General features: G+C 37.2%; 5 protein-coding genes across 7 annotated transcripts; 2 read left to right on the top strand and 3 right to left on the bottom strand.

The window, feature by feature from the left end:
* Positions 1 to 12,083: 12,083 nt before the first annotated feature.
* Positions 12,084 to 14,190, top strand: LOC126802086 (BAG family molecular chaperone regulator 1). Of its 2 annotated transcripts, XM_050529629.1 has the most exons (5): positions 12,084 to 12,227; positions 12,306 to 12,924; positions 13,015 to 13,271; positions 13,363 to 13,509; positions 13,608 to 14,190. In XM_050529629.1, the coding sequence occupies exons 2-5, from the start codon at positions 12,669 to 12,671 to the stop codon at positions 14,028 to 14,030; spliced, it is 1,083 nt and encodes a 360-aa protein (XP_050385586.1). In that variant the 5' UTR covers positions 12,084 to 12,227; positions 12,306 to 12,668; the 3' UTR covers positions 14,031 to 14,190. The 2 variants fall into 2 exon arrangements, with proteins under 2 accessions (XP_050385586.1, XP_050385587.1); XM_050529630.1 differs by lacking the exon at positions 12,084 to 12,227 and having other exon boundaries at positions 12,268 to 12,924.
* Positions 14,191 to 28,911: 14,721 nt separating this feature from the next.
* LOC126801921 (protein DETOXIFICATION 49) lies at positions 28,912 to 31,203 on the bottom strand. The gene has a single exon (XM_050529414.1). It carries the CDS (start codon positions 31,137 to 31,139, stop codon positions 29,451 to 29,453), a length of 1,689 nt encoding a protein of 562 aa, XP_050385371.1. The 5' UTR covers positions 31,140 to 31,203; the 3' UTR covers positions 28,912 to 29,450.
* Positions 31,204 to 35,486: 4,283 nt separating this feature from the next.
* LOC126801455 (serine/arginine-rich splicing factor RS41) lies at positions 35,487 to 39,073 on the bottom strand. Of its 2 annotated transcripts, XM_050528808.1 has the most exons (7): positions 38,950 to 38,969; positions 38,208 to 38,316; positions 37,270 to 37,609; positions 36,926 to 37,047; positions 36,601 to 36,833; positions 35,869 to 36,504; positions 35,487 to 35,772 (listed from the first exon to the last, which is right to left on the bottom strand). In XM_050528808.1, exons 4-7 carry the CDS (start codon positions 37,028 to 37,030, stop codon positions 35,745 to 35,747), a joined length of 1,002 nt encoding a protein of 333 aa, XP_050384765.1. In that variant the 5' UTR covers positions 37,031 to 37,047; positions 37,270 to 37,609; positions 38,208 to 38,316; positions 38,950 to 38,969; the 3' UTR covers positions 35,487 to 35,744. The 2 variants fall into 2 exon arrangements, with proteins under 2 accessions (XP_050384765.1, XP_050384764.1); XM_050528807.1 differs by lacking the exon at positions 37,270 to 37,609 and having other exon boundaries at positions 38,950 to 39,073.
* Positions 39,074 to 56,621: 17,548 nt separating this feature from the next.
* LOC126804163 (uncharacterized) lies at positions 56,622 to 58,384 on the bottom strand. The gene is given in 7 exon segments (XM_050531940.1): positions 56,622 to 56,967; positions 57,094 to 57,189; positions 57,354 to 57,461; positions 57,632 to 57,727; positions 57,863 to 57,933; positions 58,172 to 58,221; positions 58,224 to 58,384. Coding segments are annotated over 7 exon segments (867 nt in total). The 3' UTR covers positions 56,622 to 56,682.
* A 2,257-nt stretch (positions 58,385 to 60,641) lies between these two features.
* Positions 60,642 to 61,909, top strand: LOC126804150 (ethylene-responsive transcription factor ERF027). The gene has a single exon (XM_050531926.1). It carries the CDS (start codon positions 60,746 to 60,748, stop codon positions 61,484 to 61,486), a length of 741 nt encoding a protein of 246 aa, XP_050387883.1. The 5' UTR covers positions 60,642 to 60,745; the 3' UTR covers positions 61,487 to 61,909.
* Positions 61,910 to 72,089: the final 10,180 nt, after the last annotated feature.

Raw genomic sequence — 72,089 nt, 5'->3', positions numbered from 1 at the left:
CACTAGGGGGAAGTTTGTCAAACATGTTATGCATTAATCTTGAGTTACATTTGTGCATGAGTAAGGCTAGGTGCAATGCCTAAGTCTCTACTCCTCTTTTGATTCTATCTCTACATTTACCTTTCTTTGTTGTTTTAGTGCAAAAATTAGTTTACTTAGCTTAATTCTAAAATCAACCAAGTCGATTCACTACCACTTGTTAATACCATCTCCATGATTCTTAGCTTCCAAAGGGCTAAGGTTGTCAACTTGTAAAAAGTTAGAATGCATGTTTTTCTAGTTTTTCTTGCGAAACTCTAGTTAGAGTTGAGTTTCCCCCAATCCCTTGGGTACGATACTCTACACTTTCCCTTACTAAAACTTGACCTCCTATACTTGGGAGTAGGTAGTTTCACCCATAAATACACATAATCATACTTAAGTGATTCAACCAACAGACCCTATATAAATTTCAACAGTTTTAAACATGATTTGACCGTCCGTACCTACGGTCAATAAAAAAAAAGACGTTTTCACATAATAAAACTTCATTGACCGGGGCTTTGCCAAATAGATTTCTTCTGTGCGACCGCGCACAATATGTAACAAAAATTAGGTGATTTCAGATATGCAAACGGCTTTCGGCGTTCGCATATTTGTAATAGGTTCTCTCTTAGGGCATATTAGTGGTGTTTTCGATTTACCAGAAATTCTGACGGTCAAACGAGGTCCGAATTGGATGAAATTTTAAAATGATCACTAAATATATATACTTATCACATTGGATGGTGTTAATCAATTCCAATAAGTTTATTTCATATAGTCGCTTCATAATGTGATAGTTTTATCATAAAACCTAATATAAAGGTTATAATACATTAGTGGACACTTTGGTGATTGACAACTCAAGTTCGAAATATGGTCGATCGACACCAGTATATGTGATCAGTATATATATTTAGGGAACCCATAAAAAATTCGTCTATTTTGTACATGGTTTGACCGTTCGTACCAACGGTCAATTAAAAAAGAAGCGTTTTGACATATTGAAACCTTATTGACCTGGGTTTTGCTAAATAGATTTATTCAGTTCGACCGCGCACGATAGGTAACAAAAATTAGGTGATTTCATATATGCAAGCGGCTTTCGGCATTCGCATATTTGTAATAGGTCATTACTTAGGGCATATTAGTGGTGTTTTCGATTTACCAAAAATTCTGACGGTTAAACGAAGTCCGAATTTGATGAAATTTTTACAGGGTCACTAAATATATATACCGATCACATCGACTGGTGCCGATCGATCCCGAAAAATTTTCTTCATATAGTCGCTTCATAATGTGATATTTTATTATAAACCTAATATAAAAGGTTATAATACATTAGTGGACAGTACGGCGATCAATAACTCTATTTCGAAAATACGGTTGATCGACACTAGCAAATGTGATCAGTGTATATATTTAGGGAACCCGTAAAAATTTCGTTCATTTTGTATATTGTTTGACCGTCCGTACCTACAGTCAACAAAAAAAAAGGCGTTTTGACATATTAAAATCATCATTGACCGGGGCTTTGCTAAATGGGTTTCGTGCGACCGCACACAATCGGTAACAAAGATTATGTGATTTCAGATATGCAAACGACTTTCGATGTTCGCATGTTGGTAATGGGTCTTCCCTTATGACATATTAATGTTGTTTTCGGTTTAACGGAAATTCCGATGGTCAAACAGGTATGAATTGGATGAAATTTTTACAAGGTCACTAAATATATATACCGATCATATCGACTGGTGTCGATCGATCCGAATAAGTTTCCTTCCTATAAATGTTTCATAATGCGATAGTTTTAAGGGTGGGCATAAAACCCGAAAAGGAAAAACAAACCGGCAAACCGGACCGAATCGGCCCGGTTGGTCCAGGCTTTTTGTATTTTTTTTCAGTGTTTTTGTGGTCCGGGCCAGGCTTTTGTCTTAGTCGGGCCGGGCTCAGGCTTTCACAATCTCAGGTCAAAAGGCCCGAAAGAGCCCGGGTGTATATGTATAGTCCATTTACAGGTTAATTCTATGATTTTATACTTCTATCATAGTATAACTCACACATGATATAACCCCCAAAAACCCTCAGAAACACCCTAACCTCAAATCGCGCCGTTCTTCTCTCTTTCACAAGAGAGACTACTTAGACTAGTAGCATCAGGTCACCAGTCCGAGGCTCCGAGCATAGAGACAGATCTCCCAAACTCTTCTTCTTCCTTCCTTCATTCCTAGTCTCCTAGGTCTTCGATTCATCACCATCGATCTTGTTTCTCTTGCAATTCAATTCCTAGGTACATTAATCTCTTTCCTCTTTCTCTTATTCATTCCTCCTATTCCAATCTGAGCTATCAATTAATCAGTACCTAGGATTTATGTTGTTTTAGTTTTCATTTCCAGCTACATGTTTCAAATCTCGCCACTCAAAAAGTCAAAGTCTCAAACACTCAAAGCTATTGTCATCGATTTGCCCAGAGATTACGAGAACATTGAGAAGCCGAGAAGGTAAGCTCGATGAATCTCTACTTCACTTTGTCTCTGATTCTCTCTTTCACAATTTTACATATTCACTTTGATTTCGATTTGATATTGTACTCTACTTCACTTTCGATTTGGTAATTTGGATTCTGATTTGATGATATTGTTGACTGATTTGGTGAATTTATAGGGAAAAGCTGAACAATAGAGCAGAGACTGAGAGTCTGCATATGACAGAATTACAAGAAAACTGGATTACTGGAAGTTCTGGTCTTTTAGAACAATACAGATTTTGGGCCCGTCGACCAGCCCGGTACGGTTCCCACCGGTTTCTTCAAATTTTAACTACAAACCGGCCCGAAAATATGGCTACCGGTATGGTCCCGGGTTCTGGCAAAAAGTGGCAGGTTCCGGCCAAGCCCACCCTGTTTTATTCTAAACATAATAAAATATGTATATATAATATTTTATTATTTGGCGGACTTTTACAGGCCGGACTTTGCGAGCTTTTGGCGGGCCGGGCCTTGCGGACTTTTAGTAGGCCGGGCCGGGTTTCACACCTCTAATTTAAGCTTGACACTTTACCCACGGAAACGGGCTTTCTCGCGGGCCGGGTAAAAGTCCGTCGGGCTTACGGGCCTCCGCATGCTTTTCGGATCCGCGGGCTAAATGATGAGGCCTACATATATATTATATATTTTATTCTTATTGGGTGGGGATTGAGACGGTTGTCATCCCCACCCGTTACCCGATTTTATATTTTGAATATAGAGAATTCCCATACTCGTTTTCATTTTTACCCATTACACAGCCATATTATGATCAAATACCTGTGATTACTCTACCTAATGGGTAATATTATCATCCCTAATCTAGATTTGAAGCACATGCATGATGATTAGTTATTAGGGTTAATTCCTCCTATGGTACCTAAAGTATGGCTACTTGGACAATTTGGTACCTAATGTATGAAAACGGACAATTTGGTACCTGAAGTTCTCATTTGTAAGCCATTTTGGTACCTCTATCAATTTTGATCATATTTTTAAGGTTATTTTCGTCATTATAGTCCTAAACTCATTAAATTCACAGTTTTCTTCATTTCTTCATATAACTGCATTTCTTTGGAGACAATTAAATTGATATATCTACTCCACTTAGCATCTACTTCGTATATATCGAAAATAATTTGTTTTCTTAATATACTTATTGTATCCTAATTATTTTTTGCAAAGGAAATAAATTGTCTTTATGCAATTATAAATTTTTATTAAAATATATTTCTTAAATTACTTATAATTAAAATTAATTTAGATTGATAGCTACATTATGAAAAATTATATACGTAAATCATCACATATACTAAGCGGATGAGTTATCAAATTTTTAATGATAATTTAGAGGCAATTTGAAGGTATTATGAAAAAATGAAATAAAATAGAGATAAAATGACGGAAATAACCATGAAAATATGGTTAAAATTGACATAAGTACCAAAATGGCCTAAATTTGAGAACTTTAGGTACCAAATTGTCCGTTTTCATACATCAGATACCAAATTGTCTAAGTAGCCAAACATAAGGTACCATATGAAGAATTTATCCTAATTATTACTAAAATGGTTAGTCATTCCTATACCACCGCGCTAGACTCACTCCTCTTGATGAAATTTGACATTTGACAAGTATTTTTAATCCTTAAGTGATCGAATTATGTTGAGTTCGCCCATGTGTAAAAAAGAGCTAATTGGTATGACTAATTAAGAAGGCCAGTGATATATAAAAATTAAGAAGCGAAAGGTTTATACTGATTAATCCATTAATCCTTCAATTACTTGGAGAAGGATCAGGTCGATCTAATGCGACCCCCAACTAACCCAATAGCTTCATTTCTTCAATGATGATGTCGCTACCTTCCAAGTACATGACATTATACCCTACATGATTATCTTAATTAATGAATTCATCTCCCTATTTTCAATTTGGCAAAAAAGTCTATAATTAACTAAGACTAAAACAGACCCATGGGATTTGGTGCACAGTACTGAAAAGTAGTAAGTTGCACTTACATTAGTTGCATGCATGTTAAGGGAATGCTTATATGATATTTTTGGTAATAGAAGGTCGCTAGTTTGATAATCTGTATATGAAAAACATTTCATGTAAATAGTATGTACCGTATTTATTCTTCTGTTCGGAGTAGGTGATCCATACGTCCACCATTTTAGTATATAAAAAAAACTAAGACTAAAAAGAGTAGAGTAGTTTCTAGTCATTCATCCTGATATGATTTTTGTGGTGTCAGAAATTTGATAGCGCACCACAAAACTTGGAGAACATCAAAATCAATCCAGCAAAAATAAAAACGTAAAGCTTTACAAAGAAACCAAGCCTATTTCTGGTGTATTATTTTACTTGAGAGCTAAGACGACCCGGCGCAGTGGAGTTTGATTGCATGTGTATGAAGCATTTCAACCATATTAAGCGATGTTCTTCCTTTCTTGCAGGTTCAAATTTAGTACCCCATCATTTTCGAATAGTAATACACAGAGGTCAGAGGAGATAGAAGCTAAGCTAGGTAGCTAGCTCGTATTTTTAAATAATTTTGAGCAGTTGAGTATTCGTTTTCAATTATCAGGATATTAATCCTTAAAGAGACCTTCCACCATCCTCTGATGTAGAGATCATAAATCTATTCATACATATAATGATCACATTACAAATGCCCTTACTGAATCTGTTATTCGTAGTTATTAAAGTCTTAAAATAGAACACACACTAGATCAAAGTAATTAAGCTAATTAAGGGATACTAATTATTATAATCTATGAAGAACCCTAATCATTCTCATTGTATGCAACTATCTATATACAGGAAAAGAATGATTGAAGTTTAAGGGCATAGACACATGCACTTTCCACGTGCCTCCATCTAACTCGGAAAACACCACCAAACCCTAGGCTCGCCCTAAAAGCTTGCATGCCCCATTTTTTTGGTAGTGCTCTGCAACATACTAACATGAATATGAACAGAAAATGATTACTTTGCCTTGCTTATATATACTTCGTGTGTCATCCAAGGCATACCCAAAACGGGTTGAAATATGTGGGTTTTTAACTATATACAGCCCTACTATCTAAAAGCTTGCACAAGTTCAGGAGAGGCCTTTGATCGAATGCTTGATGCTTCTACCATATATTTTGATAATTTTGCGATGAATCTGTGATGATGATATACGAGTTTATTTGCTTATGAATATGTTATCGTACGTCAGACTTCTGTGTGGATGTTGGTGCTGGGCGCTATTCCTGTAACTAAACTACTAATATATTGAGAGTGACACTTATAAAACTTCGTGTTTCATATATTTCTACAGTGGAGGATGTTGGCTACGGCTGTCCCAGCAGTTGTTGGGAGAAAAAAGTATGGGACAAGCTGAACATAAAAATCTACTGGGCAAAAAAATCAGCTTTTTACAAGTGTGTTGATTTTGTTTCACTCTTAAGAGTTGAGAAGAGTCTGCACGTGTCCTCTTCTATTGGCTATTGAATATTGATGTACTGCACTATTGTTGCTCACATCTCACTTCTCTTTAATCTCTTATCATTTCCCTGTTCTATTCTCAAGCCTCAAGGTACAACTGCGCACCTATTTGTTGCTGTGTTTCTATTGCACTGTGCAAAATTGTTCTTCAGTTGATTCAATTCTTCTATCACTTGAATTACTTCTTTGCACATGAAAGATGAATGAAAAATAGATTGAGGTAATTGATTCTTATTAGATTCTTACTACTGTTTTTGAGTTCTTCATATTATTTTTATTTGATTGATTGATTCTTATATGATTCTAACTAATATTAGAATTTGAGCTTCTGGTCTTCCTGCATTCTCACTACTGTGTTCATCTATGTGTGTGTAGTTCACTTCTCTTCTCATTTCCCTAAACCCTAAACACCATAATGTAATTGCTACAAAAATTCGGAATAAGATTCGACAAGAAGTTGGAGAGGCCAAGTTTTGTATCCTGGTTGATGAATCACTTGATGTATCTCATAAGGAGCAAATGGCTATTATTCTTAGGTTTGTTGATGAAGATGGGTTTATTCAGGAACGATACTTTGAAATTGTAACTGTTGAAGACACTACTTCTGCTAATCTCAAGAAACATATATGCAGTGTGCTTACTAGAAATAATCTCCAAGTGAAAAATATTCGTGGTCAAGGATATGATGGAGCTAGCAATATGCGTGGTCAATTTCATGGGTTGAAGACGTTATTCCTTCAAGATTGCCCGTATGCCTATTATGTTCACTGTTTTGCTCATCGATTACAGTTAGCTTTGAATGCATGTGCTAGAGATGTTCCTGATATGCAATTGTTCTTTCAAATGCTAACTTCAATTGTTGGTTTTGTTGGCTCTTCATCTAAGCGTACAAATTTGTTAAAAAATATTCAAGAAGTAGAAATTGCAGAAAATTTAGCATATGGAGATCTTGAAACTGGAAAAGGACTTAACCAGATTCGTAGTTTGAAAAGAGCAGGAACAACTCGATGGGGCTCGCACTTTGCTTCGGTTACTACTTTAGTCCAAGTGTTTAAAGAAACTACTCAGCTTCTTCAAACCATGATGATTGATAAATAGCTAACTGGAAGTGTACGAGGTGATGCAAAAGGTTTCCTAAAAGCATTGAGGGTATTTGATTTTGTGTTTTGTTTATTGCTCACTAACAAAGTTATGGGGATTACTGATTTACTTTCTCAAGCCTTGCATAAGCAGTCACAAGACATTGTTAACGCCATAAATTTGGTTTCAAGTACAAAGGCACTTCTTCAAACTTTGAGGGATGATGGATGGGAAAGTTTTATCCAAAGTGTCTTGAAATTTGTTGAAGAACATGGTCTTGAAATGCCTGATATGGATGCAGCATATTCAATGGGTACTGGTCGTGGCTGTCAACAACATGATGTTGTTACAAATGAACATTATTATCATTTTGACATGTTTAATGTGATCATAGATGTTCAGATGATGGAGTTAAATGACAGGTTCACAGAGCAAGCTATAGAACTACTTATCTTGAGCTCTGCATTGGATCCTAAAAAATCAGTTTAAGAAGTTCAACATGGACAAGATTTGCAAACTTGCTGCGAAGTTTTATCCAGAAGACTTTGATACATCTGAGGTAATAGCTTTGAGGTTACAGTTAGAGCATTATACATATCAAGTTGTTTCTGATAAAGATTTTGAAAAATTATCTTCTCTTGCACAATTATGTAGACGATTAGTTGAAACAGACTTAGCAAAGTTTTTTCCCTTGGTTGATAGGTTGATTTGTTTAGTCTTGACACTTCCTGTTTCCACTGCTACTACGGAACGTGCATTTTCAACTATGAAAATTATAAAGACTAGATTGAGAAACAAGATGGAAGACGGATACCTTTCAGGTTGTATGATGCTTCACATTGAAAAGGAATATGTAGATGGTATTGACTCAGAGGCAGTGATTGATCATTTTGAGTCTATTGGAGATCGTAGAGCGCAATTTAGATAGAGTATTTTATGTAACAGTTCTTAATGACTCTTATTTATTGACAATTCTTATATCTCTTTCGAATTATTGATGAATCATATGTAAAAATTATTTTTTTACTTTTTAAGGAATTTTCATTACGGTTGATAAATTTTTTTCCGCCCATCTAACTTCCAGACCTTAGATCCGCCACTGTATTTCTATATACACGTTTCATTCCTTTTACCATTGCCACTATTATCATAGCTTAGCTTTCTTGAATTGCCTTCTCCCCTTAAAAGTATGTATTTAGGTTTCGATCGAGACGTGTCCAAAAGGCCGTTACCACCCAATGATAGGTAATTTAAAGTAACTCTTCAAAAACAAGACAAATTGAAATTACAAGCAAGAAAATATGGTCCAACAGATGTACGTACTTAACACGTAGACTCAGAGAAGGCATCTCGCATGCTAACTAGGAGACGTTTATATATATATACATGTCTTCTTGGCTGCGGAGGTCCGCACCACTGTTTTGATGCGGTTTTTTATTTTTGTATTATTTTCTGATCGAATTTCCTCATCTTTATCTTCTAGTATCTAGATAATATTGTGTATATCATCTATGCAAAATTTCACCCAATTTGGTGATTGTTAAGGCCCTCAAAATTGCATTTTTCTGTTAAAAACACGAACGGTTTATGTTTAACATAATTCAGTCCGTCCATTTATTTTTTAATTTTGAGGATCTTAGCGATCACCAAAGTGGCTGAAATTTTACAAAGATGATCTACACAATATTATCTAGATACAGTACGGTGGAGATGAAGAAATTCGACCGAAAAGTTGTTCAAAAATGGAAATCCGCACCAAAACCATTGGTGCAGACCTCCTTATTTGAGAATATATATATATATATATATATATAGGTATGGTATTCAAAATCATCTCTACAAAGTTTCATCCAATTTGACAATGGTTTGAACTTTCAAAATTGAGATTTACACGAACGGTTCACGTTGAGCAGTTTTAATTCATTCATTGATTTAATCTAATTTCAATACATTAACGATGCCCGAATTAGATGAAATTTTGTAGAGATGATCTTGAATAGCATACCTCAATATTGAATCACTTATGGTGAAAAAAATTTGACCGAAAAGTGTGCCAAAATTGGAACTTCACTATGTAATTTCAAAGTGAATTTCTAATTTTGGCACACTTTTCGGTCAAATTTTTTCACTATAAGTGATTCAATATTTAGGTATGGTATTCAAGATCATCTCTACAAATTTTCATCCAATTTGACAATGGTTTGAGCTTTCAAAATTGAGATTTACACGAACGGTTCACGTTGAATATTTTTAATTCATTAATTAATTTAATCTAATTTTAATACCTTAATGATGTCATAATTAGATGAAATTTTGCAGAGATGATCTTGAATAGCATACCTCAATATTAAATCACTTATGGTGAAAAATTTTAACCGAAAAGTGTGTCAAATTGAAATTTCACTCTGTAATTTCAGAATAAAACTTCACTCTAGATAATGACTGTATATATATATATATATATTCCGGTCATTTTTATCTGATATTTACCTTGATTTAATTCGACCAAAGATGACATCTTATATTCTGATCGAGATCGCTTCGTTCATCGGTTATGTTGACCTTAGAAATTAATCATACAGCAAGTAATGTAATCATGCTAATCCTTTTCCGTTTCAATTTCGAGCACAAAGCTTTCAGTCACTTCACAAAGGGGCCATGCATTGTTAAAATCCAAAAACCTTTTCTTTTCTACAAAGCTACACAGCACACGAAGAAGAACGAGGCCGAGGTTGAAGCTGTGCTAGCTTGTCCTGGTTCTCACGTGCCTAATAATTTTGACCCACAGAAATTCTATAAAACCACTGCTATGCCCTAACTCAATAAGCTTCATCTTCTCTATTTCTATATATATTTTACACCAAATGGTCGGTTTCCTGTCCCCAATCACAAACAAGATCCACCTATTTTACTCCCAAGAACCCAGAATTCATTAAACTATAAGCTTGACTAACTTCTCCTTAATCAAGTACGTAATAATAATAATAATAATAATTAGCTAATCAAAACAAACTAAAATCAAGTGTAATTATACGTATGGTTGCACCATCTCCATCGAACTCCAGCAACTCTAGACGGTTCCTACTTGGCGGCCTCTTCCCTCCCAATCTCTATGGCTTCGTCAACATCTTCGCACGTGTGGAATTTGTCGGTGGGAGAGTACCGTAGACTTTGTGGTCTTTTTGTTTTTTGCCCGGAAGAATTTTTACCTTTGTTTTGGATGTACTTTCACTTCAATTACTTGTACCTATGACCGAATGCCGTCTAGGGCCGGGCATATTTCGGTTCGGTTTGGTGTTTGGCTGAAATCGAAATCGAACTATTTTGATCGTTTTTTTAGAAATTCAAACCATTCATTGAATTGAATTAGTGTGAATTGAAACAATCGGTTTAATCGCAATTCGGTTCGGCTTCAGTTCACACTTCATATATTTTTTTTTAATTTTTCAAAAAGTGGGATTCGAATTCCTACAAAAAAATGATGCTACAAATTACTACATCACATGCACTTCTCATTAAGAACTATGTAAAAATTATATTTATTTTCATTTTGATAGATATATTCAATAAAACATCAAACTGTCAATGTTGAGATTCAAACTCCTGACCTAGAATATAACAATCATGCACTCTACCAACTGCGCTAGACAACTTTCTATGTTATGTTTTGTTATTTTTTGTACTAATACACATTATTTATTATTTTTAAAATTAAATTAAATTAAATTTGGTCGGTTCGGTTTTAAACCGATTTCAGTTCGGTTTTCTTCATTTATAAACTAAATCTCTTCGGTTCGATTATTCAGATCATATTTTCAATTCAATTCGATCGATTTTTCTTATTTAATTTGGTTTATGCCCGCCCCTAATGTCGTTTGAGTTTAGCAAGCACACGCAATAAAATGATTCAAAACTCATTTTCCATATGTGTGTTAAAATCCAAATCACATTTAAAAGAGCTTTATTCTTGTCGTGAAAAGGTAGTAGTACTAGATTTATATAAAATAAAATAAACCAAACCGACAAACCAAGCTATTCATAGGAGGAATAGTGTTACATAGACTAGTGACACAAAATAGTTCTCATTTTTCTAAAGTATGCTGAGTTAATGCGCTAATAATTGACAATAGCTCACGACCTCTTCCCGCTAGTGCAACAACCCTCTCAACTTTTAACACATCGATGGATTAGTAAGTTGTACGATTTACATCAACACATGACACATGAATAGATTGGCAAGCTGTACGATTTAGTAAACAAAAGTCGAAAAAAGTAAAATTCTTGAAAAACGGGGAGAAAGAATAAAAACTCAAAGAATCACCAACCCAAATCTTTCATATTTTCAAGTCGGCATTGCAATTTCACTTTTGTGTCATAGAAATGACAGCTAAATCAACCGGTCGTAGTACATATGGGGAATGAGTTGGAAATCTATAGATATTCATGTCATTTCGCTAACATCTATGTCGATTTGTTTTTTTTAGATCGTCATTTATGAAAACACGAATTCATTAAAATATCAAATTTACCATAAACAGGAAAAAAAAATCAAAATGTAAACACGTGTGACGACGGAACAAAACTGGCAAACCACCGTGTAACCACAGAGTTTAGCGCTGCGGCTCCTCCTGTCCTCCAGGTTAAACTCCCACGTGCACTCCGCGAATCCCACAACTCAATGATTACTCCCCCTTCCATTTCCCAAACTGCCCCGAACACACCACGTGTCCACTCAACCAAACACCATGGACCTCCCTCCACGCGCAGCGTTACCACACCGGAACACAACCCTAACCTCCCCGTCCGTGTTTTTTTTTAACCTTCGGCGGCTTCTACGGCCTCACCAATTTTCATTTCTGTCGTCATAAATAATAATTTCCGCATTATCTACCATAATTTAATTAATCATTAATTTCCTTATATAATAATGAAGGTTCCAACAGCCTCACTTAGCTGTCCAGCCACTTGTTTTTTTATTTTCCTTCTTTCTCTCTTCTCCTCCTCGACTTCTCCAGAACCAGAAGAAACAGAGCCATTGAGAACTCTTTTTGATTCTCTCTCATTGGTTTTTCCCGGCACCTATATATCTTTGTCTTCACCCACATCACAGGTTTCAAGCTCTTCTTCTTCTTCTTCGGGTTGACTTTTTTTTTTGTATGTTGAATCTTTCCCTGCGAATTTGTCGCAGCTGTTTGACTTGTGTGTGACTACATTGCCCGTGAGAGATCTCAGCCGAGGAGCCGAAGCGGCTTTGTTGGTTTTTCTTGTTTTTGAAGAAAGGTTTTTGGAGTTTTTGATATATACGTGGGGTGTTTTTTTGGTTTGGAGTTTCTTTTGTAAGACGCCATTGATTCTGGTGTAAAGCAGAGACTGGTTTTTTGTTGGTACTTTTTGCTCTGTCCGAACACAACACGTGGATGTTGGCGTGATATGCCGGGGTTCGGTGGATTAAATAGTTGTAGTGCTTTGTTGTTGTGTGCTGAGAGGAGGGGTGTGTTGCAATTGGGAAGAATTTGAAGCAGATCTTCGGGGAAATTTGAGGTGGGAGAAGATGATGAGGATGAAGAACAAGACGAGTTCAGGTGTGGGAGTGTCAATGTCAAGTATGAATGGAAGTTTAGGAGCAGCAGGGAATGGTGGGAGTGAGACTGGGACTGGGGAGTGGGAGGTCAGGCCGGGAGGAATGTTGGTCCAGAAACGGAATCCGGACTCTGATCGGAACCTGGCGCCTCCGCCGAAAATTCGTGTCCGGGTCAAGCACGGGTCTGTGTATCATGAAATCAGTATTAGCGCGCAAGCTTCCTTTGGTAAGGTTCATTCCAACTTTAATTTCTTGGTGTTGGGAATTATGATTGTGGTGTGTGATTGTGTGAAAGTGTGGATTTTTTTGTGAACAGGGGAGTTGAAGAAAATGCTGGTCGGACCGACGGGTTTGCACCACCAGGATCAGAAGCTGATATTTAAAGACAAGGAGAGGGATTCAAAGGCCTTTCTTGACATTTCCGGGGTCAAAGACCGATCAAAGATTGTGTGTGTTGAAGACCCTCTTAGCCAGGAAAAGCGGTATGTTGAGATGAGGCGCAATGCCAAAATGGAGAAGGCATCAAAGTCTATCTCTGAAATCAGCTTGGATGTAGACCGGCTCGCCGGTCAGGTTTGTGTTCTGTTCTTTGTAAAAGTAGAAGTAACTAGTACTATAATTGTCTTGTATTTGGAAATTTTACTAGGAATTGTGAATTTTGTAGGTGTCTGCTCTTGAAACAATTATTACTAAGGGCGCAAAAGTCGCAGAACAGGATGTTCTTAAAGTGATTGAGCAGCTGATGAATCAGTTGCTTAAGTTAGACGGTATTGTGGGAGATGGAGATGTGAAGTTGCAGAGGAAAATGCAGGTAAGCATTGATTTTTATAGGATATGGACCATTGTTTATGTTTGTTTCAATTTGAATTTCAAGTACCAATTTGAAGAATGTTCATGGATGGTTTGTAGGTGAAAAGAGTTCAGAAGTATGTTGAAACTCTGGATGTATTGAAAATCAAAAACTCCATGCCTAGTAGTAATGGAGGTCATATTCCAAAACAAGCTCATAGTCATAGACAAGTTCATTCCAACGGCAATGGACGTGTCCTAACACCAATTCAAGAGCACCAACCAAGGCATTCACTTGGGAATTCACCTACAACCCAGCAGCAAGGGCAAAAGCAGCAGCTACAACAACAACAGCAACAACAGCAACAACAACAGCAACAACAATCGTCAAGGCATTCGACATCGGGGCCAATTGTTACCACGCAGTGGGAGACTTTTGATAATATGCCGCCATTGATTCCAATCTCGTCAACATCTACATCCACAACCTCAGCAGCCAATGGTTCTACCTACCGTAAATTTAATTGGGAGTCGTTCGAGTAAAGCCATATACCTATTGTTTGTGATTGAGTGTCTGTGTGTGTCTTTGGATGTGTTTTGATATTGTATCCTAAACGGTTTGCATTCTTTTCTGTACTTAGAAAATGTTTTCGACCCCTTTTACTCTGTCATTGTTCACCAGAAATAAATGGGGTTACTCCAATAGTGATTACTAATATCAATATTGTTTTTTCTTTCTTTGAATTCCATCTCTGTGGTTTGGTTGTACTGTTGTAGATACTATACATGCCCTAATAGAGCAATTATTCTCAGAAATTTTAGCTCCTACTTCAATCTTATACAATTTTTGGTGGTTTCATATGAATTATACCTTGCTTCCTGCAGAGGCTACAAACGGACAAAAAGAAAGGTATTGATGAAAGCTATATTTGCTGGCAATGAAATAGTTAAACTAACTAACCCTTACCATGATTTCAGTGAATTGCTTAAACTATTCTGGATTAGAGAAGTTGTGTCCTTGGTCATGATTATTCTACACACTTCACCTTTCCAATATCAGAATCCTTCTTCTTGTTTTAACCTCCAGAATCCAAAAAAAGTTGTAGGCTATCATAACTACTAGGCTATTAAGATATAAAGTCTATTACTCAGACAGGACCATAGTGGTAATGATAAAAACAGTTGACCAAACTATAGTTGTTTCTTTGTAATGTAAGTAAGATATGTTGGCATTGCTAGTAATAGCAAGATTTTTAATTAGGAGATAAGCATTTAAGCATACTGATATGAACTCTCAACCTTCTTTTTTCCTGCTTGGTCTTGGACAGTCTACATATTCCAATTGCTTGCAAATAATGCCTGGTGCATATCTCCACCTTTGCAAGTCTGCAACTAAAAAGAAAGCCGATTGGTTATTTTTAATCAAGATTCAAGTTCACTAATTGCTCTATGCAGAGATCATTTCCGTGTGTTTTGTTTATGTGCAGTCAGTTGTGAGATATCTAAAACAAACAGGGGCTTATACTTTCAAAAATAGACACAAAGTTCGGTTCCGAAATGAATTTCCACCACTTTGATGGGAAATGTTTTCGATCGGACGGATTCTTTCTTCTTCAGTGTAAAGATTGTTCGCGCTTCACTAGAAAATGTGTGCCCTACTGAAAGGCTCCGAGGCGTGTTACAAATTTACACACTATAAGAACCATTTTAGCTCTCAAGAAAGATAGATAAATTGATTCTATCAAGGAGGAAATTGGAGATACTACTGGGGAAGGGATAGATAAGTACCTGAACTGTAAAGCTAGCTAGCGATGTGAGACGCCTGAATATTTTTTAGCTAAGAGTTACAGGTGCATAGTGAGATGTGAGGTTAACGCAGGAAGGAGTAGGTTTCGGATCATAGTGAGATGGGTGGCTTAAGGCCTAAGTGCTGAAGTTATTAGTTGGTCTTGGAATTATAACAGTACTTAAGGGCCCAATCACATAATCTGGACTTAAAATTTGTATTTCGATGGCCTGCTAATTAACAAGGTCATCACTCATCAACGGCTCTATGGACTCGTCTATATATGCAAAGCAAATATGCATGGCTAGATCCTCCCAAAAACATATTAATTAAGATATCTGGACAGACTTGCCTCCTAAATGCTAAATCTCTGTAGATTTTGTAATTTTAATCAGACATCCACGAGGTGACGAGGACCACGACCTTTTGGAGAGATGGATTTAAGTAGGAATTATACTTTCAAATAGTTCTAACATGTATACATTTAGGATCATGGAGTAATACCTAGTCTTTAACTACAAGTGATGATTGGACCGTCGTACTTACCGAACCAAAGATACACAAACCACCTAATAAATTAGAATTCGGGCTCAATGCATAATTTGCACTTACCTTCCAGTCTCTGGATATAAGACATAATTAGTCGGCCTGGAAACGAATTAGGGTTTTAGATCCATGCCTGTCACATCACTTTTTCTTATTCTGTATGTGTCTTCCAGCAAGTAGCAGAGGTTATTCTTAATCTAAATGATGCATACTTCCTCATTCAATGTAAGTACCTATAGCTAGCTGACACCGACCTTTTTCATAATATTAATACGAATATCATCGTTGCCGGTAGATTATACTTGTTGATCAATTCCTCACTGACTCGTAGTCTTAGTGGAGAGATTGAGTACTTTGAACCAAGTAACTTATTTTAGAAAGTAGGTAATCCCCTGTTGATTAGGCTGGTTTCCATAACACGTATGATATAGGACTTTAAGCCTGCCCGAGCTGTGTAAGCTTCTACTTTGGATTACCGTGTATAGGCCATTAAGCAACTTAGCAAGTGCATGCTGATGCATTCATGGATTATCACCTCAGTTAACTGGAGATAGATGCTAAACAAGTGCCTTATAATATTGATCGAGGTGGTGCTTCTGTCATGATCAAGAAGTAGGAAACAAACAATGACATGCAATATCTCAGCACACGGAGACGATCAGAATTTCGAATGATGATCAAACCACGCGCAGATCGATCATCAGCGCATGATTCAATCGGCTGGTATGGTGGTAATACAATAATACTTAACGGAAAGGGAAATATGTAGCTTGAAAATGAACGACCAGCGATCACATTTTGACCTTGAGTACCGTCTCTCTCCTTCAAGTCTTGTTTCCAAAAATCAATGTCCCCCGATCCCTATGCAACTCAACGTCTTCTCTTCGATTAACGTCGTTATCGCTGTAATGTTGGAACTTAGCAATTGACAGTGCAGGTATACTTATAATTATATCTTTTTTTTTAGAAGAATACACTCATAATTATACATATACTTGCAAAGTTTGAAAATAACAAATTCTGGTATTATATTTCCAAATTCACACTGACTCTACACCTTGCTATACTCAACTTTTGAATTTTGTACGTAGTGTGTCTTTGGTATCTCGTTTTCTTTCTTATTGAAAGGGTACAAAGTTCATCCTTCTTCCTTTTCTCTTCCATGGAATCATAGCGAGTTAGCGACAATTGTCAAAAATAGATGACCATCTTAATTTACAACCATAAACACGATAATATCTACAATTGAATGACCTGAGCTTATAGAAATCACAAAGTCTGAGATGAAATCACAACATAATCCCATGATATTTCTAAACTCGAACGGGCATAAAAACTCACCGAATTGTCATTACATCTCATAGAAGAGTTTTATGTCAAATAACGCCCACTTAAGTTTTCATGACAAAAAGAGTTTAAATTGCCATTGGATCTAAACAGAAGAATATTTTAGTGTCGAATAATGTATTACGTGTTTTGATGGAAACAATATTATATCACGATCGAAGACTGAGATCTAAAGATCTAAGCTCCTCATCACTTAAATCAGAATTATCTCCTCTATCTTCCACACCACATGGTGTCATACGGATAGCTAGCAAAGCCGTAGATCATCCTACATTCCCAAAAGAACATTCTAATCTGATCAAGGGAAGAGATATGATTCAAGAACAAAAAGATGATTGAGATAAGGGGCTAAAATAAGTTGAAAGTTGTGTTGGTTTTGAAAAATAAAGGAATTGAAGGCCCAAGTTGACACGGAATCAAGGGGCATTGTTAATCGAGTTTAAAGCTGTCTGAGAATTCCATGACGACGACCGAGCCTGGATCTCGGAGCCTCGGGATCGGAACTACTGCTTCGGTCACCGAGCCTGGCTAAGTGGCGCTCGTTCCGTACGGTGTCGTGTTAGCCTTTGTCTCCACAGAGGGTGCCACGACCTCTGTTGTTGCCATTATCCCCGTTAAACCTATTTTTAATTACCATTAACATTAATCATCTTCTAACCAAATCTCATTTACTTTTCCAGATTCTATATTCTCTTCCACCATCTATGATCTATGGCCTGACGTCGTCTCTCTGATCACGACCATTATCCCTACTTCTCTATTACTCGATCTTTTTTTTCTCGGCAAATCCCATGTTTATCCAGAACTTAATTATACCATTGATTCCCACGCAGATATTTCTTCTTCTTTCTTTTAGCCAATCACATTTTAGTAATACATATCAATGTACGTGAGAAATTAAAAAAAGTCATGATTTGTATTCAAGTTTTACCTTTGCTTCTCGAGAAATCATACGTCTCAGCTCAAAAATAACTGATTGTGTACGTGCTTTTGTTTTCAGAAATGTGCTTGGTGTGAGTAAGGATAGTAATCATAGTACTACTCAATTGCCTTTTCAGTCATTCTATTAGGCACGACATATCCTTCTCTCACAATTATACATGGGTTGTTTGTGCGTTTTTTCACAAATTTCTGCTTGATTAAGGATAGTACTACTTGGCTTTTCAACCATTCTATTAGGCACAGCTAATACGTATCACACAAGCTATAAGTATAATTAACGATAATGATGCATAACATGTACAAGATCGCATATATACACATTAGATATTATTGATATAGAATGATGGTGATATACAGATGGCTTTTCAATTATAAAGTACTGTATGTTATTGACCAAATTATTTATCAGATCGAGAATTCCCAACACATATCTCTGCATGCGAGTTGTGATCAAAGAAGAAGATATGAGTAGCCGAGTAGGGTGTTGCTAAGCTAACGTGTAAAAATGACTTTGCACGTCCTTATTATCAATCTAGCTAAGACCTCATCCATCTACTTAATTTGTACTGCATGCCTTTTGTGATTGATCGAATAAGATAAAACACATGTACATACTTTAATCAGGGTTTGTAAGCTAGGGAAGGTCCAGTCATTCTGCGGTGCAAAGTGAATTAAAAAACGGCAGCGCGCAACTAAGGCCTAGCCACAGCAGCCTCGCGCACCCATATATGCATCCATATCCATCTATCTTTTTCGTTCTGGAAAGTAGACGTCGGCGCCGAAGAATGTTCCCAAGTTTGGCTACGGTTGGGTGGATATCGTGTCACCCAGACTCTGTCCGGGTTTCATCAAACGCGGGACTCAGTAGTCTTCTTTCATATATGTAAACATCTTACGTTTGCAGCTAGCTACTTGCAGTTTTTTTTTTTTATCAAAGCTACTTGCAGTTCTTGGATATTTTAAAATGTCCTCTCCTGCAAAAGTACGTCCCTATAATTCGTAATTCATTAAACATTGGAGCCCCAACCCCCACCCCACAAATCGACCCTTGGGTGTACAAGAGCATATGCAGCGGAGAGAGACAATCATGCAAACAACGGGTAATTTTGATGGATTGATTGTTTGAAGCAATGTAGGAGAAAAATTAGATATGACCCACGAGTAAATAATCAGTTCAACAATCACAACTACAACAATTGATTGACGGTGCAATTGGTGGAGCCATGCAAGTGTCACTCTTCATCTAATTTTTTTTCTTTCTAATTCTTCTCCCATGTAATTCACTCACATCACAATTATTGATAGACCACTAAATATTTGTGTTAAACCCAATAATATGCTGCCACTTGGCTATTGACTACATTTGTTCAACGATTATTTTTTTGACCGTTTAACGTTTGAATTTTGTTTATAAAAAATACACTATATTTTCTCCTATAAATACCTATTCATATTTTCCACAATCTCCATCCAATTTCTCATTTCATCTCCTCTAATTTCCTTTTACTTTATTTTTATATGAAATAAAACAAGTTTATCATTGTTGTTCACTTCTTTATTGAATACTAATTATTAGAGTACAAATACATGAAATCACAATTGATGAATCGATGAATAGTAATTGATAAATCAACGGAGATGCACCGCTGCATAAAAACTAATATAAAAATGCAATTTGCAGTGAATAGTAATTGATGGTGGCAATTTAATTGATTGATTGGTGGTGTGATAAAGTAAATGGAGTGCATATGCCCTAACTGACGTGCATTATTATGTCGATCAGCAGATGAATCGAAGCTTCCACTGTTATTCATTCAAACGTAACAGTGTAGATGGTATGTAGCTAGTGAGAATATGAAGTAATAAAACTGGGTATGTAGGTCGCTATCTCTTATTCTCTTATCTGCTGTTTAATTGGAAGGCTGGAGCATCTGATCGAATATCTTTATATATACATGAACATTATTATTTATATGCCCCACTTCATTACATATGACATGTTTTAGAGATGCTACAGATCGATATAATCACTAGTTAATCTCATGCATGCCATAACCCAACACGTTACAAGGAATAACAATTTAAGGATTCATATGTTGCTTATAATATGTAGGCACTAACTATATCGACTAGCTAGCCATGCCATCCAAAATCCCGCATGAATTAGCACCAGGGTAACATGCCTTTTACTGATTATAAACACAATAAACATGCGTTTTGTTTCTTAATTAAGCAAGTCAATCAGTCATCCTCCACTTTGTACTCCAAATCACTTACCTAACTACAGATGACGAGAAAAATAAGCAAATGAAAAAGGGTGGAAGCACTCAATAATTATATTACGTACGTTCAAGATTATGAGTTCAATATATAAGAAATGTAGATTCTGTTCTGAAAGAGAGAGCTAAGAATCGGCAACTCTATAGAAAAGGAAAAGAAAAGATGGCTTTCTGGCTTTTGATGGCCTCCAAGAGGTCCAGCTGCTTGAAGATGAAGTTGACACGGAATTACGGCCATTCAGAATTCAGATTCACCAACATGCAAAATTACGCAGTATGCAACTAATTAACAAATAAAATAATCATAGATACTTGGTACAAAGTCATCATATGTTTATCATGATGATCTTTCAAGGCTGGTTTATGGGGAGCTAAATTTATCATTCCCTGAACCCTGGCCGGGTACGTGGTGGTGATCGATTAATTGGTTTTCATCGTTCCAAATTGTCTCCTCAGTAGGATGCCACCGCCTGCTGTTCTCCCCTCTCTCGGCCACTAAGTCAGTTTCAGTGGTCATTCTTGAATCAATGTCAAAGTCTCTCTTCCCGTTCAATTTTGGCTCCTTTAGGGCTTCATATTTGATCCCATCCAAACTGCACGCAGTATCCAGCTACGAATAAATCAAACGAATTGAATGCATGCATGGATGAAATCTTGAAAAAAATATTCAAACTCTTTGGATTAATATCAGATACAGGACTTTTTACCCAGGGAAAAAAGAAGTTCGCGTTTTCCCTTAACTTATAAATTACGATCACAGATTTACGTACAGTACAGAACCAAAAAAAATAACTAAGATTCAGAATCTTATCGATTGAGTCGCATGATGCATATATTTATCATGGCTGACTTTAATTGTTATTAAATGAAAGATAAACATTAAACTACAAACAAACCGATCTCTATAAAATAATAATGAAAAAGGACGTTAGTTCTAAACTAAAGGTTTTATCATTATAAATTTATAATTAAGTAAGACCGACTGTTATCAGAATGTCAAGATAATAAGCAACAAGCTCGACAGAAATAAATAGACTGCTAATTGATTTTACAACGTTCATAACCTAAAAAAAAAAAAAGAGCGGTGCCTAATTCTTATTAAATATATACACCGTATCATATTGCAGGATATCTAAAAAGTATTGGTTCCGCCATTTTCACAATGACCCTTACAATTTAGAGTTCGGACTTGAGGTAGCTTGTGGATAGGATTTAATAATTAAGCTTGTAACGAATTCTTTGTTTAGGTTAAAACCTTGTAGTTAATTAACTGCCAAAGCATGCACAGGTACGTAAAATACGTCGGCTGATTAAGAACTGGTAGAGATATTCGCTGCTCAATTACTTTAGCTTCAATGGAACTGGTGAATATCTTTGTGGTCCATTATCTTTTTACAACTATAGAAAAAGATATATACATGATCGAGTTCAAATTGGACTCGATTGCGTACGTCTCAACTATATATTGCGTCTGAAGTCATCGACATATATATTGACTTATCCGGCAGAAGAGTAAGATGGGACGTCTACTTCAATTCCAAACTATATATCCAGCAGATAAGTTTGTGTCTAAGTTTAATTCAGAGTAACTAAAGACATCTTTCATTTTCAATTTCAAATTGATATGTTCATTCCATCTCTTCTAATTTTACTGTGCATAAATCATTCTACAAATCGTACGAGATGTGTTATATCATTCGCGTGTAGCAACACTTGTTATTCTACAAGTCCGCTTAGAATTCGATCTACACTCGAAATCCAATATGAGCACTCAAGCAATTGGCTTCAAGTTCGTATATTGCAAAGTTGTCTTTTTTACTTTGTATATCACGAATGGAGAATGACATGGAGTTCAACCAAGATAAGATAAACATTTTGTGGAAGGCTACAAATTCTATTCTAAAAGCTTACAATTTTTCTGAATTACACATACGCGCACTCGAGATTGATAGCTACTATTCCTACATTGTATAGGCTAAGTACTAAATCGTAGTGTTAGTATCAAATGATTTTTGCAGCTTGCAAACCCTAATTAAACAATGTGAGCGTTCCAAACATTTTCGCTCATTTGAGTATACGGAATCGAAAATCCACAAATACATACAAATGGCTAGATGTTCATATAAGTTCAGGCCGGCAGCCCCCAGCCTGATATATATTATTAATCCGCGATTGACATTCCGGCAGGCATTTTGTTCGATAATGTCGTCTTTCTCTTTTGTTTTTTCTTCTCTCTTTCTTATTTAAATTTATCTGCTGGTTTGTTCTAATTCTATTAACTTATTTAGATTTTCCATTGAACGTAGAACTAAGCTTCTGCAGTTCCGCCATGAACACATAAATTCAACTGATTTTAATTATAATGTTCGTTGACTGAAATGTAGACTAACCAATTCTTTAATTGTGATCGCATACGTTTAATGCAGCATAGAGTACTGCCGGCCAAATAAAATTGTCCACAGAATGAATAAAATATTGAAATCATTAGGTTTAAAGTCCAATATCCCCAGCAAGCAAATTTTAATCTCTCATATTCGATACTCGTCAATACCAGCCTAACGTACTACCACCCATGCATATCATGCAGGCAATTCATTATATTAAGTAATAACTAATTGATCATTTAGTCATAGTGTATGGATTGTAAACTGCAATTCCGCGCCCTTTTAGACCTGCATTATCCATTATATTCAGCTCCATTGTCTCCATTCAGTTGTCCTGTAATATAAGGACAAGCTGTATGCAATCACATACGGACCCTTGATACCATAGACAATGCCCTTCAATCATGATCACTTTCGTGGCTTTTAAGAGCTGCTTGCCATTGCATGCCCACTACTCCATATCATGCACTTCATCGTTAGGTCTGAGTCTGACTGTCCTTTCCTTATGAATAAGAGATAAAGTGCCATTTTCATGTGTGCATATATCATCGACAATTGAAGATTCTATATATATCTTCCACATTAGATGATCTTACGTACACTTGGGATCATATCGATATGGATAGTAGAGACTGGTGCATTATCTGCGCTTCGGTTCTCAAATTTAAGTATGTGTGAACGACTGAACGGAAATCATTTTTAAATGTTACCAAGAACATTACTAGTCAAAGAACATCAGAATTCAGGAGAGATCTTAGGTATTGTGGAGATTATAGCGAACTAGGGATAAATTGAACTTGTTCTCTGAAGGTACTATAAGTCTACAGTAAACGGAATTAATGTCATTGGAAAACATAAACTAAGAGAGGAACACATAGAGGAGAGGTTCATTATGGATCGATCAGTATGTAGTTACCTAGGTACTTGACCAAATAGGATATACTTATCTTTTGTCATTAATTTATAGTTGCGAAATTATGCGTTTGTCATTAATCTAAGCCTTTATATAAGTATATTTTATGTTCAATAACTTTAATTTCATCAACCAATAGAAGAAGGTAACAGATAATCGATCAACTATTCAGGCGAATTGAGGTGTATGTATATATGTGTATAACAAGTTAACAGCTTAATCACAATATATGAAGCTGAATATATAGCTGATGATAATGAGCAAATTTCTAAGCCAAATATATGGTATCATTACAAATGGCACAATACTAGCTAATAAATGAAAGTATAGTATACCCAGTACGTACGCATGCATGATTAGTGCCGTATTTTATAACATATATACATATTCTCTTATACAGACAAGTAGTTTCATAATATATAACAAGAACCAAATCAAAGTCAACCATTTGCGGCATGGGGACTATATATTATCTGTCTTATGCATTTGGTAGTGTTTGCTAGCTAGCACTGATATTTCTGCATGGGAGGGATCTCTATGATTCAATTGAGTTTGACCACCCAGCATACAAGGCAAGGCACTCCAAAATAATGCACATTGGCTCCAACATAATACAACTTCATCGGTCAACTTCTGTCCTTGTCATTTTAATTTCCGCAAGTAAAGGCCACTCCTCCACGATTAATCATATATATGTTGAAGCAGCTATGTACAATTATACAGCTTGTAATAATACTAATAAGTATAGGAAATCAAAGATCGAAATAAAGAGAGGGTTGTCAACAAGAAAATAATCCATGTCGTACTAATTGGTTATACAGGAAGAGCAGTGATACAGGGCCTTAAAAATTTAGGCCTTAATCATATATGGCATGCCTTGTTATATGGACACATCATATTTTTAAATAAAATCATGTCATATTATAATTTAGTGAAAGACAATCATATCTTTTATCAATTTAATTTAGTGATAATTTCTTATCTATTCAATCACAGAAATAATTAAGATTTCAATTTGAAAAAGTAATTATAATAGCAAGTTACCTTATTTTTGTCGAGATATATATGGTAGACTGGTAGTTACCATATTTTTATGAGATTTCTTTCCAATTTTTGACTTTCTAGTGTATTGATTTATTCTTTTTTACTCTTATGATCATAATTACTCATATGAAATACCCTATTTACCATATGAAAATAAATACTCTTATCAAATTTCTTTATGAAGAATTATATATAAGGGCCTATATATACATTATTTTTGGATGAGTAATATGTGTGTATGTGTATAACTGTATATGTATATATATATTTTTGAATTCACGTTTAAAAAAAATTGGCGATTAAATTTAGGAATGAGTGTTATAAAACAATGAATAAAATAAAATAAAGATTTGTTTTATACGACATATATTTTATTGAAAAAAAAAAGAATAATTTAGAACTATTAGATTTGTGAAGGATATGATAGTTTTTTAATCAATAACTAGAAACCATCGACACTCTATGGGTATGCAAAAAGTGAGTAGTTATCTCTGTGAAAAATTTAGTGATTAAAATTTGAGAGGACATAATATTTTTTATTTTAACTTATTTAAATTTTGATTATAATACCATTATTTGTTTGTTTGTCAGTGTGATATGAAAACGGTATTTTCAGAAGTTCGTAATTTGGTAGTATTTAAGTCCTTGTTTTATAGTAGTAAAAATAACATAACATGCTTTTATATAAAAAGGTGACATGGCTATGTGATAAGATATGCCACATATAATTAAGGCCTTTAAGGCTCAAATTTTTAAAACAAACAATCATTTTCCTATACAGGAATATGTATCAAAATCTCAAAATTAATAATCTTAGATGGTGTATTGTATATAGATTTGTGTTGACTTATTTTAATTAACAACTTTTTGAAAAGTCCATATATTTTTTAAAAAGTACACAAACTCTCATAAAATTGTTAAAATCATTGATTTCAACCACATACTTTTTGCTGATTTGTACAGACTTTTATTGATTCATGAAATACACATAATTCATATTGATCGACTTCTATAGATTTCTCAGTATTCATAATGTATGTGCATACCATGTCTCTCAATTACAAACCCACAGTTTTGTGATAGTTTGCTTCACTCCCGGCTACGTCTTATGTATCTAGGCTGGCCTTATGAGTTCTCTGATGCCTCGTTGATGCTATTGGATGAGGATTTAATGCATGTTAAGAAAAAATTTCTACGGAACAATTTTTTATTCTAAGCAAATTTATTGGTTGTATAACTTGTATCTTTTACAAAGAATTAGAAAACCTTGATTATTTATAAGAAAATAAAATAGACCCTTCAAATTTAATATATCGACCAATATGTACCAAATAAATGGAAGTAAATAAACTGTTCCGGAAGTTTTAAGCTAAAGAAGTCGGTGTTTATGAAACATTTATATGATTATTATTCTCATTTCTTCTTACGTACTTTTTTTATCGTCATTGTTTTTATTGTTAGCATTTAACATGTGTCCACATATGAGAATACGATTTTTGCAAGTATAAAGATACAAGGTAAGAACATAACATAAAGAAGAAGACAACAATCATGAGATTATAGGTTGAATAAACATGTTGGGTTGTAGGAACAAAAATTGGTAAAGAAAAGACAAAAATAAAATAAAGAAAAATAGTGGAGAAAACAAAATACAATGAGAAAAGTTTATAGAAAAGTCCATGAAAATATTTGGTTTAGAGGTTAGACAATTTTTGGATTGTGGTGTGTATAATTAACACTACAAAGTCCATGAGATTTCATAAGTTTATAATTCCATAAGTATGAATGATATTTTGAATACTTACAGACTTCTATTCATTTTAAAAAAATCATGATTAAATACCCTTAGACTTTTATGGATTCGATAATGACTTTTTAAAATCCTAATTGAATACACATAGACTTGTATGGATAATTAAAAATCTGTATTGAATACACTTAGACTTTTGAATTTCATAGATTTCTTTAAAACTCCCACTAAATCTATATACAATACACCACTCGTAGTGTGTAACCCAATACAGTATAATGTCAACCCCAATATCGAATGACTTGCTGCTTCTCGATCTTATGGTAGCTCAAACATAGACCAATGATTTTCATGAAAATAATAGGTGAGGGAACCAAATGAATTTTATGATAACTTTCTATAATGGCAGGGCCGCGGGGGGATGGCTGGAACATTTAAAATTAAACACGGATGATCTCCTCTTCATTCACTCTTTAGTTTAGCATTTGGCATTGCTCAACTTAATGATGACTTCAGCTATTTAAGGAATAATTGTACGTTGAATTGTATTCAACTCAAACTAAATCAATTAGTAAATGAATGTAAGTTCAAGTTTTTTCTTATGTAAAAATATTCTTTTAACACATTGTCTCTCTTCAGAATTTCTTGTATAGTTGTATGTACCGGCATTGTAAGAGACATAGCACCTATTAGATGGTCTTCACCGTACCCTTGATATTATATAGTCAAATTATTTTGACTAATCGAATACTGTTTGATATTATCTGACCGTGTTGGTGCAAATGCACGTCGTCCTTTTTAATCCTCTCCCGTCTTGACTTGAAGTTAATCAGAGCATGAATTTTGGTGGTGATAACTATACAAAGCTTCTTTTTTTATGTCGTCAATAATAAGTATCTCCATATTTTTTTTGCTAAATAAGGGAATTAGAACTTAGACAGACAAATTCTTACAAGTAGTACTGTATTTGATATAATCTATGTGTTCGTTCATATTGGTGCAAGTGTAAGTCAGTGCTATGTTTTGAATTGTCTCTCAGTTAATAAGAGCATGAATAATGGTGATCGAGAACCAGTGCTATTAGACAAATGAGAGCTTGTTTTATATATTGTCAATTATAAATATCTTAGGAAAATTCTATTATACACGAATGTATGATATACATTTCATATCCGATAATTGATATTGTTTTATGAGTGATATCAAAAAAATAAAAACTGTTATCAACTTTTCGGATGTGGTAGGTATAACATATTAAATTAACCAAATATCTCAACTTTTTAAAAATAACTCATTGAACACTTTACTTTAAATTGTCAAATCATACACATCGAGTTGCTGAAGAGCAACAGTTGATAGAAATTATTCAGAATAATCTAGCATCTAGACTAATGAAGATATGTGCAACAAAATTGTAATTGAGCTATAGCATCAATCTTCTGCAGCAATAATGTCATATACTTTTCAAACACAGAGAATAATGGTATATATGTGTATATTTCAGATGTTGTGTGCTGTAGTTCCTATGCAATCTCACCACTCTGATATTGATTAACAAAGAAAAGGCAACAGATCAGAGGTTTATAAGAAGAGTTAGTCCATGTCAAGTCCTGAATTGATCTATAAAGGAGTGGAGTTATATATGAGTATATGACTACTTCTGGATTAGGAAAGCCTGCAAGTTGAGGTACAACCGGAGCTTCTTTGTGATGAGCATCTTGCTTCTTTTAGCTATCTCACTTGCCACCATTCATCGATTTGCAGGAGTAATAGTAAGATTCCTGGTTTCATGCATACTCAAAGCTAGCTAGACTGCATGTTGTTCTTATTAATTAATTGCATGTGAATGACTACATCATGATCGATCATGTTACCCGAAAACGTGTTTCTTAGAGGTACATGACCAAGTCCTGCACTTGTAGCCGTCCGGCCTTCTGCACCGCCGGCCAGCTGACTCCAGCCATTCAATGCGACTAACTGATTATGTTTCAACTCCCAGCAAGTATCGTGACTTTGATAAATCAGTCATCTAATACCTTCATCTGATGGGCATTGCTTTTAAGGATTATGAAGCCTATATCCAATTCTTGTATACAATATTTTCTCAATAGTTGGTAACCTTCAAGTTTCAAACATTCTTATTTGTACCATTGCTATTTTTGTATCACATATAGCTTGATATGTATTGTTGGTCAATAATCTTAATTCTTATTGAATGAAGAGGTTACATTTGAATAAAAACAAACATATGGTTGGTCAATTCACTCAATTGAACATCTCAAAGTAATTTATATATTTAAATTACAATGACTGTCCAAAATGATGTCACAATAATGTGTGTAAAGAGACTTAAATTAAGCTTTTATATATAAGTATAGTTGTTTGTTTCACTTTTATGTGTAATCTAAAACTCCACATTTTAGTACATGAAGACTCCACAATATGTCAATGAATCGATACATTAATTTCAAATCTTAAGTGCAACAATGGCAAGTTACATCACTTTTAAAACCCTCCATATAGTGATAGCTAGCCAACTTCTTGTATGGTCTACTACCACTGCATCAACTACCAAACTGTGCAAGAAAACAACTTAAAACAGAGAGACGCTGTCTGTTCCTTCTGATCAAATTCAAACCAACGGAGTGAAGGACAGATTGTGATTTGCAAAGTAATTCTTCTTCAATGATTGTATCCAATTGTCAAATGCAGAAAAGGGTGGAGATGACCATGTACAATTTCTAGCCACTTCCTTTGGAAATTCAACATGTACAGCTTACCATTGAATTTCACTGCAACTATGAATTTTGAACATGGGACAGAGCTAGTCGTTCCAATACAAATACCCTTCTCCCCCCAAAACAAAGACAGAACCCTCTGCTCTTGATCTACATGCACCCAAAGACTACTATACACATTAGGACAAACAAGAAGACCCTAAAAAAAAAGAATTAAAAGACGAGGGGATTAATCTAAACATTTGAATCACTATTGTTACTCCTACTCTCATTATTGTCATCATCATTAGCGTAATCTAACTCATCACCTAATAGAAATGAACGGTCATCTCCCTTGATTTCAGCTTTGTCTGGCTTGTCTTCCTTAACCTCTGCGCTGTCATCCACAACTCCAGCAGCTCCTGTCAACTGTTTTGCTTTCTGGGTTTCATATTCCCAATCTGTAACAACCAAAACCACCAACATGGTCACAGCACAGGAACCCTGAGCCGCCAAAAGTCCAAACCACAGTCCCATGAAGTCTAATCCAGCAAAGAACCCCAGCCCCACCGCCACCGGCATTCCCACAATGTAAAAGCATCCCAAGTTTATGTTGGCCCCAACTTTCGGCCGCGCCGTGCCTCTCAGCACGCCGCAGCCGGTTGTCTGCGGGCAGTTTCCGAGCTCGCAGAGGCCAATTATGGGCAGGACCAGCGATGTGAGTGCTATGATTTCCTTGTCTTGAGTAAACATGCTGGCCCATATGTTTCTCACCATCACTGCAAAGATAAGGGCTGTTAGGCCTAGAATGAAGCTGCAACAGAGCCCCACAATGGCTGCGAGCTTTGCCTTTTCGGGGTTGTTTGCTCCAATTTCATTCCCAACACGTGTGGATACACTGAAACTCAGAGAAGAAGGGAAGATGTAGATTAATGCAGTGGTCTGGATAAGAATCCCCATTGACGCAACAGTTGCTCTTGGATTCAGTAACAGACCGCAGAGCAAGATCATGATCTCGTACCACCACCATTCAAGGCAAACTGAAATGCAGCTTGGTATGGCCAGATTGAGAAGAGTCTTCCATCCTCGTAAACACTCATTTGAAATACCTCCCCAAGTTTTCTTGTACACGCCGGAAATAATGATGTAGATTATCAGAGAGATCACCAGATTGAAATTCGACCAAACCCCACTTAAGGCAACACCTTGGATTCCCATATTGAGGTGCGAAACGAGAAAGTAGTTGATAGGAATGTGTAGGATGATCGCCAGAGTTGCGCAGAATGTCAGAGGCAGAGTGATGGATTGAGACCGTAGGTAGATTCTCAAAGGGTGCAACAGAGACTGAGCAAGAAGATCGGGAAGTGAACAGAGGAGGTATGATTGGGCTTCAATGGCAATTGCCTCGTCTTGGCCACAAAGAATTAGGATTTTCTTCATATTGAGCCAGAGAATTGAAATTGGTATGGAGATCAGTACAAGAAGAAGAACTGTTCTTTGCAAACAGAGACCAAGCAAAGTATGTTTCTTGGCACCAAAAGCCTGGCCGCAAATGGGTTCCATTCCCATGGCGAGACCGGAAAGAATAGAGTATCCGGTGATGTTGGCAAAGCCGACGGCCAAGGAGCCGCCGGCTAAGGCCAGGTCACCGAGGCGGCCGAGGAAGAGCATGGAGATCATGGACCGGGAATAGAGTAAAAGCCCAGTAAGGATCATAGGGAAAGCAATACTAGCTATGGAACTCGCTTCTTTCATAGCCAAAGTGAAATGGGATTTCTGGGGTTTCTGTATTGTCTGGGGTTTTTGCTCTTTTCTGGGATGAGTTGTGGTTTTGGGGATCAATGGGGCGGTGAGACGGCGCTTCTGGTCTTCTGTGTTTGTGTCTTTATTTGACGCAAAGTCTGAATTGCCGTTGCAGAGAGGAGGAGATGTCATCTTGCACATTGTGATTAATATCTGTTTGTGGGCTGATGAGGATGAATTGGAATCAAAGCTTGAGAGGATGGGAGAGATATGTGGGGGTCTGTAGAGGCAGAGGGTGAAGAGGTTTATATAGGGGTTTGATGAGCTTTGAATATTGTGGCTGCTTTTTTTGGAGGGACTATTGTGTCTTTGTGATGACCGGCCAGCACAACCCTAGTGACAATTGGGTGTAAAATCCACTTTCGTATCACAAACACCATGAGCAAACAACAACAAAAAAGGAAACAAAATATTTCTGCAGAACTAAGATCTTGGTGAGATGGATCTGATTTATAAGCTGGTGGTTTGTGTTTGTTTTTTTGTTCTACAATTAGGTCTTCAAATCTCAACATTAATCAGACATTTAATTTAGATTGATTAATCAAGTCACTGCCAAAGTTTGTAACGTTTTCGATTAAGAAGGATTAGACAAATTGACAGAGGGAAATGGGACAAGGAAGACTCTCGGCCAGTTATACTTGGACATGGATTTTACATAGAGGCCGATGAAGCCCATTGATTAGGGACCCATTTATGATGCAAAAGCAAATTTTTCGAAAACTACTGAGGTAGCGTAGGCCGAAGATTAAGGGACATATATTATGCCGATGTACAATTGGCTCAACTCAATGCAAGCTGCTCCACCACTTTGGCCTCCCTTCACAAGGGTTTTTTTTTAATTATTACCTGTGGATATGTAAAAAAATAAAAAATTGGGTTGATCCATCGAGCAACAATAAAAGCATCCGTAATACACAGTAATACATAAGAAATAATATGTTCGATAAAATGTCTTAAAATTATTGAAGCAATAACCATTAAGATAGTGAAGTAGCATTCACTGCTTAATAGAATTTTCGACTTTATTATTTGTAATAATCAACTCTTAGCTGCAGGCGCACAAAGTTAAACAATCGCAGGAAGTGAAAGGCAGGCCATAGCTTCACAAGGACGTGGGGTCTCATACGGAAGCTCTCTCATTCAAAACCATGTCGATTGTCGAAATTGGATATGTTAATTCATCTCTCCTTTAGTGGACGGGACAATATTTAGGGGTGAATGTCACCATTTTTGGTTGAACCCCATTACCGAAAGTGGAATGTTTTCTTTTTTTAGTTCTTTTTTGAGTGAGAATAATGAAGATGATCTTTTACGATAAGTAAGCTTTTGATTGTTTTTTTTTTTCCTCTGAAGTCTTTCTTATATGAATTTGATGAAGCCGTGGAAAGTCCTATTGCTACAGGTGGCTCCTCAGTAGAGGAACACTGCCAAGTGGATGGCATTCATGGTTCCACACATCCACATATATGAATCGAGTGGGCTGTTTCTTTCACTGTTTTTAGATGTTTATGAATCTCAGATACATATTAAAGGAGGTTCTAAACCACTAATGAAAGGGGCATGTAATAAATATCAAGTGATAAGCCCTTTTCTTCGAGTCAAATTATTAAGACAAACACGCTAGTTTAAGTCATAAAAACGTGTAGAAAGTTCTTCCATATGCTTCATATTGGGTGGCTTTAACATCGACTTTGACCCCCAAGATTTGAGTTCCAAACTCGCTTTGAATGTTTGTGCTATCAGTACATAAGGGCAATCGTGCGTGTGATCGACCTCATTTTGTAGTTATTAGGAGAATGTCTCCTCATGTTTTCTTGTCATTTTATGAGAGTCCAACTTTCGGTTGAACACTAGAGTGAAATTACAAGATACCGTAATTGACCAAGAAAGAGGTCATAAAAATAGCCAATATATATCAACCTTTTCTTTTCAACATTCTACTTCGGTACTTTTACATTCGTCAATTCTCATTTTACGTTGTACTCTTACTCATTGAATTTGAACACTCACTTTGAGGTTATCGATTCAATACTAGCTGAAGTAACACTTGATTGAAGTATACTATTAACGGACACTATCGATTTAATTACCTAAACACCAATTAATGAAAGTCACGTATTTGATAATTGCTTGTTAGAGACTTCTTAAGCTTGATCATCTCGTGCTTCACAAGGTAATCTGGAAATCAATCAGAACACGATATATTTCGCTTTTCGATTGAACAAAAAAAGAGCTAGAAAAGATGAAAGGTAAAACCTTGCTATCATTCTCCGAAAGAAAAAGATGAGAGATAAATCAAGCTAGGGGATAAAAAGGATTTCCTTCAAGCTAGTGTACTGTCTACCAGAGGGCAAAGACGAATAAGAGCTGGGACAGACAAATGGGACTCGCCAAATATGGCAAAAAAAAGAGTCGCAATCAACACAACTGTACGTCGATGCCCAAAGAAGGAAAAGACCATGTTAGCTTAACATGCGCGTTCTAGCTGCTGCTTCTGTAACCCGTCTAAGCAGAAAGCTAGGAAGCAGAAAAACCAAATTCCCTTGTATTAATAGTTGGTGTCGTATTATTTCGAACATAGAAAAGACTGGTATGGTCGATCATGACTACGAACCAAGCCAATTCAGACAGAGATGAACAGAGTCGTTTCTGTCATTGAAGCTCAAGACAGATATGTTTACAGTGTGAAACCTCAAAGGAACCCAATAAAATCAGCTTGATCATTTTAAACCCTAATGATGATGAAGATGACAGATTTAAGTCATTAAAGTAATTTAGCACCGACTAAAACCGCTAATACATAAATGTTATGATGAATCTTCGCCGACAATGAGCATGCATGCCACAAAATTCTAGGGCATGCAAAAAAAGCAACTGCAAACGTTTCAATCTGTATCATTTCTCAGATCCTTGATAACTCTTTGTTGACCTTAGAGAGACTTTGTTTACAGGAACGACAGTTTATACAGTAGAAATAAACACATGAAAATGATATCTATACAAACGAGCAATCAGGATTTAGTCGCATTTCTTTTTACTTTTTTTGACTACTATGTCCAAGCTCCCTGTGCCAGTTGAGTAATTAGCATGTATATCAATCATAATCAAGAATTTTCAGAAATCAACCAAGTGCCAAAAGCTCCAGACTTGGAAACTTCTGTCAAACTTTTGATTTTTCTGGTTAGAAAGACGAATAAGAAACGGGGGACGTTAGGGTACGGGTACGCGGTACATTGGTTACCTAAATACGGGGTGCGCTAAGGGTATGTTTTTAAACTTAATTAATCGTGATGATCTCAACGTGATCCAAGAAAGTTGTAATAATGAACTAAATCCTATGCAACAGCCGTATTAATCTTATTATTATACTAATAACGGAGGAAAACATTGCTACTTAGGATACGGTCTTAGACTAATAGCGTGATTACAAGTAAGCTAAGCTAATTAACAGCTAGTATACAACCACTGTTAGTCTTGTCATTCGATTTTATGTCTTCAATGTCGGAAAAGCATTTACATCCTTAAAAGTTAGTGAGTTAACGATAAGCTTAATGACAGGTAACTACAACATCGTAATCGGTTTTTTTTTCCACACAGAATCGATCTTCAACGAACAATTAACTTGTAAATATCCAATTCTGTCTGATTAGCTAGAATCTCTATGAGCTTTAACATTGATTGGTCAAAGAAACTAGCTAGCTAGCTAGGGATGTTATCTAGATAAAATGTCTTAAAGTTTCAGTCTTGCTTGGTATATATCAAGTCTATAAAACTACACTCTAGTGCCTTTTCATCTCAACTTAGGGAAGCACTTACAAGAGAAGCATCTTAGAGGAATTCCTCTTTTGACTTTGTCATCTCCACAAAAGCCATTGTTGTTGCCTCTTTGTAGCTTATTGTCTCCGCCACCGAAAGCCATTCCCATTTGGTTGGTAGTGTGGGAAGAGATAGAAACTCAGACAGGGTCTGAAATTATAATTTGGAATTATGATTAGGATTAGGATTAGGATTAGGATCGATAAGAATACTGGTTGGTGTTCACACATGAAAACATCTGTGGTCGTATATTTATAAGTTATCTGATCGGAGATCAACGCGTAAAACTGTCATTTTCTTTGTCACAGAATCATTTGGCAACTTGGACAAGGACAAAGGCGATAACTACACAATATGAACTGATAGAGTGGAATCTACTTCGGCTACTGGGTCTTCAGAAAGTAGAACTGTGCTGTTAGCAAAACAACCCTAACGCGGAAGAGAGCAACTCTAATTGCACGACGGAGCACAGTGGAACCCATAAATGAAGCTCCTCAACAGAGAAGCGTGTAAGAAATAGCGATTGACAATTCTGCGATGATGCTCATGATGGCATAATATATTGTTGGTAATCCCCATCTCTTGACAGTTCGGAGGGTCTATTGTTAAGGACAATATTGGCTATAACATCATCAAAATAGCAAAAGCATCCACTTGCTGCAAATAAAACTTAACAAATCCAAATGTCATCAATCGGTGCCAAATGGAGGCAACTTCTGTATTAGGAGTCTCGCTCTGAAACAATAACCGAAATGAGTTCCTTCAAGGTTTTAAGCAGAAACTACAACACATAAGACTCTAGAACCTAATACTAGGCTACATGAAGCTACATATCCTTGATTGAACCCATCATCAGATGTCCTGGGAACTACAGAATGCAACAGACAACGCTCTGACTTCCACTCATCACCAGATACTAGTGCAGATCACTCATTCCTCCTCAGCTTGGGGTGATCGGCTGCAGTTAACAACAGAGTATGTAGCGTGTTTAGCAAGCCAAATGATATGCAAGCATAAAATTAAGACACCATTTGGTCACTGGGATAATTTAAACCTGTTGTATCTCTCATGCATGGGGCTTTCAGGTCCACCATAATTGGGGCTGTCCTTGCCATCAGGCACTGAGTTGGGACTTGGAATACGACCTTCCTCGGGGCTGTTAGCCCTTTCTCCTTCATAAGGGCTAGTGCTGGGGCCATGTCCATTTTCAGGGCTAGCTCTAGTTCTCTTATAAGGAGGAGGACTAGGGCTTGGAGCATGACCATTTTCAGCAGCAGCCCTATCTCTACCAACATAAGGACTGCGGCTACGGTCATGGCCATGATCAGCACTCACCCTCTCTTTTCGGGGGCTGCGACTGGACACCCTCCCATGATCAGATCTCTCCCTCCTAAAAGGACTCAAGCTGCGCCCACGAGCATAGTCAAGGCTTGCTCTCTCCCTTCGATATGGACTTGTTCCACGTCCATAATCAGGACTACCCCTTTCCCTACGGTATGGACCAGGGCTAGGGCCACGGCCATAATCAGGGCTTCCCCTCACTCTTTTGTAGGGACTTGGGGATCTTCTTCTATCACGGCCTCTCTCTGGTGACCTATCACGACTTCTCCTGTCAGGGCTATACCCATCTCTACTTTCATCATCATCACGAACTGCATATTCAACTGATATGACTCGATCCAACAGCTTGCTGCAGAAATAAAAAATCCAGCAAACAAAAATTAGTGCAACTTCAAGAAAAACTTGGTACAGATTTAACAGGAATGTTGCATCATCAATTTTTAACCTCATGTTTGTTGCCTCCAATGCCCTAGTAGCATCCTCCTGTGACTCATACTGAACAAATGCGAAATTCCTTCGGATCCGTACACTTACTATTTTCCCATATGAATCAAAATGCCTCTCCAAGTCCTTAGTACGGGTGTGATATGGATCAAAATTTATAACAAACAAGGTCTTTGATGGTCTTGTAACAGTTGAAGACCTTGAAGCACCAGGTCTTCTAGAACCACGCTCATGCTGCAATAAACATATATGTGCTTAAGACTGTAACACTTGAAACAAACCAGAAAACCATTTACAAACGAAGAGTGATAAAGGGTAGTACTTACACTGGATACCTTCGACCACTCAACACGAAGCCTACGCCCTTTGCGACCAAATTCTCTCCGATCGAGTCCCCGTATTGCATAGTCAGCATCTCTCTCATCATCCATGTAAATGAAAGCAAAACCTACAAAACAGTAAGGTAAAATATTCTGAATAGATTGAAATCAAATCCCACGTGTTGTATGAAACGAATTGTAATGATTCCTTTGATAAGGATTCTTCATCAAGAGACGGCATTCCTCCCTTCGGTAATGTAACAAGCCACCCAGAATTCTAACCTATTTTAACAGTTTGGCAACCTCTCGGAAATCTATAAACTATGTGACCAATAAAATTAGTAACAGACCTTGTATAATGAACTAAGTGATGTCAAGGGACAAGAATCCAAAAGTGAATGTCTCATTGTAGGTCATTGTAAAGACGGTGCCTTCTCCATCTAATCTCCTGCCTTTGCTGTGGAATCAGCACTGTTTCAATCTTGAAACATGTCTGACATTGAAGGCTGAGCGAAAGTCATGAGGAATGAAAGGCAAAGGTGACAGTGGAAAATTGAATGGTAGTAGTGCCATTGCAGGTCAGAATGACTCTTCTTGAAAACAAGAAGAGGGATCTCGTCACAGGCAAGAAACGGAATTCTGTAGAGTCCATCCACTAGCCTGGAAGAGAATGGATATCCCAAGATAACCCTGCGTCAAAGAAAATGTTGAGTATGGGGGTTTATGCGTCATATAATACATGCTTGTTTCTTAAACGTATCCTGAACCCCCACAAGATCTCAACAACGGAAGACGGCTGCAGTGGAGCATGTACTTGGAATGATTATTCGGTAGGGTAGCCGAAGAGGCAGGGCATGGGTGAGACATTGAGATAAGGCACGGATGAATTGCCTTGCTTCAGTAACCTCCAGGGCATGATAGTTTTACATGATCCTTACTACTATCAGCGGACAATCAGTGGACTCTATGCATATGCACAGATTTGGATCCTTGTTTTGGAAATTAAACGCACACCAGACACATAAAAAAAAGTCCTACAACAACAATAAATAATGAAGTCGATTCTTCAAGTTTCCAAAAATTGAATTAGCAAGACAGTAACCTTCCTAATCCTGAATCCGAACTGTTGAAAAATAAAGCTCACGTTTTTGTTCTCAACCTCAAAAAAGTTGCAACTTCTTATCTTTATTGCAAGTGAAAGGGTGATTTTGGCTAGATAAGCCGAACGTGGAAATTAAAAAGACCCAACAATTAAAAACTAATAACCTTTAAGAGCAAAAGAACTCACCAGCCTTCATATCCACCCTATCAACTTTTCCATATCTTCCAAACAGCCGCTCCAGATCATTCTGTCGAGCATCATATTCAAAATTCCCACAAAAAATGGGCCTCATTTCCTGAAACAAGTAAAAATAAACCGTCTTTAAAACAAGCTAAATAAGAAGCACATCACTTTGCATCCAATCCATCATACACACATATCATATCGTAACAAGAACAAACCAACAATCCAGCATTACCTAATTCACCCATGTACGAAAACAACCGGCAATCAATCCTCAAAACAAAACAGAATACAATCACCAATCCAGTATCTTTATAACTTGCTGCATTACGAGACTATATTCATAATCAAAATCTGAAAGCATAATCTCTTTCAGCTGAAAGACCAAGACAGAAACCAAATAAACCTCAAGAATTACTGAAATCACTAACACCAAAACCTAACCCAATCGAACCAAATCAAAACCACACAGAAATTACAATTCAATCAATCAAAAACACCACAAAACATTCCCTCATCCAATAATCAACACCACAAAAACGAATCCACATCAATTCAAATCCAGATCAAGATTCAACAGAGTCAGATCTACAATCGTGCATGACCTAATAACCAGATCCCCAATTCGTCAGGAAAGAAGCACTATTTGAAAGCGTTTAAGTTCGAAATTCATCGTGAATCTAGCGAAGAGCTAAGAGATTATAGCAATTGAAAAGCAGAGATCGGATTCCGGTGAGGTTCTTACCGCAACTGAGAGCCGGCGATTCCGAGAGTGACGGAGCTCTAACCCTAAGACTGTGATTAGATTTTCTTTGATTTGACCGAAATAAAAAACCTTTTTGTGATTGTGAGTGAGGTAAATAGTTAGCTGAAAACTCACGTATTGGAGATTTAGATAATGTCCAAAAAGACCCTTGTACTTTCGTGTATTGCTACTTCTATCCTCATTTTCCAATTTATTTATTTTTTATTTTTCATAATTCTGTCTATAATTAGAAGCCATGAAGATCATACACAAGAATCATCAAACTTTGTTACATTATCAATTGAAGGCGCCATTACTGAGGCTGAACGTCTCATGAGAATGTTAGAACCTTTTGATTTATGTTAGTTATATTAATAAACATGGTATTATCGGTTTATATTGGTTGTAGGCTCATTTTAATTTCCAGGATCGGTGTCACAAAAAATATATTTAGTACATATATAGTTCTAAATTGATATGTATTATGAGCCAACTTCTTTGCACTTCATTGATGCGTGTAGGTTGAAATACGTCCAAACAGATATATAAACAAAAACAAAACAAATGAAATAGATGTAATGCATGCGCGTTCTCTAGCTGGTGTCATTACAATGGCCAAGTAATCTGATCAAATAAACCAATTGGGAGCTTTAGAGGCCGGAAGAACCAAATCAGGTCTCATTACAATGCCCAGGGCCCAGGCTAGTGATCTTATCAAGTAAACCAACTGGGAGCTTTAGAGGAAGAACCAAATCAATCCTCGTGGACTTGTTCAATACTTAGCTGAATTTCGGATGCTTGTCCATGTCCATTAGAGATAAGATGTAATAACCCGATTTTTCAGAACGATTATGGGATTATTTTTAAGTTTATAAGTTTTTGAAATTCATTTAAACGACTTTCGTTTGCTTCGTGAAGTGGTAAATCGAAAACGGAAACGTTATCGGAACGTTTATTTAGAAAAACGTTATGTTTCCGCGACGTGAGTATCGACTTTTATTTTGTCTCTCGTTTGCGAAAACTTCATTCACGAAAGTTGTAGAGCTCGTCGATACGAGTTCGTGGACGCGTCACGCGTTCGAATCGGACGTCAGACGTGAAGTTATTAACGTCGGAAGTTAGTTTCTGATTTTAGAAACGAGTATATACAAGACTTTTTTCAGATTAGGGTTTCCATTTTTGGAAACCCCACTCTCTCTCTCCTCTCACCCGCCTCCCTCTCCTTCTCTCTCCTTGATTCCTCTCTCTCTCTCTCTCTCCTTCGGAAAACCCACGCCGGCGATCTCCTCCCTCCGGCAATCCGTGACTCACACCGCCGGCCCAGGAAGAGTCGTGCGACCCTCCGCAGTCGACCCCGAGGTCGACGCACCTCCTCGCGCCGCCGTGAGCCTTCGCGCTCCAACCCGAGACCGCGAGTGCCATCGCCACAGTCGAGCTCCATCTCCGGCGACCTCCGGTGGTTCTCGAGCTTGTCGAGGTAAGGATTTTGCTTGTTTGATGGATTGGTGTGATTGTTTGATGACTTGATGGCGTTTTGATGGTGGATCGGAGGAGGAGGGGGGATACCGCTGCCTTAGGTGGCGCGTGAAGAGCCGTGGAGTGGCCTAGAGGCGGCGTGAGGCCGTGGGAAGGTAGAGGAGGAAGAGAGGAGGAGCAATGGGGCGGCGGTGGCGTGCTACCCGCCGGTCTTAGGCTCGGCGTGTGGGCCCCACGCGTTGCCATAGTGAGTAGCGCGTGAGCGCCACGCGCGCATCGTGCGGCGGCGCATGAATAGTATTTTCGAAACAGTAATTTGTAAAATTTATTTTTACGTACGTTAAATGTAAAAATTAATTTATGTACAGTAACTGTAAATTTTTACATACGGTAAATGTAAATTACTTTCAGTAAAAGTAATTTCGGAAGGGTAAATCAGTAATTATTATTTACTGAGACAGTATTTACATTTGAATAGTATGCATACGTATAAAAATACATAAATAGTATTATATGTACATGAATACGTAATTGATATGTATTTATACAAAAAAATACGTGAATAGAAAATACGTGAAATAATACTATGTGAACAGTAATTTCGTAAAACCCGAAATTGCTGAACAGTAAAATAATATTACTGTTTTGGCATTTAAGATTTACGTAACGATTCTAAATTCTTTTCTTATCTTTTCAAGGTGATCGAGAATTCAAGAAAATGAATTACTTTCGGAATTGTGGAACTACACTCGAGATTATAAGGTGAGTAAAATCTCACATTACGAATATACCCTTGCGGTAATTCGGGATTTATGCAGAATTTTAAGGAATGAAATATGACATGTATATGATATAGTGGAATATATATTTGTATAAATGGTAAATAGTTACATTTATATAGTTTGCTATATTATATACTCACATGATTTTGTTGTGAATATGTTCATTTTGGTGATGAGATTTATATATCGAGCATGTGGTTTGATTTGTACAATATGACATGATGATTATTGTACGTGGTTTTAACATTGAGTTTTGTTAAAACGTGTTTCTCTTCGGACGTGTTTTATGTCTTCGAACGAGTTTTTGTCTTCGGACGTGTTTATGTCTTCAGACAAGTCTTCGGACGTGTTTGGCATGTCGGAACCTAGCCTTTGGTCGGACAAAAGTTACGATTCAGTTAGAGTTCTAGTCTATCTGCCGGGGTACTGCATATGAGGTAACAGATGAGTTATCGGCTTATGAGTACCCATATATTATTGATATTGGATGACAGGTGGTTGTCCAATGTCGGCGGCGTACTACATGAGGGGTAACAGAGGGGTACCAACGCTCATGAGTACCCGTATTATAAATGCATTTGGGTAAACAGAGGGGTTGCCCAATTCTCACGAGCACATATATTTTCACATTATTAGACAACCAGATAGACCGTCTAATGAGTCATGAGTGCATTTATATTTGTTGAGATGTGGATTTTCGTATATATTGATATGTGAGTTATATTATTGGTTTACTCATACGAGCTGCAAAGCTTACCGGGTTTGTGTTTACAATCTCGGTGCACATATTCGATGGTGTAGGGGATAACTCCGCAGGTGTGGATTAGCGGAAATCGACGGACCGCTCAGAGGACTTGAAGTTATTTATTTCCATCTTGTGGTGAGGAGTTTTTGTTGATTTCTTTGTGAGGATTATACATTTCCATTGTTATAATGTTGAATTATAAAATTTGGTTTGTAATAATCGGTTTGACTGAGTTGTATTTTGAACTCAGAGATGATCCGCTGTGATATTTAAATGATTTTTATTCATTGAGATTGCTTTAGTGTTTTTCATGACTTCGAAATTTGAGTTTTATACTTTAAATTTTGGGATCGTGACATAAGAACTGCAATCTCAGCACATACTTTGGCTAGTTCAGATTCTGTATCATGTATTGTTGTTGCAAGTGGAAAATAATCGCAGCACAGCCATACACAGGATTTTGTATTCTACTTTCAGCCTCATAACATAATGTATCGATGGCATGAGCTCGAATATACGGTTGCGATGATTTCAGTTCCTGATAAATCATATACATTGTACATATATATCAAAGTTAAGTTAAGTTTGTTTCCAAGTATGTATAATTTGCTCTAGTGAAGACCTAATACGTACATAAGAGTGTGTGTGTGTGCTGTTAAATGAATTATGGTACCTTGAGCAGCGTGGCAACATTCTTGGCACCATGTATTCTATGAACATGTTCAAATCTTTGAGGATTGTTCGAGGGGAAATATGGAGCGAATATACAATCCTCCGGACATCCTTTCCTCAAATACTTGCAAGCAGCACAGCGGCCAACCATTATTCTATATCTAGAGTGGATCTCAGAATCTCATCTCTTGGAGATTTTCTCAATCTTTTGTCTCCAAGATGCATGTAAATCTGTATGGATTTTGTGTTAGTAAGGAGAGAAAATTCCAACGGTTATTTTTTTTTGGTTATGGAAGGCGTCTAAAGTGCTTACTATTTCCAACCATTATATTTGAGAACTTGTATCTGTTTTAGCAACGTTTGTGGTTTCCTTAATTTGCTATAAACGTAGGATATACATTAGACTAGCTATCAGCAAGTTTTTAAATAGAATTTCCAACAGCTACTTTTTATTCAGATTGAATTGAATTGATTCTAATTTGTATTGTTTATATATAGTTCGTTTTCCTTTATCATACGTAGAGTTTAGCCTGCGTTATACATTCTGAATTCGTAACACTCCAGCATAAATTGATGCAGAACGATCGAGGACGTTGTTGAAGAAAGACAGAAATATATATGCCAACACCATCATATTATTGGGAATGCAGAAGAATGAACTGTAGAATGGAAATCGAAATAACTCACAACCATAAGCGGAAAATAAAAATGATAGAGAATACCGGGATTTAACGTGGTTCGGCAAAGTGTCTACGTATACGGGTAACAACAATAAAGAACCTTCACTATACGAAGAAAAGTTACACAGAGAGAAACACTACTTCAAGACTCACACTTGAAGGGATACACTCTCACACACTTTATTTTGCTACACACACAAAACTCTCTACTTAGAGTTTTCTCTATATCTCTCACTCTTGATCACACACAAAATGACCTCTCCCTTATTGTTCTTCTATGTTTATTGTACCACTTCTCATGCCTTAATATAGGCAAACATTTTTGTGCAATTCATGTATTTGCATGTAACATACATGAAAGCAAAGTCAATCTTCTTCCTTGATTCATGCTCAATGTTGACATGGTCATTAATGCATTCTTCTTTCTTTGTCAAACAAATTAACCACCTACCACCATAAGGTTGTAGATTTGTTTCTTACCTTCAATAAAGATTGCTCCAAATTTCAACAAAATCAACTCCATCAATTAATGGGTCACCAAAGTAATAGGTGTGCTTGATTTACTCATGTGAACATCACATAGTTTTCACACCTCAATTAAGGAGGATTGACCCTATCACATATTGGTTACAGACGACGAAATCATATTTCTTGTTTCTAGGTTGATAAACCTAGAGCCAAGATCCAAGGAGAGTACAGGGCATAAAGAGGGCCGGGGGAGATCGAGCAAATTACCATTGTTTGCATGTGCTGCATGTCATGCATGTTATATATATCAAAAACAAATTAAGCACACTACTATTTATGTCACGACGAAAAGGGATAGCCAAATTCCAATTTAACTCTACCAGCTTACTATAACTATTGAACACACGTCTTAAACTCTTAATCATTTAGTTCTTCATAATCCAAAGCCACTCGAAATTAAGAGTATGGTTATCCAGGAATGTTCAGATAACAAATCAATTGTCCACTACTGCGCGCCACACTCCCTTCAATAGTTAACAAGACCAATTAGGGCATTTAGGAAATCATCATCACCATCCTGTAAGATAAGTGAAACGGAAATGCTCATTAGTTGATCAGTACGGCTTTTGACTCACTAATCTTGTAGCGAGATATATAAGATCCTTTTCCTATTGTCAACTGAACATGAAGTTCGTTATGCATGTGCATTGAACAGTCTTCTCTACTAATCTAGTACTGATGATCATGTGAATTAGTAATTAACTATATAAAGTTCGATCCTTGACTTGCCTGAGCGGTGAACTGTTGATCAAATTGAGTAGAATAGTCATCTGATGACTGAAAGATGTTGTTAGTGAATTCGGAGTCCAGCATCTGGTTTTCACCTCCCTGCTCCCTCTGCACAGTTACAATACACTGGCCTAAATTAGTATATCACAAACAATATATATGAAGTATGAACACATGATAAGCCCTTCAACAAAAGAAAATACAATTATAAGGTTTTCGAGTGCCACATTTAAAGATATATGAGTCCTGCTTATGCATGTTTTATAACCAGGCTCCATAATGTCTCATCCTCAGGTGCATCATCTTCCATATGGTATGAGCCTACGCCAAAAATGTTGGGGTTCCCAGCTTGGTTAGCAGTTGTGTTCAGTTCACCGAGCTGACGGTTAGCAGCAGGATTAGAGCTCACGTTAGGGTTCCCAAATTGGTTGCCGCCAGTTGGGTTCAGGTCAAGCTGATGGTATCCGGCAGAATTAGAGTTTAGCTCGTTCATATAATGAATAGGGTCCAGCTGAGCTTCATCATCGTTCCCAGCAGAGTTAAGCTGAACTTCGGAGTTGACAGTAGAAGTAGGTGAAGGGTGCACCTCAACTTGATTATTTACCTTGGGATTGTGGTTCTGCTGATATTGGCTCACAAATGGATTAGGGTTAGGCTGATGAACTTCACCATCCAGAGAAGGATTAGCGTTCAGCTGAACCGGACTATTTGCAACATGACCCGGGGTCAACTGAACTAGAACATTCGCAGCACGATTGGTGTTCATCTGTGCATCCATTTTCGGAGCCGGTGCAGGATCTTTGTCTTGATATGATCTGCCAGTGAAGTTGGCAGGAACTTCTTCCCCACCTTGTTTCTACACAGTAAATATGGTCAGAAAGATCGATTAACTATATGCATTCAATAAAGAGTAGGCGTTTGAAACGAAACTGAGATCTAGCAAGTTGAGTTCTTATATGTACCTGATGCGAAGGAGACTGGCAGCTGTCGAACTGCTGCAAGACCAGATTATTGACCACCATGATGTCATCGTCATCATTGGCCAGAGAAATGTGGTTAAAATTTCTCGTGCCGTTGTTCATATAAGCACCATAGGAATAATCACTGCATCGCCCTCCAGCAGTTGATGACATTCCATACGGATTCAGTTGCAGTCCATGTGGCGACAACAACAGTGAAGCATTTTGTTGCTGCTGAATGTTTCTAGGGATAATTGGTGTAAATGGGTTTGCACTGCTACTCTCAAACCTAGAAGCAGAAACACTATTCCCAATATTCCTTAGTGTTGGTGCATTGAAAGTGGTACCATTTAGGTTAACATTACGAACTCCTTTTGTTAACCCAGTGACAACTTCATTGTTGATGGCCAATCCATTATATCCACCATGTACAATATTGTCGATTCCACCAGTAGGTTGGCTGGTTCTGCCGGCAAAGTTTGGCCCTGGATTAGCATTGTTAAAGGGACTCATCAGGTTGTCAATGCTTGGAGATGAAATTCTGGGTGTAGTCCCAAAATTGAATGGGTTAGATGTGAAATTGAATCCATGTTGAAGCTGCTTGGCTTGACTTTGTTGCGAGTAGGTTTCCATCCAATTGGTACCACCATCCAAAAGGCCATTTCCACCACCATTATTCATCACACCGTCATAGCCTCCAATTCGTCCAAAATTGTTATTCATCATCTGCATTCCAAAGCCGGAGCCATGATTTGCTTTAGAAAGCATGTTCATTCCATTACCAAGCTGCATTGGCCGTTGTTGCTGAAGCGTATTGTTCATCAGAAGACACGACTGCCCCGAACCAAAGAGTGGAGGGTTGCTTCTGGTGCTAGCTAGGTTTATAGCCGCTGGTTGCTGGTTGTAATTCAGCGGATATTGGAATGAGGTCGAGCCAAGGTGGGAAGTGCCAGGTGGAGCTAGGGTATTCTGAAAAGGTGGTGCTAGTCCCATTTCATTCATCTGCATTTGTTGTTTCAGGTATTCGGCGTATTGTTCTCGTTGGACTTGGTTGAAAGATGATGTGGCTGGAAGGCCAAATTCCAAGCTTGACCTGAATATCCTCTCAGACAAGCACTTTGACAATCTAGCTTTCTCCGCAACTCGCTTCAAGAACATACGGTACTTCTACAAAATGGCATGTAGAAATCATAACCAATATTGGTAAACGATGTTTCTATGAATACGTACGTATATGTTTGTGACGAGTACGAAAATGATCATTAAAAATTCAAAGAATATAATAACGTACACTTTCGGTGTTAATGTTATAAGAAAGGAAAAATTATCTTATCATCGTTAAATATATAATTTAGACACGTCTGTCAACTTATTATATAAAGGCTTATAGAATAACAAACCTGCAAATGGCTAGCTACGTTCTCCCTAGTCAAGCCAGGAACGTTCATGAATTCGAGGATCCTCTTTGGCACAGCCTCTGTATATATGTAAAGCAAAATTAAAGGCTATCACTAAAACGAATTATTAATAGAACAGTGAAGCATAACAATAACCTAACTGAAAGAGTTTTAATAGTGGGTTTAGATTAAAAAGGGTGTTGATTTTTGGGTCTATAATCAATTACCCCTAAAATGTATATGAACTTACTGTCCAAGCCGATATGTCTGATGGCCAGAAGAAAGTGATTGTGAAGTGCATTACTCCAAACCACTTTCGCCTTCTTTGTGGCAAGCATACGCCGATCATTTTCGTCATCGTCTTCTTCTTCTTCTTCGTCCACAGTCCTATCCCTCGTACGCGTTTTTCTCTTACTGGACTGTCCTTTTTTGTGATCCTCCTTATATCTGACATCGTCATTGTTAAATGATAAGCAATCGAAGTCCTCGAGCTCACCAGGACCCTGCAGCAGCTGGCCTGATGTGAATTCTCCCGATGCGCCTTTCATCAGCTCTTCGAGGGTTACACTGGAGGACATGCTCTTCCTAGATTGAAGAATACACTGCCACACCATTTTTATGTCATCTTTGCTCACAGGCTTTACTATATAGTACACACTTCCTCCCTCTAGACTCTTAAGTATCACGCTCTCTTTGTCATTCGCAGACATCACTGCAACCATTGCGTAATTAAATTCATCAATCAAACTAAACTAGATATTGATTCAAATTGTTGAGTAAAAAAGACATGAACTCACTAATCACGGGTAGATCAAACTCATCATGCACTAGCTTCTGCAATTCCAAACCATTCATTTGAGGCATATGGAGATCTGTAACTACTAGATCAAAGGAATATTTTCCCTTTCGAAGGATGGAAAGAGCATCGATAGGGTTTGGAACAGTCACGACTGCAATCATGTAGACAAAGAAAAGAGTATGAAATGTAAATAGTTGAACAAACAAATTATTGAAATGAATTAAGGGTATAATATTTGTCCAAATAAAAAGGCAAATTAAACATTACAGTAGGTAATATGAATTATGTGATGAATGCATGGATCAACACTATACTATTGGTGTGATTCATTTCAAGTTCCCCAGCTGCGGGCATGGCATCTAAAAAAGGAAAATCGTTTCTTGAAGAAAATGCAATGAAGGAAATCACCATCATCAAGCAAGATTACACAAAATATATATTCTCGATAAGAATCATATATAATTAAGATGCATGCACATTCGTCCTCTAGTGCTTTAGCGAACTTGCACCTCTTAATTATCTCTTGTCAAAATCTTTCTGAAAACAAAAATTAAAAGAGATTTGAGTTCTAAGGAAAATAAGAAAGGTGGGCGAATATGAAAGTCAATCAAGAAAAAGGACTAGATGTTGCAATTGCCTCAATCACGCGCAAACGCATGCATCTACTCGAGATTGAAGATCTAATGAAGAGGAAAGTGTAACTAGCTTATAAACCCACCACATGAATCGAAATCATGATTAGGTATATATAAAGACATGCAAAATTATTTTGAATTAAATCGTGCTAACGATGTGAAGATCCACATAAATTATGAAAAACTCACAAGAATAATTACACATATCATCTGAAAATTGCTGAGGAAAATAAAATGAACAAAAGAAACAATAAAAGCAATATATAAATCTAATTAGAAGAAATGAAATAATACTAATTACTAGCCACTATCAATTAAAAAGACTAATTAAAAGAGAAGATAAAAAATGATTTTCATGAACTGAACTATCTAGATGCAACCATATATACAAGAACGCCGATTTCATGACGTAAAGTCTCGATCTGCTCCTTTACTAGGGAAAAATAAGGGTTAATTAGCAAATCAAAATCCGAAGGAAAATAGAACTGAGTAACAAAGGCCGAGAAGAAACTCATAGAAAAGCTAGATCTACAAAGCGATTTATGGTGTCCTCATAGATAGCATGGGTACCTTCATAGCTCCATGTTTTGAGCATTGCAGAAACTATGTTTAGAGTGGTGATATCATCATCGACGACTAAGATGTTGATATTGGCAGAGTACTGCCACCCTTGAACAGCTCCTTCTGTATACATTTATGCTTAATTAGATGGTATGATTTTTGTGCCCTCCTTGATCCCCAATGAGGACTATATATAATACAAGAAGATGCTTAGGTCAGGTGCCACATCAAATGAAGGTAATACGAGTGTAAGCAGGCAACTGGTATTCTCTCTCTCTCTCTCTCTCTCTCTTTCCAAAAATAATAATAATCAGATCTGAGTTATTTCCACTACATTTCTCAGACAGATTGCATGCAGCAAAGATTAATTTACAGGGAGGATATGCATGAATCGCCCCTTTCACATTGCACACTAATTAATGGAGAATTCTAGACTGAAATACTATGTATTACATCTTTACTAAATACATAAGGTTCTTTCAAAGAGTTCTTATCCTTAGAAGATTCGCTATCTTCTAATTTAAATTCTTCCCAATAAAACTAATATACCAATTTAGTAGTAAAATTTTCAAATTTCAAGTTCTATCGTAAAGGTAGGATTGTAAAGAGAGTGTTTTAGCACTTATGTTCGTTTTCTTGATGAAAATATGAATGCTCCAATTTGTGGTCAAGCACTTATGTTACATCTTAAACTAGTGTCTGATTTCTTAAAATTAAACTTTCACATCTCTAGTAGTGTTTGAGTTAAATCACAACTTGATTCTGATTTTCCCAAAATGCAACAAAACACCAGTAAATGCAACTAGTTAGCAAGTCAGATAAAATCTACTAAAACATAACTTTGTTAATGTAATCAGAGTAAAACATGAGAGAATGTGTAACGACCTCAAAATTTCAAGCTTAAAAAAAACTCAAAATTTCAAAGTCGAAAAACACCAAAACAATCCCAACGAATCGAAATCGTTTTAAATGCACAGCGGATCATTACTGAGTTCACAATACAACTCAGACAACCAATTATTACAAACCAAATTTATAATTCAACATAACATAAAATGGAAATGTAATAATCCTCACAATCTCTCACAAAACTCAAGAATAAAACCTCACAAGTTCTCACGCACAAATCCGCACTAGAAATCTCACCACAAGTAGGATAATGAACAACTTCGAGTCTCCGGAGTGGTCTCTCAATCTCCACTAATCGACACCTGCGAAATTATCCCCTACACTATCGAATTGGTGCACCGGGATTGTAATCACAAACCCGGTAAGCTTATAGCTCGTATGAGTAAAATGAAAATATAACTCGCATATCAATATATACGAAAATCCACAAATCAACAAATATAAATGCACTCATGAGTCAATGGACGGCCCATCTGATTGTCCCAAAAATATATGAAATGAAGTGCTCATGAGAAATTGGGCAACCCTTCAGGTTACCCAAATACATTTATAATACGGGTACTAATGAACGCTGGTACACATCTGTTACCCCTCACGTAGTACACCGCCGATATTGGGCAACCACTTGCTACCCAACATCCAAAATATGAGTACTCATGAGCCGATAACCACCTGTTACCTCACATGCAGTACTCCGGCAAGCATACTAGAGCTCTAACTGTATCGTAACTTTCGTCCGGCCAAAGGCTATGTTCCGACTTGCCAAACACGTACAATAATCTCACATCATATTGTACAAAAATCAAGTCCGAAGACAAATCAACATTTTAACAATCTCTATGTTAAAATCAGGTACAATAATCACACCTCATATTGTACAAATCAATATCACATACTCGATATATAATCTCGTCATCAAAATGACATCATCACGATACAATCATAACAGTATATTATATAGCAAACTATATATATATATATGTACATATTTACCATTTATACAATATATATATATAATCCGCTATATCATATACATGTCATATTTCATAAATACGTCCGAAGACAAAACGTTTTAACAAACACCATATTAAAACCACGTACAATAATCACACCTCATATTGTACAAATTAAATCACATGCTCAATATTTAATTCTCGTAATCGAAATGACCAATTCTAATGAATTCATAACAGTATATAATATAGCAAACTATATATATATGTACTTATTACCATTTATACAATATATATGTAATCCACTATATCGTATACATGTCGTAATTCAATATTAAAAACTCTTGCAACATCTTGAATCTCCACAAGGGTAGATTCGTAAATATGTGAGATTTTACTTACCTTATCGACTCGAGCGTAATTCCACAATTTCCGAATATAATTCATTTCCTTGATTTATTGATCACCTTGAAATGATAAGAAAAGAATTTAGAAACGTTTCGTAAACCTTTAAATGCCGAAACAGTAATAATAAGTTACTGTTCAGCAATTTCTGGTTTTACGAATTTACTGTTCATGTATTTACTATTCACGTATTTCTGTAAAATACACATCAATTACGTATCCATGTATGTGTACATACTTTTTACGTATTTTTGTACGTATGAATACTATTAAAATGTAAATATTGTCTCAGTAAATATTAATTACTGATTTACCCTTTATAAATTACTTTTTTACATTTACTGAAAGTTATTTTTTACATTTACCGTATGTAAAATAAATTTATATTTACCGTACGTAAATCACTTTTACATTTACCGCACGTGAAAATAAACTATAAAACTACCATTCGGAAACACTGTTCACGCGCCGCCGCACGTGGCGGTGCATGGGGTGCACGCGCCACCTCCGGCAGGCCGCGCGTGGGGCACACGCGCCGAGCCTAGGGTCGTCGCGTAGCACACCACTGTCGCCCCAAAACCATTCATTTCCTTCCGCCTTCCCTTTCCACGGCCTCATGCCGCCTCTAGACCCCTCCACGCTCCCACACGCGCCACCTATGGCGGCGGTACCTCTCCACCATCTCCAACCTCCGATCCTCCTCCAAAATCCTCCCAATCGATCCACAATCCTCCCAATCAATCCCAAAACATCACACAATCACACACAACAATCAATTTCATCAATCCTTACCTTAATCGAACGGTGGAGGCTTCGATTCGTCGTCGGTGATGCGAGAGGCCAGCGACTTCGATTCGAGCGGTGGCGAGCTTGAGGGTTGCAGCGGAGGGTCACGCAATGCTCCAGGGACCGGCGGTGAGGGACACGACGGCTTGGAGGCAGAGATCGCGGCGTGTTGCAGAGGGAGGCTCGGGGAGAGAGTGGAGACTCTCGGCGGCGAGATGGAGCGGCGCGAGCTCAGGGTTTGGTGAGGAGGATCGCGCGGTCCTTTTGGGCTAGGCGGTGTGGCCTACGGAGGGCCGGTCGGCGAAATCGCCGGTGAGGCTAGAGATAGAGGGAGGGGAATCGGGGAGAGAGAACGCGAGAGGAGAGAGAGAGTGAAGGGGGCGGGTGAAGGGTTTCCATTTCTGGAAACCCTAATCCCTAAATTTTTCTATTTATACTAGTTTTCAAAATCGGAAATGAACTTCTGACGTTAATAACTTTCGCGTCCGATGTCCGATTCGAACGCGTCACATGTCCACGCACTCGTATCGACGAGCTCTACAACTTTCGTGAAGGAAGTTTTGGCAACCGAGCGACGGAATAAAAGTCGATATATTAATTCGGAAATGTAACGTTTTTCTAATTAAACGTTCCGAGAACGTTTTCGTTTCCGTTTCGTAAAGTCGCAAACAATCAAATTTATTTTAGTTGAATTTCACAACTTTATAGAATTCATATCAAACTAAATATTATTTGAAAAATATGGTTATTACATAATGTCTGGAGACTTGTAGTTTAAACATAAAAAAAGATAAAAGTTAACTACCAATGCAACGGTATCCTAATGACTAACGACCTAAACATGCAACGAAACGGTTGGCTAGCGATCAATGATTTGTCTTACACAAGAATTATGATTAGACACCACGCGTTGATAAACTAAACGAGCTCCGTAAATGTCTAGAAAATTACTGGCAAAGTTGTAATAACCACCAGCCTGAGAGAACTCTTCCATTTGGTGGATTGCTGTGGTTGGCTTTGTTTTCATCATAACTTTACTATTCATCTTAGCTAACATACAAAATTTTATTATCATTTTAATAAATAGAACCGCACGGGGCTCTCGCCTAAACTCGATTCCAAACCCCTCTTTTTAAAAAATAATAATAATTTGGCCAGGTCTATTCAAACTACGGTCACTAAAACCAACACGGTTTTAAAAATTATTCCACTAAATTCTATTTTACATCAGTCGTCCAAATTCTCGTTAATAACACTCAACAAACTAAATCAGACAACACTCGCGGTTTTATAAGTCCCCATTTCTAGATATTAATGTCAAAGTTCGCATCAATCGTTCATGCTATAATGAGCACAAAATTATTAAACGCTGTAAATTTAAGGATCAATTATGTATATGGGACTTTTCTTTCTTCCTTTTGTCACAGAGAAGGAACACTCGAGTGTTTTAGGACTTTTGATTGCATTCTAAACTTAATTGTCTTGCCTGGATGGAAAATTGTCAGCGATATCGTTTGATTACATCCTTATTCTGTAGTTAATTACATGACACATTAGATCATATATACCCCACAATCTCACATAATACCAGCGGCTGCCCTAGGAAGCCAAAATCCGCCCATAGATTTAAGCTTGAAGAATATTTACCAGACGTACCAAATATAGCAGGCTCGTCTGTTTTAGTTGTCAAAGAACTGTAGGAATCTGTACCATATCTTACAATTACTGTTACTAGTGTTATACCAGGTTTCGTTTTGTACATCTCCGGTTAGGAAGTAGAGAAATTCTTAGTTGTACATAAACTCCTGTCGCTAAAAGTATCACTCGTGCTGAGTATTGTGAAAGAATACTTTTCCAGATAGGTTGTATAAACAGACGGATCCATGTAGAGGGCTATCTGGCCCAGACGGAAATCTAATCTATTTTTAAATGCTTACATGTTAAGTAGTGATTCTACTTTGGTTCAATGGTCATGCAACCAAACTTGTATCTTGTTCGTGTGATGTTCGAATTCTCCTAGAAGCAAACATCATTTTTTTCTCATTGTACATGTACACTTTGTTTCCTTGCAATTTTCTACACCTTTGTTCCTCTTCCTCTTTTGGTTAAAGTATTTTTTTTCTCATTTTTGTTCTAAATTTCCATTTTTTATTAGCATTTAGTTGAGCAAAAAAACTCAAACATTTCCTTATAATATAGTTCTACACTTCAATTCCTCTCATGATCATTCCATTAGGTTCCAGGCCTTAAAAATATATATATATGTATAGAAGAATTTTTTTTTTTGCACTTATCATTAGCCTAGACATGTACGAGATCCTGGATCCGCCACACTTACAAGTATGAATCATTGGATATAAAGGACTTGAGGAGGATTTGAGGTGTTTCAAATCTGAATTTCGCTGGTAGCTATCTGTTAACGCCACCCTCTGAACGGGGTGATCTCCGGCTTAATCTCCTTCAGCTTCGGTGGCCAGAGACCTGGAAGCCTAGTAGGCAGACATGCCGGTCCGACAACCCCTCTGCTTGCTCGAGTATCACCATCAACGCCACATACGTTGACTCGCATTCAGAGATAGATACAATATACTGGCACACATTCTCACATCGAGGGAAGGGCCATGCACATTCCCCATTGCACATATAAATAGGTTGCCTAAACTACCTAAAAGAGGTAACATATTCATAAGTCCTTAACTCCCGAACTTATTTTGCACCGGATATTAACTTAAGCTTCGGAGGGCCGAAGGCTGACGCACCGCTGGTCCTTTGACTTTGACTTGTTGTATGCAGATCCCACTGAGCTAACACACCGGAAACAAGGCTACGAGAAGTTCGATCCTCCGGATTTAGCTCCGGTAACATTTGGCACTAGAAATATGGCTCATTACTCCCAAATAAGTAAACACAGTAAAGAAACGAGAACGATACATTTAGTTGTAGTGGATGAAATGACGTAGCGTTTCCCGCGGTTGCAAATGCAGAGATACCTACTCTTTTCCGATCACAATCGTCAAAATTTCTTCTATTTCTCTCCTCTTCTGCTTCAACACTTTTCACAAATGAGAACTAACGATTCCACCCCTCAATATATAGCCGCTAGGGATGACCCCACCTTCGACTAAAAATGCCCCAGCCTTCGAATCATTGCCACGTGCCCCACTATTATAATACCACCTCAGTTACCCTTCCCACGCGCGCGCATTTATTCTTAACCCCTCGATCCTCTACCTTTTCCCATACGCCATCATTGCTTTTAACGTCACCGTCGCTTCACGTCCTCGAGGGACCCACGCTTTTCCACTACATTAATTTCCAAGCCTCCAGGGCGAGTTGGCCACTCGCGCCGGGGGACTTCGGTCGTTGTAGTGGGAGACATTTCTTGAATGGGGACTTTGGAGACTTGCCATATAACTCTGGAATAAAGCAAATCACCGACCTGGGCCACTCTCCAGATCCATGGATGCTCTGAGTGTGTTAGTTAACCCGCGAGTCTAACCCCGAGATCCTATTAGGTCTATGGACGCTCTGATGTTAGTTAACCCACGTGCCTAACTGCGTTTGTTAGTTAACGTTTGTCTAACATTGAGGTCTCGGCCAAGCCCTATGCCACACTCCAGGTCAACGACGCAGGCGCACCTGGTTAACTCATGTGTTCGATGCAGAGGTCATTGACCAGATCTATGGGTGCCCCATACGGTCGGCACCAGACTGGGCGGTCAGAACCTGACCCGGCATACTTAGGTCACGCCAGATCCATGGACGCCTTGATCGCGCTAGTTAATCCATGTGCCTAACTCCGGGGTCCTAGATCACTCTACATGGCCACATATAGGCTGGCCCGGGTCCCGAGCAACTTAAACTCGGATATTTGCGCCGAAGATGAAGATATGAAACTCACCACCCAAGGGGACTTGTTAACGCCACCCCATGAATAAGGTGATCTCTAGCTTAATCTTCTACTGCTCCGGTCACCGGAGTGGTGGCCGGAGACCTGGAAGCCGCTGTGCAGACATGTTGGTCCGATAACCCCTATGCTTACTCGGGTATCGCCATTAACGCCACCTACGGTGACTCGCCTTCAAAAATAGATACAATGTACTGGAACACATTCACACATCGAGAGAAGCGTCATGCACATTCCCCAGTGCACCTATAAATAGGCTGCCTAAACCACCTAAAAGAAGTAACGTATTCCTAAGTCATTAACTCTCGAACTTATTCCACACCGGATATTAACTTAAGCTTCGGAGGGTCGAAGGCCGGCACACCGCTGACCATTTGACTTTGACTTGTTATGTGCAGGTCTCACTAAACTGACACACCAAAAGACAAGACTACAAGAAGTTTGATTCCCCAGATCAATGACACACCCGAAGACAAGGCTACGAGAAGCTCGATCCCCCAGATTTGGTCATTTCCAAACATGTTTTTTTTTCTTTTTGGTACCTCTTCTCAACCAAAAAAAAAATTGGTGATTCTCACATGTGCCATATTGCCAATGAGTTCAATTGCTGTATTAGGATCGACATGATCTTTTTAATTGTATACATGAGCTTTTAACATAATAAGCTTGGATCCAACAACCCCCAATTTACCGTTTTCAATTGGTTCATGAAAGTTTGTTTGCAAGGTAGAAGTTTTCACCTATCTGTGATTCCAAAACAATGTGTGGAGTATAACACTGTTTTAACACCAGGAAAATGTGTACTTTACTCTATAATCCACCTTTTATCTGCTCATATAATGCCCACAAGACAATGCCAATGATAGTATCTCTAACCAAGTCCTTGAGCAACTTGACAACCCAGCTAGCAGAAGCAGCATCATTAATAGAATTCCATGAGGGCCTCTGTCCTCCTACAAGGTCTCGAAACCGTAATTCTCCGGAGTCAGCCAATAGTGCATAGATTACACCATTCATGTGCCCTTTTCCGATGACCCCGACCACTCTCTTACTCTTATTGACAGCTTTGCTCCTCTTTAAAGACCATGCAAGGTACTGAGAAAACAATAGCACAATTCACTATAAAGTAGTCACTCATTAGAATTAAGAATCACTAACATCAAATTATGTCATGCATTTGTTGGAAATTACAGAGGTTTTGGTGTTGATCGAAATACTTACGGTGTCTCGTTCATGTATAAGAGGTTGCAGGAGTGAGGGGTATGAAGAACTCAGCTGCTCATACAGCTGAAATGTGGTGTCACTTGTACTTGATTCCTACAATACAACTTAAAAGCAAAAAAAAAAAAAAATCACTGATAATAAGCTCTTGCTTCTTATGTATCATCAGTCTGACAATTAGTTGTAAAACTAACATTTCTCTTAGCTGTGAAATTATAAATTACTGGTTGTCTGTAATACAACAATAGCAAGAGATTAACCTCGAGACTCTTTTGGGACATATCAGATGATGATGTTATCCCACGAAAAACCGATGTTACTAAGCTCAATTTCTCTGTCCATGTCAAAGAATTCCAAGCCCTTTCAAGCTACAGAAACACATAGTATATAACCAACTGAAGCAATGTTGCAGTATAAATGTCCTCAACAAGTATTGCTAATCCAGTAATCCAACTTCCACATCAAAGATTCAACATTTAATCTATACACTATATATAGCATTAACCATAACATTGAAAGGGTCTAAATTTGTGCATACAGTTATCTCAATTGGGCGATCCCCCAGAACAATCTGAGCACCAACTTCTTCAGATGCTTTTCGAGCAGCGCGGAAATGCAATCAATTCAATTAAAGCTCACCAATAATGTCATAAACATAATTGATATGCAGAGTACAACATCATAACTTCAATCTCCGACTATTCCAATATCATTTTCAGTCGTACATTACTCTATTAATAATTTTAACTCAAGCCAACTACCTAAGTACCTCATCACCGAAAGGACTCTTAGAAGAGAAAACCGCCAAGAGTACGCGTAATGCCAGAGCAGTTTGACCCCCTGCCATAATATTACACAGTTAAGAGTTATTCATGATCACATAAACAACGGAATATTCCACCATATTGATCAGTATGACATAAAAGGAAAGTTAAACCTTCGAATTCAGATCGATGAGCTGTTCCATTTACCGTTAAGATTACAGATTATTTTTCACCCATCGGAATATTTGTATGTCAAAGCAATCAAACTACAACATTATAAACAAAGTTTACTTCTTTACGTCTTTATTTCTTACCCAAATTTATACTACGGCCAACGGCTCCAAAGAATCCATTTCCACTCAAAGAGTTTTTGCAATTGTGGCTCTTGAGTCTTCCAATATCTCTGACCTGAAATCGAAGTCAGGTGGTGGGGGCTTGATGGAAAGCTTGATGGGTCTAACAGGCCTGCGGGTGAAGAAAACAGGGTTCGTGTGGAAAATTGGAACGGTCGATCGAATGGCCTCCATGGATGGGATAGAATGAGCTATCTGCTCTTGAATCGTGTTTGATAATTTGACCATAACAAAAAGTATCACCCGTTTTAGATAAGAATCTATTCTACATTTCTACCGTTGTTTGCATAACACAGTTATTTACGTCCGACTCTCAAATATAGAGATAATACCCCTAGAATCTCTTCTCACACCATATTGAGTTATTGACCATAGGTCTATTCTTTTGGGTGTGTGATTAAAACATGGTGCGTCGATAACGTCATGATGTGTCAAAGTGTGTATTAATAGCACTACCCTTATAATATCTCAAACATATCTTCTTAAAATTCTTTATTATCGATGATGAAAATACCAAATCTCTAAAAAAAATTAGTCTTAACTCCAACAGCTGATATGTTATATTGTATAAAATAAAATGTAAATGTGTATAATTAAATGAAAATTAAATTGAATCTCATAATGTCATAATTTATACTAAGACTAGAAAATGAATGATAAATCATTTTTTTTGTTATTTTTAGGATAAAGAGTGAATTTGTTTTGGTAAGAAATAAAGTTTAGAGATTGTTTTGAAAATTCTACAAATCTAAAGATATTGCTTCTTTCTATTCTCACTTTCTCTATTATAGATGACGGCTTAGAGGAGCTATTAGACCTAAAAATTAAAGTTTTTCTCTATAATAGATATTATTTGGGTTTTAAATAAGTTGTTTGAGATACTCTTAGGATACTTAATCATGCTATATGTTTATCACGTTATATTTTTTTTTCACACACTCCAAAGAGTTTGTTTCCATTTAATTTTTAAACAAGGTTGATGTTATTAATAATCAAGTCATGTCCGAGTTAGACATAACTTACACAAATGTGGCCTCTGTTGATGGCGTTATATTCCCCAACCCCAATTCTTTTTAGATTAGTCGGGGTGTCCCAAAAACTTGCTAGCGCTAAAGACTAATAGGCCTTAAGTGCTTGAATATTCAATAAGGATTTGTAACCTCTTCCTCAATTATATTTGAATTCGAATCTAAATTAAAGAATACACCTATCTACAGAAGGTAAGAACCGCATACCACTTGTCCTTGTTCAATAGATGACATTATACGTTAGAGAAATATTTTTAAAAGAAAGAAAAGAAACGTGAAAATGTATTGGAAACTTGCTATTGATGCCGATGAAATAAGAACTATTACTACTTAGTTATTCAATTATTATTGAGGAATTTTTTTATAAAATTCAATGAGCATAGTGCATGTACTGATTTGTTAGTTGTTACCATACGGGGAAAGTCCGAATAAAACTTTTTTTTTAAGCCTGATGGTAACGGTAAGTGTGAGACATGTGGGCTTTGATACAATGACAGGCTGTGAAAAGTTGAAAACCTTTCAAAACCACATTTTGGTAATTCAATCTCAACTGGATATACAGTACGACTTCATCCGAAATAAAAAAAAAAGGATGAAATCTCAAGAAATGTAATGACAACACATATACCTATCAAAGAAACTGTCGTGGGCGTAAATGAAACAGTGGTTTCATAACTTAAAATTGTTATAACAATAGACCGAGTCTCCAAATTCGAACAAGAGAATCAAACGACTAATGCTTGTAGGTAGGATTGCAAAGCAACCACCGCACCCGACTGATCTTAGGCTTGAAATCAAGCATGAGAAGTTTTTTTTTTTTGGTTTCTAAAAATCAAGCATGAGAAGTTGAAGCTACTAAAATAAGTAAGCAGCATTTGAATTAAAAGAAGAGATTCTCTCAGTGGGAATATAATAGATCATAGCATGTGCAAAAATCTCTCTCGGTCCTTTGATTTTTGAACACAACATCCTCACAGTCAAACCAAAACAAACACAAGTAGCTGAGTGGCGAGCATGATCGATCAAATTAACTATGATCAAAATACGCCATTTGGGAAATCAACATCATCCCCAACATTGCACTTATCAGACTTAAACTATGATCAAAATCCCCCATTTGGCAAAACAACATCATCTTCAGTGCACTTGGGCAATTAAAAAAAGGGAAACAAACAGTGATCCTGGTGGCACGGGAGCAGACACCAGCTAATTTGCTTAGCTTTTCTTTGCAGCGGTTAATACGTGTGCGTTTTGTAGCCTCATTCATCACATCAAAAAGTATAAGCATGTTTATAAGAAGCACAGCAAAACATATATAATGCTAGCTAGCTCCCGCGATTTTCCCACGCTTCTTCCCCAGAGCCCTCAAAACCCCGCAATCGTATATATTGCACGTCAGTTGTAACCTATCCCCTCACACTTTGAGCCAGTCAATTCAAAACTTGACCCTCTCTTTCTTATATATATAAAAATAGTACGTACGTCAAGCAACTGTATGTGAATTTTTATGGCTAATCCGTATGGCAACGTGCCCAAAGGAAATGATGAGCAGCCATCTGGTTATTCCAATTCCAACCCACCTTTCTCTATTCAACTTCCCCCAACTAGCAGCTTCTCCATTGTCAATGATCAAGGGTATCAAGACCTCTCCTCCTTGCCTGGGCACGGCCTCCGTTCTCCGACCGGTGGTGGGTCCATTTCTTCGCCTAGGAGACACCCGCTGTACCGAGGGATCCGGTGCCGGAGCGGGAAATGGGTGTCCGAGATTCGAGAGCCTCGAAAGTCTACACGGATATGGCTCGGCACGTATGCTAAGCCCGAGATGGCCGCCGCTGCCTACGACGTGGCGGCCATCGCCCTAAAGGGGCCTGATACTGCGTTGAATTTCCCCAACGCCCTAATCACTTATCCGATCCCGGCTTCTTCGGCTGCCAGTGACATAAGGGCTGCGGCAGCTAGGGCAGCCGCGTCTAGGGCGGAGAGCATTGGGGCGGGGGAGAGCTCATCGGCGGATCGGGGTGAAAATGCGGATAGGTCACGATGTGGTCGTGGTCGTGGTCGTCGTGGTGCTGGGGTGACGTCATCAGAGGACGGTGGCGGATGTCTAGAGTATATGGACGAGGAAGCGCTGCTGAATGTGCCGAATTTGCTAGCGGACATGGCGGAGGGAATGCTGTTGAGCCCACCGAGAGAACCCGCCAATAATTCGCCGGAAAATTCGGACGGAGAAAGTCTTTGGAGCTATTAATCATCCGAGGCCACAGCTCACTCAAAAATCCAAAGTGTCACTCCTCAATAAACAACTATCCGATCACAATTGAGGGTATGTATTACGATGATACGAATGATTGATTTAAATTATGAATAAGCAGGTATTAGCGAAATCAAGAACGTACTGGCAGCGTGTGCAGACGTCTTCTTCCTTTTTATTTTGGCTTTGGCTGGATGTAAAAATGTGTGTCTGAATCTGAGTTTCTTTCGGTGTGTTTTTCGGTGGCCGGATCGATGATCGGCCATTGTGGATCTGAAATCGATCTGCAGTCAGCTGCTGCATATGTACTGCTTTTTTGCAGCTGATTAATCTGTACTGTTGCGTGTAGAATTTGGCAGCTATTATTGCTCATTGCTTTTGCTTTTGCTGCTATCCTATATATTATGATTCAGTTCTTGATCGATAAACTAGCTTTATCATTTCGATCATTCATTTGCAGCAGCTGCCACACTATCTGCTACTACCTTGACATTTGATATATAATCATATATATCCATGAATTTGATATGTATATATTGAGGATCTTCGGCTGTTGTTTGGTTAGTTGATTGATTGTATGTGCTTTGCTGATTAATTCTCTTGACCAAATGCCTCGATTGAGTTGATTCAGACCCCAAATTTGCTCCTTCGGATCTTATATATACTCATGCTAGCTAGGAAGAAGTCAATTTCCGGACAAGAGGCTATTTTTTTGCCCAGGATTTAGGGCATACAGTGATACAGATGTATGTTTATATAACTGGTCTGCTTGGATTTGTTCATCACCTGTGAAAGAGATGGGGAAACTGAATAACTGAAAGTGAACAGTAGTAATCCGCATATATAGGCATATAGCATCTGAATGTTAATACTTTCTGTGTGGAACAAAGGTAATACAATTAGCTGCAGCATCTAATCTTATGTGTGAATTAGCTATTGGCTAGTCTAATATGACAAAGACCTAAACTGTCTGAAAGAGGAATATTAGATGTGTTGAATTTTTAGTTTTTTACCACACACCAATTAGGACTAATTGTATAGCCTGCATATAAGATAAGTGGTTTCACAATGTGCAACTGTCGTTGGATAAAGCTGAGATGATTTATGTTAAGTATGATACCAAAATGTCCAAATTACTTATTATGTATACGCAACTGTCGATTTTAGTTTTTTGATATGCAGAGATGATTTCTATTGAGTTTGATCAATTCGAATTGTTTAAATTACTTATTGTGTATGTAATTGTAAACTTTTTCATCTATATTTCTTTTTTATTAAAGATTAGTCACGGAGATCGTAATATCTAGTGTACGTACTACTTATAACATATATGTCGAAGGGAAATAAATTTACCAACCACCATTCTTGTGTCCATCCTTTTAAACTCGTGACATGTGTCTTTTTTCAACTCATATTTAGATAATAATTGAGCAATTAGACACATGTCATGAGTTTAAAAAGGTGGGCACAAGAATAGTGGTCAGTAAATTTGTTTCATATGTTGAAGATCGAAAATTACAACTCGGTTGATATCAATTATAACCTGCAAGGAATATTGACAAGTGAAACCTTTTTGGGCTTCGTAGAAATTGAAGAAAAGTAGGGTTTGAAAAAATATTTTGATTTCCATCCGGCGGCGCATCCACCGACCCAGTGTCGAACGAAAGTTTTGGTGGGTTATCTGGCGACCCAGAAATGATGGTTGTTGTGGGAATCGATAGAGGGTGGCTGCTTGGGTTTTGGCATGTGTTTTGTTGTTGTTTTCTTAGTTGCAGTGGTCATGGCTTGGCGGTGATGTTTTGGTGCCTCTTCTGATTCGCCGGCTTAGGTCCCGTCTACGGGTGGAGCTTGTGGTGGAGTGGTGTACTGAGGTGGGGAGAGAAGGCGGTTGGCGGTGGTCTAGGTTGTTCTCAATATGGGTGATTTTCCAATGACTTTGCTGGGTTAAATATGAAGAAGGATGGTAAGTTGCATCTTGGATGTGGATTTAGGTGGTCTTTTGGTGGCGGCGGCACGTGTTGACGTCGAGGTGATGGCGTTGTGGTTAGGTGGTGGCGGCGACTTGCCAGTTGTTTCGTTGGTTGCCCATCTCTAGAGATCTATTGGAGCTAGGCCTGGGCTTGTTGGGCATGGGTTTGGGTCAAGTAGGTTTTTTAGGAGGGCTTGAGTCTGTTGGCCTAGGTCTGTTTTGTTTCTTTCTTTTTTGTAAGTTTGTCGTCCCACCCCTTTGAGCGAGGGTTTAGGGTGTCCATATATAAGGTCTTAGTCGTGTCATTGAGTGCACATGTTTATGGTGCATGTCATTTTTAAGGATTATCTAAAAATTAGTTATAATGGGGTGTCAATGTAATTGGAAAGTTGTTTTTTACAAATATGACAGAGGTTTTGGTATGTGATGTTATTGGAGTGGTTCTCTTTTTTAGATTGGCGGTGAATAGGCTGTCAACTATTTTTAGAATTTGTTTTAATTGGTTCGGGATTAGATATTCTTAGTTCATGTCTATTGTTTTTTTTATAATTATGTCACTTATTTGATTAATAGTATTGGTGGGATGTAGTGTGAAAAAACTAATTCTACCACCAAGTATTCTATTATTTGTAATCTTATTTTTGTGAAATATATATTTTATTTTTCTAAAAAAAATTATAACCTCAAGAGAATGGGTTTTGACATGTTCATGGGAGAGAACATAGAGAAGATATTTGACTTGGTTTGAAGAGGGTTGGGGCCTAGTGGTATGCATGCCGAGAGCCGGACATGTGTATAGATACTGTTAGACGTAGACCTAGGTGAGATGACAAGCAGTACTCAATATTTTTTTGGTCTGAATAAACATCGATTGAAAGCCACAAACGCCAACGGGGAAGATACAGGCAAACTGAAACCGCTAGGAAAAAGCGAAACAAAGAAACAAAACAGAGTCGCAAAACCAGTGGAACCTGGGGTATATATATGAACAAGAACATGATGCTGCCACGTGAATTCTCACAAAGAAACAAAATGCTGCCACGTGTTTGGTGGGGTCCGAAGACTGACTATCTGAGTGCGGCCTTGTTGTCTTCCACACATTCATACAAATTCGGAAAGGAGGATATGGGAGTAGATATTTACCTGTTGGATTCAAGCTTTGTGTAGTAGTATCAACTACATATCGTTTCCCTCAAATTCTCAAAGTTTCTTCGCAAATTAATCTTAACACTGTGCTTAAATGTAATGTGTATATCTTTTTTCCAATATATATATAAATTACTGTATGTATGATTTAAAATGTCAAAAATTATAAAAAGCACAAGCGACTATCATTTGATAGAATTACTTAAATCTCTGGTTGGTAATTAGAAATTAGTGATTAATGCTTAAAACAATTTAGACTTGAATACCACAATCATCATCGATACTCTAGATATACATTGAAACAACATAGAGACTCATATTATTCATATATATGATTGACTAAATGTGTGTTTATATATATGGAAAGAATCGAGAATTGACGTTTGCAGTTCACTAAGTGCGGACGTCGGCGCTTTTGCCGGAATCTAACCACCTCGACAACGTTTTTCTTGCCGAACAAAGCTCACGACCATCCCCAAGAACGTCACCAAGAAAATGAGGGCCAGAAGTGGTTGGATTCCGGTAAAAACTCTGATGTCCGCACTTTCTTTGCACTGCCCTCTTAAGTTAGATGTTCTGCGGTGTTCGTTTATGTCCGGAGCTGTCACTTCTTTTCCTCTGTTTAGTTCTGGTTTTGGTTTTTCTCTCTTGTTCTTCTGGATTTTCATCTCTTTGCCTTGAGGCTTAATCACATTTCTTTCATTATTGACAAAAAAAACCCACGGCCCCAAGAACAAATTCGCACAGATCGAGACAGAGGCCGGAAAAGCTTACTTTCTCGGTTAACGAGCGAGAGCCCGGTTGACCGTCCAACAATTAAAGCTAAAGGTAGTTTCATCTATCGCTTTTTTTTTCAATAATTAACCTAATCCTCAATGCCAACCAAGTTTCTACTGAATACAGACAGACACCACGTATATCTTTCTCTTCTTTCTTTTCTCTGTCTGAAGAACAAACTTTCGATAGTTTCTGTAGCAAAGAACATGAGGGTACTTCCAACTCGAGCTCTCTTCCCGTCTTTATTGACGATGGCTGGATCTGGTAATTGGTAAACCGTAAATCTGATCGAGAAAATCGATTGGATTCTAGGTAGGGTTTGAGGGGTCTTAACTAATAATTCTGTTGGCCCAACTTGCCTCACAAGAGTTCAGATGACGGACCACGCACATAAATAATTAGTCAGATGAGTATTGAAATTGCCTTGTATTATACATGATCGATCTATGCATGATTGTATGCCGCTGAATACCGAATAATGACCGGCCATGTCGTACAATATTAGCAAGACCCGAATCCTGCATCATTATTAGTAAGTAATGCCCGCTGTCCTACTTAATTTTAGCTTAACCTATAAGCATTCGATCATTAGGGTTCTCTGTTTAATTAGAAAACAGTGAGAGAGATAGGTCAGGATCATGATTAACTCTTTTACAAGGCAAAAAGCCGACTTGTCTTGTCTACCTTAACTGTTTGCAGAGTAGGCGGAGAGGAGTTGCATGTCTGGATCGACATCAATTTCTTGAAGATTATATTTTTTGTTCCTTTTTTTGTTTCTGGACGACGAACTTTCTAGGAGTAGGAGGACATGAGAATTGTGGTCCAAAGAGAAATTAGGTACTGAAATGAAATGATTCTTAAGTCTTAACTAATTAATAAAGAAAAAAAAGCTCAGCTTAAATTCCAATTTCAAATGCTGGCAGCTGTCGGATCGAATAATGGCCAATGAATGAGATGGAGATATAGCTAGGTTCAATTCATCCATTAGTTTTGTGGTCGATCGCCGACTACTGTTGCAAAAGCGGCTGCCGAAATCAATTATAAAAATGACTGGAAGGAAAATGTACAGATGATCTAAGGCACATATAAATAGGGTAGCAATGGAGTCTCAGAGCTTCAACACCCTTTTCTTCAAGGGTGCTTGCTCTCATCACTTTTCATTATTTGAGAACATGTGAGAAAAAGAAAATGCCAAAACAGGCATGTTAAGGTATATATGTAGTGAACTGGGGGTACGACCTGATAGCGATTAATTCTGATCTGCGTGTTTTGGATTAATCGTAGGACAGCATGCGCACAATAGTCGATTTGCGGTATTCAGCTAATTAGAATTAATTATTTTCTTTACTTATTTTTATTTCTATTTTTTACAACTGATTTAATCAGTATTTAAATCAGCAGATTACTGCGAATAGAATATTACCTGCATGTTGTCCAACGATTAATCTAAAACCTCCAAATCAGAGTTGACCGTACTCAGATTGTGCCCTCAGTTCACTGTGTATATATGTTATCATGCCCTTTTTGTTTTTCTAGAAAGTGCATCATCATTATTATAGCTACAACTCCTACAAGGTTGGTGGCTATATCAACTTGTATATATTTTGACAATACCTCAAATCAGATCGTACCCTCACTTCACTCATGCATGCATGCCCTCTTAAATTTAGTTTAAAAAAATCGCAGACGGGTGACCTGATCTTGTCAGATTATACCATCAGTTCTCTATGTATATATAGCAGATATGTGTTTAGGCCTTCCTTGACCATGATTCAATTCAAAGTAAGCAGTCATAACTATAATCGTGCAATTTTTTTATTTGAATTCAATTTTTAGGTATTCATTATTTATTATTATACTTATGAAATGGTGAGCAGATCAATATTGAACCTATATATATATTGCATGTGATCCTTATTTTTTTTGGCTTATTAATTTTTTACTTCTCAATCGATCTTTAAATCTCTTCAGGGGCGGCTAGGGGGCTTAAGTACTGGTTGTTAGAAGTGCCTTAATTAGGATCTACAACCAAATCTAGATCTATGATGAAAGATCTTCCATTATACTTATACTTACTAGTCAGAGTTGATAATAGTATAATAGTTTTACTTAATTATGAAGATTGTGGTGAGCAAATCAACCATCGTAAAAAAAATTATTTTTTTATTTATTATTTATAAACTTACACTCTTATCCCTTCTAATAATATACTTATTTATAATATTGATTAATAAATTCCTAAACAAATTAAACAATTCAAAAATTGAACAATTTTTTTTTAATTTCTCAAGACTCATGACCTTTCGGTCTCTGGTGGTGGGTATAAGGTACGAGTACTACTGACTATTGAATAAAGTTTCCAGACAATTAGACGAAGTTTGTGCCCTAGATTTGGGGCATCGGGCATCCCATGATTTCATCCTCCCAAATGTAACACTTATTTACAAGCTAGTCACCGTTGGATTGATTCAATTGTTTAATCTTCAGTAATTAAAAGGCTGAAGCTGGTAGAAGAATAAATGAAGGGTCACTAGATAGCAAACATGGGATTCATAATTTTTTTTTGAGTTTTTTATTTTTTAAATATGTTGTTTCTTATGCTTGAAGAATTTAACATTCCAAAGGTTGCAGGGGTTTGAAACCCATGCATGGGTGTAGCTGATATGCTCGTATTATCCTATATTTATATGTATCATATTTTTAGTTCATTTGTTTAGTTATTTAATTTATGATTGATTTATGTTATTTTAGTGTATTTATAGGTTTTTGTTAAAAATAGAAGAAAATAGGCTACAATGAGTTAATAAATATTAAATGACGATTATGTTCTTCATTGTGAAAATCTGCATGTGCATAATGTCTAACTTTTCTGAGCTACCGTAAGTTCCAGATCGAATCAAACCATGAGCCTTATACCATTGGAAATATATGAATGTCTACTTTACGTAGGATTTTACATATCTTGCTTTTGATACTCTCATAGCAAGTTATGATAGTTTGAGTGACGAGATGTCAGAGCTAAAACTTGCTCAGGTTCACTAGCATTCATAGAGAATTCAAGTTGTGTTGTAAAGTTGATTCAATTTCAATACATCAATATCAATAATTCAGATGAAGATGCAAAGAGTATATGGATTCCTACTTTTACATGAGATATTTTAAGGTTTTCCCATTCCATATCAAGTTAAGAGTCTTAAACCAAATCTTACAATGAAATTGAAGTCAAAGATCAGCAATAATCTTCCATATATAAAGGAGCACGAATTTCATATAAGATGAGGTTTCCATAACACAATGTAGACGCCTAATGAGCATATACCATCCATTAATCTTCCTCATTCAATTCTTTTATGTTTTTGTTTTGTTTTCGTTAGTCGTAGTTTGTTAAAAAAATTTCTAAAGTTAGGATGATGCTTTATCATGATTATTTATGTAGTTTGATGTTTTATTGATGACTTTATAGTTTCTTTATGATGAATTCTTAGTCACTATTTGTATTGATGTTTTATGTTTAAGTTATTTGATTGATTACCTTAGGGCTTTGCATATAGTAATTAGAAGATGAATTTGAGACATACCTGTAATATAATCTAACTTAGTTTCTTGTGATTAAGAGTTGTGAATTACATTATTGTCGTACATGAAGTAATTGTTTATATGATTCTCTTGTTTTCTAGAACGTAACGAGTCATTCATGTTACATTTATGTCGTACCTGGATAGACTGCATACTAGGATATACGATCTCTGCCGTACTTGAAGGGTATCATACACTTTAAGAAAACTATGGTCTAAGTGTCATACCTAGATGCGAGAATTGTCACCTAGAGATACAAAAGAATCTATTAGTTGCATTGATACATAAATAAGATTCTTAGTGGTTGATTCTGATACCCTAGGTTCTATCTTGTTAGTTTCTTTCATAATTTGTTTTTTGAAAACCTAAAATTTATGTTCTTAGTTTAGATCAATTAAGTTAGGATTAAATCGATTTTCAATCCCTAGTTGGAACGACTTCGTACTTGCACACTATACTAATGATGATTTGTGCGCTTGCGAGTATTAATTAAAACTTCACAACAGTAGCTATATGGAGCTGAGAAGGGTCAATTGACCATCCTCACCATTTTAACAAGTGTTATTCCTTGCATTTTTACTTATTTTTATAATAATATAAGTCATATGATTCATTTGCCCATTTTAATGTAATAACATACATACTTAGGTGCGACTAGTTTATAAGATTGAAGCAATCAAACTATTTCTATAGATTTTTCCTCTCATTCTCTTATCTCCTTGATTTAGTTTATCTCATACATACTTAATTGCGTTCCCCCCTCCTAAATTATTAATATTTAAAGAAATTTTGACGACAATAATTAGCGTAAAACTCCATAGATAGCTCATTAAATTTGTAGAATGCTAGTAATATATAAATTTGACCGCTATTAACAAAATTGCTAACTACGCCGCTGACCCATGCCAGAAGTAGATATGTAGCCTATGATGATGATTGGTGAATGTGGAGTGTCATCGTGTCATTGGTTATTGAGTTTTGAAGAGAACTGATAAGCTAGTTAGTTTCAGCAATCTGAGCGATGGAAAAAATCGGAGTCGCTAGCTAGATGCATGCAGAGTTGCAGTGGTGGAGGTACAAGGTCATATTCAGTCAGTAAGCAAATTAACATTGGTGGCGGACCATGCTAGTAGCTAACAGTCTTGTCGCGTTCGATCTCGATCAGTAAGTAGTTCAGTACATGCATATTCATTCAAACTAATAACACAGATCTCTCCATTTAATTCTTCAATCATCACGATCATCGATCTGTACTGTTGGAAATTCGGAATCCACACCAGTACATACATATCAAGGCTAAAAGCCTAAAACCAACAAACAAGTTAATCTATTGATCAGTATAGTTGCTTACAACGACAGAGCTAGCAAACAAACTGCTACCATATTCGATTATGTTTACTTCTAATCACATCTTGAATTGTATATATGTTAAGAAACAATGCATTATCTGAGTACGCGCGCTGTTCCTGCGGCCCTCTTAATATATGAATGTTCGAATAGATTTGTTATTTGTCCTTTTGGTTAGTGCTGTTCGTATATTTACTGAAACAAATTTCGTGTGCTGCAAAGCCTGCAATGGTTTGGTAGTCCTGGAGGCTGGAGTTTGTTTATCTATAAGTACTGTCGTTTCAATATTCAGCCGAGTTCTCGATCAATAACAAACTACAATAAAATAAACGAAATGGAGCACCTAATAGGAGTCTTGTATTCGTATGATCGAACTATACGTGTTTCTTACTTATTACTTGACCCCAAAGTCTCAAAATTTCTGCAAAATAATAGGGTGATCGGGATTTCCCTGGGTGGCTGATCAGAATTGGTCTCACACGAAAGATTCGAAATAGTTGTTGATCACTTGATGATATCATATTCTCATCAATCGCTGTAATTTGGTGATGTACGTCCCGATCACATGGCTTTTGAGTTTTGACAGTATTAGTCCTACATAGGAATGTGAGACAAAAGACTGCATAAGAAATGCCCCTCCAAAACGAAAGAGCTTAATATGTCATTAGTTAACGAGATAAAGTAGCATTCTATATGTGAATTTTGTAAGATGGTATAAATTACTTGTAGAAAAAAGAAGTGGGTTTGCATATGATAATGATTTTACCGTACTTATTTGTTTGTGTTACAAACTGGTTATCTTAAAATTTCATATTAATAATAGTACTTGTAAAATTAATATGAAAATTGTTGGTTCAATTTAATGTGATGTGAAGATTGACGATTTAGTTCATTTTTTTCTACTTGCGTAATAAGGGAGGACCCATATACTTGCATACGAACTGAGTTGGCCTCTCACACTTTGTATGTATGATTGTAGTACACGACAATTCTGATTAAGTTTATTGGGCTAGATAATTTCATATGCATGAAAACTCGAATATTGTCCAAAATTTAGAGGTAGGGGGTCCAAACTCCAATTAGGTTAAATCTGAGGAGTGGTGGTGTTAGAGGTGTAGGGGCCGGAGGCTTTACGCCGCCCAACAGATGCTTTTCAAATTTTGTCGGATCTTAAAAGATCTCTATTACAATGGGCTATCAGCTCTGTCTTTTTTCATCAGTGCAGTATTACTATTGCTATAGCGGCTCTATGGATATATCTGGTGGACAAATCAGTGAACGGAAAACATAACAAAATAATGACAGTGAAATCGACAGAAGGATTATGATGAAGATGAAGATGAAGATGAAGATGAAGATCATCGAGGACAGCTTGTCCGGGAGTTGAGGCTGAAGACTAGCTTCTTTAAATCTACCATCCCGACAGAAATAATCGTATAACCTCTAAATCCTTAGTCCTTTCCTAAACGACATTAACTCACCAACGAGGCAACGACTTTACTTCCTAGCTCGATAAGGATCAAGCTAGGATACAAAGTTTCATAAAGATCACCCAAAAGAAAAGGGTCCAAGTGCTAGTTTCAAGCATGAATGCTTTCTTTTTTCTCCAATTCAGATTTCAGAGTGATGTTTGGTATACTATAATTCAAACTCACTAGCTCGATCTGAAATTGCCTCAAATTTGAAGTAGGATGTTTTAACACAATTGGTTCTGAGGCTTATGATGACTTTGCTAGGTTCTTTGGTTCCCATTTCAAACTCCTCGGGTTCTTTAGGGAACATCCC

This window comes from Argentina anserina, chromosome 7, assembly GCF_933775445.1.
Source record: "Argentina anserina chromosome 7, drPotAnse1.1, whole genome shotgun sequence".
Lineage (NCBI taxonomy): Eukaryota > Viridiplantae > Streptophyta > Magnoliopsida > Rosales > Rosaceae > Argentina > Argentina anserina.
This window is presented reverse-complemented; position numbering and strand designations above follow the sequence as displayed.

Coding starts and splice junctions, on each gene's coding strand:
- LOC126801921 (XM_050529414.1), bottom strand. CDS start 31,139: ATGTGCAAGATGACATCTCCTCCTCTCTGCAACGGCAATTCAGACTTT.
- LOC126802086 (XM_050529629.1), top strand. CDS start 12,669: ATGATGAGGATGAAGAACAAGACGAGTTCAGGTGTGGGAGTGTCAATG. Junction 13,272..13,362: donor TAGACCGGCTCGCCGGTCAG/GTTTGTGTTCTG, acceptor TGAATTTTGTAG/GTGTCTGCTCTTGAAACAAT. Junction 13,510..13,607: donor AGTTGCAGAGGAAAATGCAG/GTAAGCATTGAT, acceptor GATGGTTTGTAG/GTGAAAAGAGTTCAGAAGTA.
- LOC126801455 (XM_050528807.1), bottom strand. CDS start 38,313: ATGAGGCCCATTTTTTGTGGGAATTTTGAATATGATGCTCGACAGAAT. Junction 37,048..38,207: donor TAGGGTGGATATGAAGGCTG/GTGAGTTCTTTT, acceptor ACTGTTTTGTAG/GTTTTGCTTTCATTTACATG. Junction 36,505..36,600: donor TTGGAGGCAACAAACATGAG/GTTAAAAATTGA, acceptor TTATTTCTGCAG/CAAGCTGTTGGATCGAGTCA.
- LOC126804150 (XM_050531926.1), top strand. CDS start 60,746: ATGGCTAATCCGTATGGCAACGTGCCCAAAGGAAATGATGAGCAGCCA.